This window comes from Argentina anserina, chromosome 2, assembly GCF_933775445.1.
Source record: "Argentina anserina chromosome 2, drPotAnse1.1, whole genome shotgun sequence".
Lineage (NCBI taxonomy): Eukaryota > Viridiplantae > Streptophyta > Magnoliopsida > Rosales > Rosaceae > Argentina > Argentina anserina.
Window position 1 is genome coordinate 2,860,431 of NC_065873.1, and position 71,591 is coordinate 2,932,021.

General features: G+C 37.3%; 7 protein-coding genes and 2 pseudogenes across 10 annotated transcripts in view; 5 read left to right on the forward strand and 4 right to left on the reverse strand.

Annotated features, from left to right (window-relative positions):
* The first annotated feature begins 6,732 nt into the window (after positions 1 to 6,732).
* Positions 6,733 to 7,671, forward strand: LOC126784713 (uncharacterized). The gene is made up of 2 exons (XM_050510202.1): positions 6,733 to 7,075; positions 7,211 to 7,671. The coding sequence occupies exons 1-2, from the start codon at positions 6,751 to 6,753 to the stop codon at positions 7,564 to 7,566; spliced, it is 681 nt and encodes a 226-aa protein (XP_050366159.1). The 5' UTR covers positions 6,733 to 6,750; the 3' UTR covers positions 7,567 to 7,671.
* A 3,589-nt stretch (positions 7,672 to 11,260) lies between these two features.
* Positions 11,261 to 12,523, forward strand: LOC126782489 (uncharacterized; annotated as a pseudogene).
* A 12,582-nt stretch (positions 12,524 to 25,105) lies between these two features.
* On the forward strand, positions 25,106 to 26,886 carry LOC126784705 (putative UDP-glucose glucosyltransferase). Its single transcript, XM_050510185.1, has 2 exons — positions 25,106 to 25,768; positions 25,946 to 26,886. Exons 1-2 carry the CDS (start codon positions 25,163 to 25,165, stop codon positions 26,768 to 26,770), a joined length of 1,431 nt encoding a protein of 476 aa, XP_050366142.1. The 5' UTR covers positions 25,106 to 25,162; the 3' UTR covers positions 26,771 to 26,886.
* A 562-nt stretch (positions 26,887 to 27,448) lies between these two features.
* LOC126784708 (triacylglycerol lipase 1) lies at positions 27,449 to 33,205 on the reverse strand. The gene is made up of 9 exons (XM_050510190.1): positions 33,003 to 33,205; positions 32,779 to 32,889; positions 30,349 to 30,489; positions 29,702 to 29,812; positions 29,467 to 29,610; positions 29,348 to 29,388; positions 29,151 to 29,227; positions 28,296 to 28,391; positions 27,449 to 28,206 (listed from the first exon to the last, which is right to left on the reverse strand). Exons 1-9 carry the CDS (start codon positions 33,192 to 33,194, stop codon positions 27,884 to 27,886), a joined length of 1,236 nt encoding a protein of 411 aa, XP_050366147.1. The 5' UTR covers positions 33,195 to 33,205; the 3' UTR covers positions 27,449 to 27,883.
* Positions 33,206 to 34,535: 1,330 nt separating this feature from the next.
* On the forward strand, positions 34,536 to 39,779 carry LOC126783150 (methylthioribose kinase). Its single transcript, XM_050508562.1, has 6 exons — positions 34,536 to 34,826; positions 35,379 to 35,688; positions 36,262 to 36,436; positions 36,596 to 36,797; positions 38,702 to 38,913; positions 39,239 to 39,779. Exons 1-6 carry the CDS (start codon positions 34,641 to 34,643, stop codon positions 39,405 to 39,407), a joined length of 1,254 nt encoding a protein of 417 aa, XP_050364519.1. The 5' UTR covers positions 34,536 to 34,640; the 3' UTR covers positions 39,408 to 39,779.
* A 926-nt stretch (positions 39,780 to 40,705) lies between these two features.
* Positions 40,706 to 41,539, reverse strand: LOC126782490 (uncharacterized; annotated as a pseudogene).
* Positions 41,540 to 47,205: 5,666 nt separating this feature from the next.
* On the reverse strand, positions 47,206 to 49,247 carry LOC126782779 (cinnamate beta-D-glucosyltransferase). Of its 4 annotated transcripts, none has more exons than XM_050508091.1 (2): positions 47,579 to 49,247; positions 47,207 to 47,434 (listed from the first exon to the last, which is right to left on the reverse strand). In XM_050508091.1, exons 1-2 carry the CDS (start codon positions 49,181 to 49,183, stop codon positions 47,378 to 47,380), a joined length of 1,662 nt encoding a protein of 553 aa, XP_050364048.1. In that variant the 5' UTR covers positions 49,184 to 49,247; the 3' UTR covers positions 47,207 to 47,377. The 4 variants fall into 4 exon arrangements, with proteins under 4 accessions (XP_050364045.1, XP_050364048.1, XP_050364046.1 ...); XM_050508089.1 differs by having other exon boundaries at positions 47,207 to 47,506; XM_050508090.1 differs by having other exon boundaries at positions 47,507 to 49,247.
* A 1,373-nt stretch (positions 49,248 to 50,620) lies between these two features.
* Positions 50,621 to 52,677, reverse strand: LOC126784892 (uncharacterized). Its single transcript, XM_050510430.1, has 3 exons — positions 52,415 to 52,677; positions 51,878 to 51,941; positions 50,621 to 50,815 (listed from the first exon to the last, which is right to left on the reverse strand). Exons 1-3 carry the CDS (start codon positions 52,625 to 52,627, stop codon positions 50,790 to 50,792), a joined length of 303 nt encoding a protein of 100 aa, XP_050366387.1. The 5' UTR covers positions 52,628 to 52,677; the 3' UTR covers positions 50,621 to 50,789.
* A 17,422-nt stretch (positions 52,678 to 70,099) lies between these two features.
* The window catches only part of LOC126782500 (RNA pseudouridine synthase 4, mitochondrial), a 3,595-nt gene continuing 2,103 nt past the window's right edge, over positions 70,100 to 71,591 (forward strand). Inside the window, 6 exon segments of the mRNA XM_050507758.1 lie at positions 70,100 to 70,116; positions 70,235 to 70,517; positions 70,611 to 70,655; positions 70,757 to 70,897; positions 70,981 to 71,028; positions 71,125 to 71,205. Of these exon segments, the coding sequence (XP_050363715.1) occupies positions 70,100 to 70,116; positions 70,235 to 70,517; positions 70,611 to 70,655; positions 70,757 to 70,897; positions 70,981 to 71,028; positions 71,125 to 71,205 (615 nt within the window).

The window sequence follows — 71,591 nt, forward strand, 5'->3', positions numbered from 1 at the left end:
GTCATTTCGATGACGAGAATTATATTGAGCATGTGATTTAAATTGTATAATATGAGGTGTGATTATTGTACGTGGTTTTAACACAGTGTTTGTTAAAACGTTTTGTCTTCGGACGAGTTTTGTCTTCGAATGAGTTTTTGTCTTCGGTGTTTATGAAATAAGACATGTATATGATATAGTGGATTACATATATATTGTATAAATGGTAAATAGGTACATATATATATATATATAGTTAGCTATATAATATACTGTTATGATTTTTATCATGATTATGTCATTTTAACGACTAGATTTATATATCGAACATGTGATTTTTGATTTGTACAATATGAGGTGTGATTATTGTACGTGATTTTGATTTGTACAATATGAGGTGTGATTATTGTACGTGAATTTAACATGGAGATTGTTAAAATGTTGATTGTCTTCGGACTTGATTTTTGGTACAATATTATGTGAGATTATTGTACGTGTTTGGCAAGTCGGAACCTAGCCTTTGGCCGGGCGAAAGTTACGATACAGTTAGAGCTCTAGTCTGTCTGCCGGAGTACTGCATGAGAGGTAACAGGTGGGTTATCGGCTCATGAGTACTCATATTTTTGACATCGGGTAGCGAGGAGGTTGCTCTATGTCGGACGTTGGGCAGTGAGGAGGTTGCCCAATGTCGGGCGTTGGGTAGCGAGGAGGTTGCCCAACGTCGGCGGTGTACTACTTGAGAGGTAACAGAGGTGTATCAGCGCTCATTAGTACTTGTATTATAAATGCATTTGGGTAAACAGAGGGGTTGCCCAATTTCTCATGAGCACTATCATTTTCATATTTTTGGGACAACCAGATGGGCTGTCCATTGACTCATGAGTGCATTTATATTTGTTGATCTGTGGATTGTCGTATATATTGATATGCGATTTATATTGTTTTATTTTACTCATACGAGCTGTAAAGCTTACCGGGTTTGTGTTTACAATCCCGGTGCACCAATTCGATGGTGTAGGAGATACTACTGCAGGTGTCGATTAGTGGGAATCGAAGGACGACTCCGGAGACTCGAAGTGTTCATTATCTTGAGTGTGGTGAGGTTTCTGTTGCGGATTTATGTGTGAGAACTTGTGAGGATTTATTTGTGAGTTGTGGGAGATTGTGAGGATTATTACATTTCCATTTTATGTAATGTTGATTTATATTTTGGTTTGTAATAATTGGTTGTCTGAGTTGTATTGTGAACTCAGTAATGATCCGCTGTGCATTTAAAACAATTTCGATTCGTTGAGATTGATTTGGTGTTTTTCGACTTTGGAATTTTGAGTTTTTAAGCTCGAAATTTTAGGGCCGTTATAATACTAATATCAATTGCTAGCTAGCTAGGCGGGCCCTAACCTCACGACACTGGCAGGAAGAAGGAAACTCGTCTGCTTGACTATTCTGAGGACTCTTCATGGCTATTGATGAATATTGGTCAGGATTCCCGTACCCTAATGCATGTCGACCATGTTTGTAGAACCAAACTCCATATAAACCACAAAGAGCAATGTTGACTTTCTCCTTTCGTTGATCATAGCTTTGGTAAATCATTTCTAACACCAATGTTGACTTTCTCCTTTCGTTGATCATAGCTTCTCTCTTAGCCCTAGCTACTGTTCATATATGAAACTCAAGATGTTGGGTACGTACATTGCGGAGAACCGGGCCGTGAATGATGGTTTTAAATTGTTACCTTGTGTTCAGGGCCTAACGGCAGTGAAACAAAAAAAAAAAGACTTCGATGTGATACTTTACCATGAATTCACACACTCATTGCAGAGGAATGGAAAAGGTCAAGCTCCTAGCTACCGGATTGGTAGAAGGGATTGCAGACTTCGTGAGCTTCTTGTGGGAGTTCTTGTTATAAAACAGTAATATATTGCATATATAATTTAATAAGTCGAATTATAAATAATTATAAATCATAAACGAAGAACACGAAAAAAAATTCAACCAAAATACCGAACGATTGGTGATGGAAAAACTAGTTGAGACGTGTGTGATACCACACTGTCCTTAAGACGTTTACGCCTCCTCTACCGGTGCAAGGATGCTTGGCGCTTGTCTCCCAGGATATAACGACTAAACGATTTTAGGAAGTTGCACTACTAACTAGAACCCTCAACGAACTCGAAAGGTACCTCTTTCTATCACCAGAGAAAAGCTAAGAATTTTGAGAGTGGGAGAGGATTGTGTTTCGAATGGGATCATTTTACAATGAAAGGATGGTGGCTATTTATACTGTGAGGATTTGCAATCAGCAATTAATAAGATGGCTGTTATAAAAATCAAAAGATCATAACATATATGAGTTACATATGTTACAAACATTGATTTCAATTCTGTTATAATTCTCCATAACACACAATAACTCAGTTGTTACAAAAGAAGAATTTTGAAAAGTCAAGAGAATTTGAAAAGTCATCACCGAATTTTCGGAAATGCAAAAAGAATATGCGTTCCGACCCTCAATTCGGTGTTGCATTCGTGTCCGCAGGTCGCACGGGCATACACGAGTTTCCCTTGCGACCTAGGATTTGCACCCCCCCTGCGCGTGCGTGAGAGGGTATAATGGGGCTTATACACTTTACAATACATACACAATGGATTCTATATAAAGTCTTTTCAACAATTCTCTTTTCCAATGTGGGACAAATACATTTCCCTCATTCTAAGTAGCCATCTTTGAGTGACAATTTCTTATTCACCCACAAACCAAATTACACAAACAAACATATGATCTTGTAGCCCTCATTATGGAGAACTCAAATCTATGTTCATCTTTGATTAATTATAAGTTTAACTTAATTTAATTAATCATTTAAAATTTGGTTTTAAATGGTTTTTCCAACCATTTTCCAACAATTCCCCACATGAATGAAATTGGCCACCAAAGACTCGATAGAATTTGGTGATAGATTTCTACGGTTGAAACCTGCATAGGATAGGTAGGTTTGACCATTTGAACCTTCCCTTATAAAAGTATGCTTACTTTACTAACTAAATAGTAGACGTGATGTCTTTGAACTATTCGTCGTTTGTGTAAATGATGACATACTTTACACATGAGTCTCCCTGGTACACTTCGGTTCTCATTTTTGTGCCCATTTTGGCCATGGAACACACGCCTGGTTCTGCAAGTAGTTTGATAAGAGTTATGTCCTCAATAACTCCCCTAGAAGCGGCCCCACTTCTCTCTTGCATAGGTGATCTCTTAATTAAGAGTAACCCGCATTACTCTGCTCGATTTCTCAACCCATAAGAATCATTAAAATTTTTTAGCTTAACCTAATTTGTACAAATTTCCGCGTAGACGACAATGCATATGAATATGGTTCGCGGACGTCGATATGCATAATATGCCATTATTTCATTATGAAATTAAAACTTGGATATAAACTAAGCTAATATATATCAGACCAGTGTAACATACTGGTACTTTATTTTTCTAGAAGATGGAAAAATGCTAGTTATATATGTACTAGCTAGGATTATGTACGTTATCGTGATTCGTACGTAAGTGCAACCTTGATTCATCAAGACTTGTCTGATTATACAGGAACAATGCTAGTATTACTTAATTTTCCTGGAGAATTTTCAACTTCGTTACCCGACCTTGGCCTTATCACATACTCACAATGCCCAAACCACACGGCAAAAGAGAGAAGTCATGCAGATCGCGTATGATGGCTCTTTATCTTATCACCATACAATATTTCTTATTAAGAGGTTACGTACTGTTGAAGCAGTAAAAGGATGTAGGCCAAACGTTTTAATATATATCATCGATAGTCCATAATTTTGAGTTTTTGACCAAGTATTGAACGTGAATATACGTGGATGCAAGTTTTACGAAGCTGCGCTGCCTGTAACACCTTTTATTTTTTCTCTTCAAGAAGCAACTAAACATGGATTAACTGGCTCCTACTGATTGGACAAATGATCACCTTGATCCTTCGTCTAATTAAAAAAGCGACCGAGCATATATATATATATATATATATATATATATAATTTCTCGGCTAAACCCTACTACTGTTAAAAACAAAAACCCGTACTATTAGGAGTATTAGCCCTAGCTACTCTGCAGAGTAGAGAACAGATCGATCGAGATCGTGACGTTTAAGTTGACGGCCGGAATATGTGGGTTGACGATCTTATATATAAAGTGGGTTGATTTAATTAGGTTGGTATACAGAAAATAAGGGCAGGCATTGACCCTGACTTTGACTCGTGCTAATTCTTGCCGACTTGAAATTTGAATACCGTCCATCTGTTTTATTATAGATGACGGTTTCGGGCATGCATATGGTTGGAATTTTCCTGTCCACTTTGAGAGAGATATATATATATATATATATATATATATATATATATATATATATATATATATATATATATATATATATAGTCTCTATCAAGAGTGAAATTTCACTCTGAAATTACAGAATCAAGTTCCAATTTTGGCACACTTTTCGGTCAAATGTTTTCACCTTAAGCGATTCAATATTTAGGTATGGTATTTAAGATCATCTCTCCAAAGTTTCATCCAATTTGACAATGGTTTGAGCTTTCAAAATTGAGATTTACACGAACGGTTCACATTGAACAGTTTTAATTCATTAATTGATTTAATTTAATTTCAATACCTTAACGATGTCCGAATTAGATGAAATTTTGTAGAGATGATCTTGAATAGCATACCTCAATATTGAATCGCTTAAGGTGAAAACATTGACTGAAAAGTGTGCCAAAATTGGAACTTCACTCTGTAATTTCATAGTGAAGCTTCACTCTGGATAGAAACTGTATATATATATATATATATATAGTCTGAGTGAATCTTCATTTTGAAATTCTAATTTTTACACACTTTTCGGTTAAATTTTTTCATTACAAATTATTCAATATTTAGATATGTTATTAAAGATCATCTCTGTAAAATTTCATCTAATTCGATTATCGTGAAAATTCACTGTGAATATGAACTGTATATATATTGAGTGACCGGTCATCGTTCTTTTTTTGAATTGGTATGTTTAGTTTATCACATTGTGCACTTCTATATATACAATACAATGAAAACAATTGAATAGAGACAGATGCGAGCTAGTTTACCTGACCATACAAGAGATCCAATAACAAAACGACGAATTAAGTAAAGGGTGGTCAAAATTAGCAGAAGGTCTATCCCACTAGTTACGTTATATACTAGCTAAAACGAACAAAATGCTAATTGAAAGAGATAAAAACATGAAGAAAACCTCCTCCGTTGTATGTATACTAGTTTAATAATATAAGATTGGTTACAAGTTGTCGAAAATCAACTGCACAAGAAGAATGCTACACGTATGACGTAAAACATCAAGGAAAAAACGAAAAACAATACACTATACACGTACGGGGAGATTAATTAGTACGTACATATACATATACCGGTCGATGAAACTAGCATGGCTGTTGAAGTTTCATTTATTAATGTTGATCAGACATATTCTTTTTCCTAGAGTTTTTATTTCAAAGAGTTGCATCTGTATATACATGACATATAGTTTTTTCGATTAGTATATATCAATGTTCTAAAAACGGTCTAGGCGGCCGCCTAGGCGCTAGGAGGTCACCCACCGCCACGCTTTTTGCCTCGGCGGCCATCTGTGGCGTTTTGTGAATTAGGCGGTCATAGGCGGTTCTAGGCGGTCTTAGGCGGCCGCCTAGGCGGTTCTGAGCGGTCTTAGGCAGTCACATTCAGTCCTAGGCGGTCCTACGCGGCCCTATTCAGTCTTAGGCGATCTAATTGGCTTTATTCAGTCCTAGTCGGTCAACCATTATTTGACAATAAAAAAAACTAAAAGAGGCTGCAGCTCTCACTCTTTGTCTATTTTCTGAAAACTGAATCTCATCAATAGAAGAAGATGAAAGAAATATGAATATTAAGTTTGAGTCCGATACTGAATGAGTTAGGAAATAATTTGGAGAGAAATAAATTGAGATTTAGTATTATCGCACTTGTTTCATTATTTATATTTTCTTCAAATATTTTTATGGACTTTCTACTTAAGTTATGTGAATTTAGACTATTTTAAGTATTTTTAAAATTAATACTAAACATTATTATATATTTTTAATTATTAAAATAGTTTAAATATATGTATAAAAATAAATAAAATATTTAATAATTCAAAACCGCATAGGCGCCACCTAGGAGGCCGCCTAACCGTCTAGGCGCTAGGAGGTGGTTGTCCGCCTGTATACCGCCTAGCGCTTTTTAGAACCTTGGTATATATATACATGCATGATAGTTAATAAACCTTACTATCTGCACGTTGTTCTGCTATATTAGAAAGAGTGTTTTCCCAGCAGATCTCTTCAATAAAGGACCAAGTACATCTAACGACTTAATGATCGAGTTGCGGACTGGCCGCTTGGGACAGCAACTATTCTAGCAAGAAAAAGAACCAAGAAAAGTATATATATATATATATATATATATATATATATATATATATAAACTCATGATTTCTAATGCACTTCTATGGAACTACATGGAAGAAGAGTTTAGAAAACCATCGAATTCCAGGCCAATAATTCAACTTTAGAACAATTCAATCTTGCGTATTTCCTTTATGTAGAATATCACGCACGTACCTCTCTATATAAACCATAGAGTAGATAGCAAATTCTGTACAATACCCGAAACCAAGAAAAAAAGGTTCTCGATCTACAACTATGGCACTCAACAATAGTTTCCTTGTTTCTCTTCTCATAACACTTGCAGGTCTTCACGCCGCTCATGCAGTTGACTACACAGTCACTAACAACGCTGGATCAAGCGCTGGTGCCGTCCGATTCAACAACGAGATCGGAGCAGACTACAGCTTGCAAACGCTAGCCTCTGCGGCTGACTTCATATGGAAAGTCTTCCAGCAAAGCGCGGTTGCTGATCGAAAGAGCGTAGACAAAGTCAGCTTGTTCATCGACAACATGGACGGCGTAGCGTATGCTTCTAACGGCGAGATTCATGTTAGCGCCAGCTACATAGCAGGCTACTCAGGTAGCGTTTAATTAAACTAACTCTCAGATTGTCATTCTGAACTCCTAAGTAAATTTCTCGTTATTTTCAAACGCTAAGTAGTTATATAACTTGCCAATGACGATAGCATGATACGTTGTTCTTTCACTCTTTCAGGCGACGTGAAGAAGGAGTTTACAGGTGTGCTCTACCACGAATCGACGCACGTATGGCAGTGGAATGGGAATGGTCAAGCCCCAGGTGGTTTGATTGAAGGAATTGCAGACTTTGTGAGGTTGAGGGCTGGGTATGCACCGAGTCACTGGGTTCAACCAGGTGATGGAGATAGATGGGACCAAGGTTATGATGTTACTGCCAGGTTTCTGGATTATTGTACTACTTTGAAAGACGGGTTTGTTGCAGAGTTGAACAACAAGTTGAAGACTGGTTATAGTGTTAACTTCTTTGTTGAAATCTTGGGGAAGAACGTTGATCAGCTATGGGCTGATTACAAGGCTAAATATGGCAAATAGAAATCCCCTACCTGTTTCTACACTTGTACCCAATAAATTAATACTGACTGATCAAAGTATATGAATAAATTATTGTATCAGTAAACATCATAATACGATTGATGGTGGTCAGTCATGAATCATGTGCGAAAATATCTTATAGGCTGGAATGAGTTCGCACTGGTAAATGGTTTGTGTTAGACACGCATGTATGAATCATGTATATATTCATACCATAAGAATAAATAAGGATGTAAATGAGCTGAGTTGAGCCGAGCCGAATATTACGTTGTTCATATTTGGTTCGTTTTCGTTGGATCGAGCTCGACTCGGGCCAAAATTTAATTTTTTTACTTCATGTTCAAACTCGGATCGGTTTGAAAAAACTCAAGCTAGGCTTGGTCTGACTCATTTTTTTAGATGAGATCGAACTCGAATCGAGTCAGCTTGATCATATGACATTAAAATTTTAAAATTTAGAAATTAAAACAAAATTTCAAAATATAATGTCATTGCATCACATAAAATCTCTTTTATTTGTAATAAACTATAAATAAAAAATCAAACTCGTTATAGAACTAAAAGTCCTTAACTAATTATTCTAGAAAGAAACTTTTAAGCTCTTTCGAACTAATATTATATTTTTAAATATTATTTCTCATATAAAATTATACTTTATATATAATATAAAAGTTAATAAGTCAATCTTAATTAATAAACGAGTCGAGCTTTTAACAAGTCTAAGTTACCTCGCGAACTAAACGAGCCGAATACTTGTTGTTCAATCTCGGCTCATTTTCAAGGTCGGGCTTAATATTGAGCTCAATCTCGACTCATTTAACTTTACGAACTCGAACCAAACGAGCTAAAAGTGAGCCGAACACGAGCGACTCGAGTCTGCTTACATCCCTAAGAATAGATAAGGATCTCCTTACAAGAAAAGACTTATATATAAGGGCCATTCTAAAGAGAACGTTCTCAACTCCCCTGAAGTACATACGTCTTTGTTTCTTAGTCATCACAGTCCAACGACGACGCCTCTCTTGCCGGACAGTGTCCAGGCCTCCACCTGAAGCTTCTTCTTGATAGTGTAGCAGCTAATTACCAGTTTCTAATCGGCCTTCGGTCGATTTGAAGTTTCAGTCAAGGTTGCTACCCAGAACATTCAAACTTGATCGAATTGGCTTCCATCTTCAATGAGACGTCTTCTGGTATGCCCATGACCTCAATATGGCAAAAGGAGCGCAGCTGTCGGCACCGGGTGCAGTTGAGAAGAAAGACGTCTGCACTTTTTAGGTTTGTAGACGTCCGCTTCTCAACCTCCCTATAATATATATATATATATATATAGAGAGGGAGAGAGAGAGAGAGAGAGAGAGAGAGAGAGAGAGAGTCATTCCACTAAGTGATCTTTTTTTTTTTGGTATTTTAAAAGGATAGCTCATTCACTAACTTTTTGATTACATTTTCACATCTTGACCATTCAAATTTTAGATTCCAATGTGTAAACCGCCTCTGTAAATTTCAGCAAAAATGGTGATCGTTAAGGTATCTAACTTGGTAAAAGTAATGGACGCACCAAATTTCTCAAACATAAACCGTTTATATTTATGACTTTAAATTCCAGTTTTAAATGCCTTAAACCCAAAATGGGCTGAAATTTTTCATAGGTAATCTACACATTAGACTCTAAAAATTGAACGGTGGAGATGTGAAAATATAATCGAGAAGTTGGTCAAATGACCTATCACTGTTTTAAAAAAATCCCTCAGTAGAAGAGATATATATATATATATATATATATATTTTTTTTTCTTTCTTTCATGTCCTGCGTCTATTCTGCAAACATATCATCATGTTCTTGGCTCTACTCGATCTTGTAGGCTGTGGCTAGCAAGCTAGCTGACATGTTCTGATGTTCGTACCAAAAGCTGGAAGTTGGAATATCCTTCTTTCTTCTTTCTAGCTTTTTTTTTTGGCAAGTTCTTCTTTCTAGCTTTTTGACGGGCGGGATATACATATTTGAGTTAAGTTTTTTGAATGAGAGTTTTTATTCATACCTCTTAAAATAATACTTCAATTTCTTTTTTTTTTCAAGTTTATTTTGATTTTTTCAACGTATATGAAATTATTAAAAATATATATTAGAGTGAAAAAACATCAAATAGCGAATATAAATGATTTTTTTCTTTTTCGTCAATTCATTTTTATTTATTTATTTCAAGAAAACCCCAATTCAGAATAATAAATTGAATAAGATGATTTAATTAATTTCATTTTTTATTATAAAAATATAATAAGTAACATTATTTAATCTTCATGTATTAATTGAAAACTACATATAATTTTTTGATAAACGTCGATTAGGACCTGAGAGAAAAAATTGTTCAGTAGATATTATAATTTTTTGTGCTTATTTTATCATTCGGTGAGTTTCATATCAATGAATGAACAAAAATAATATTATTAATTATGAATTTAGGAGTGAAAGAGAAACTTAATTTGAGGATGAATTATGTAATTATTAAGAATTTTTCGAGTTGTTTATAATAATTGAATAAAAGTAGAATTAGAAATATATTAATGGATAATATATTGATTTGATATCTAATAATGATATATTGGGCATTTCAGAAAAGTAGAAATGTCTAAATAACATTAGTGTTTGTAAAAGTAAAATTGAGGTTGACGAGCTTTAAATATCATTTTTTTAGATATGAAAGAAGTCAGTTGAAGGGTCAACGTGTTAATTATGCATGTCGAGTTTCCTCTTGAAGAATTGCGAGTTTCCTTAATTATGAAGGCACATTGAGTTTCCTCTTGAGCACCCAGCTCCGAAGAGGACAAAGTAGATGATCGATCCTTTGATTGATCCCTTCCAAATTTTATAAAAGAGGATATACCTTCCAAATATCATCTTCTGCTTGCATTGGATGACCTTTTTTGTTTTTTTTTTTTGGAATTATGACCTATTCCTTAATTGAGCCAAACTTAGCGACAGTGTTCAGAGATAACTAGAAGAAGCTCGATCGGCTAGACCGCGCTTTTGGACCATATCAGAGTTGGGTCATTCCTTGCGCATTGAAAGATCTACTGCAGCTTGGAATCACATTTTACAGGCAGCAAATGAATTATTGAGCGATTGCTTCAATTTTTCTTGAGTTTTGAAAATAATTATCCTTCCAGGTTGCTTTCGATGGTGGTAGGTGAAAGAGGGCTCTTTAAATTTTTTCTTTTTTCTTTTGCTTTTAAGTATTAGGTGATGGGAGAGCTTTTTTTTTGGGTTAAAGGTAATGGGAGAGCTTAGATAGACCTACATTCCAAAAGGGTCTACCTAAAGTCTGAAACATGAGTTCATTTTTTATATCCATATTTTCTTTTGGACAATAACCATCCACCTTCATCTTTTTATGTGTTTGAGAATTTTGAACGTAAGAGTTTTCCATCAGTTTTCCCTTTGATTCAGGTCAGAACAAGAAAAACCATAATAACCACGTACTCTCTGGTCCTTGAGTCCTTCGATAAAATATTTTTAACGTTTCAGATGTTTTATGTATTAGCATAGGTTCTAGAACTTTCCAGAGTTAGATCAAATTTAAACAAAAAAAATTAAAAAAAATCTTAGCTTTAGTGTAGAATATCACTATAACCATGCATTTCTTAGCGCATTCTGCACAAACCCAAAAGTCCAAAACCAAGAAGCTTCTCTACAATTATGGGTCTTAATGATATTAATTTTCTTGTCTGCCTCCTCATAACACTTGTAGGCGGCCTTCATGCTGCGCATGCGGTCGAATACAGAATCATCAACAACGCCGGATTGAGCGCCGGTGCCGTCCGATTCAACAACGAGGTCGGAGTAGATTACAGGGTGCAAACCCTAGTCTCTGCTAGTCTGCTACTGAATTCATATGGAAAGTCTTCCTGCAAAATGAACCTGCAGATAGAAAGATGGTAGACATAGTCAGCTTGTTCAGCTTCCGGCAGTGATATCCATCTTAGTGCTTCCTACATAGCAGACTACCCAGGTACTATGATATTAAATTAGCTCTTAGTTTGTCATTTAAATAAAAATCTCGTGCATTATTTTCAAATTCAGGTATTTCTATTTTTGCCAATGACAATATATAGTTTTCCTACCTTCTATGTAGCACCGACACTTCTAGGCCGGAGTGTCGGAGTGTCCGACACTTCCCGACACTCTGACACTTCCCCAACATGCCACGTGGCGTGTCAATAATATTGACTTTTCCGACACTTCTCTGATACTTTGATCGACACGTCACATCATCATTTTAGATTAAAACAAAAAACAAAACAGAATTAACCCAAGTTTTATTTCAGTCCCATCGTTTTACTTTTATTCATTCCTTATATTTATTTCTTTTAAATTGTTATGCAATGGACGGAACTTGAATCTTTTATGTATTATTTCATGTTATATATTTTTTGCATTAATAAATATATTAAATTATATATAAATTGCCGTGTCGACGCCGTGTCGGAATCTAAGTTTTTTAAATTTGCCATGTCGCGGTGTCGCGCCGTGTCGGTGTCGCAGTATTGGTGTCGGTGTCGGTGCTACATAGCCTACCTTGTCTTTTCAGGCGATGTGTAGAGGGAGATTACGGGTATCCTCTACCACGAATCGACTCATGTACGTATGGCAGTGGAATGGGAATGGTGAAGCCCCACGTTGGTTGATCGAAGGAATTGCAGACTTTGTGGGTTGATGGCTGGGTATCCTGCGACTAACTGGGTTCAACCAGGTGGAGGTTATCGCCGGGAACAAAGTTATGATGTTACCGCTAGGTTTTTGGATTACTTGAATAGTTTGAAAGAGGGTTTTGTTGCAGGGTTGAACAACAGGTTGAGGACTAGCGATAGCCCCTTTGAAATTAATGGCTACTTTCAAGAGATTTTTGGGAAGAATGTTGATCAGCTCTGGGCTGATTACAAGGCCAAATATGGCAAATAGAAGTCCCTAGCTAGCTACGTTTATCACCAATATAATCAATCAGTACCGACTTATCTTGAATAATTGTATCAGATGAATTGAATAAATCATTGTGTCAATGAATATTATGCACAAATTGTTGGCAGTAGACTATGTAGAGTCGTGTATTTCTGCTAAATTTCGTCTAGCATGTAATGTATAGCTAACTATTTTGCTTAACATGTGTGTCAAAAATAGTATAATTAAGCTTACACTTGCAGGGTGAAACTGTTATGTCTCAATTTGGCACGAAGCCCGGTGAATCGTAATATCTCATGCATGTTGGAATTCAAAGCAATGGGAGGCCGATCAGACAAATTGACTTTCACGAAGGATCGGTATAAAACTTCATTCGATTCTGTGATCATTATACACCGTGATAACTCCATTGCACCATGAGGCCGGACTAATCATTTTGGAGATAGTTGGAAAAAAAAAATCGGATGACCACAGACAGACAAAATTAAGCACCCAAACCAAATTATTAAGTTGATTATCAACAGTGTATTGTCCATTAATTAATGGAGCGTGAATTTTTTAATTAACCATCCCATAATATATTTTCCGCGTATGAATATGGTCTAGTAGCCATTTCACATTTTCACTATATGCATGTATACTTGTATTGATCATCATGCATAATAATGAATTTTCTATTTAGACTTCGTATGCAACGTCATTAGTGATGGTTATCGACTTATTGGGGTCTTCCTGCTTGTTTAGCTTAACTTAATTCGTACCTGGCAATTCTCTTTTCTTGTTAGCGTAAAGACTAAGGTCTACTTTGGTACAACTTCACTTTTAAAAAAATTAGCTTCTAGGTTGACTTTTAAATTTCATAATATTTGGTAATTTCAGAAAAATCAATTTTTTATAGAATTTATATGTCACTCGCTGAAAACTATTTTTATTGAAAGCTCAATAAATGTTAATATTTTTCTGTAAACTCTCAAATAACTCACTTATCTATAAAAAGAATTATACACCTTATGAATAGCATATGTGGGGAAACAACTTTTTTAGGGGGTTTGTCCAAGTGAAGAACCCTAGTATCAGAGCTCTGCTATCCTTTGTGCGGCGGCATATGCTCTTTCCAAGGCTCAGCCCGCTACAATCCGAGGCTTCCGATGTGTTCTCTCCACTTGAAGCCGACCAGACGCTCTATTCCATGGCAAGCATCCCTATTGTTCTACCATGGTGGTACTTTGGGGTCCTTACGTCGGTTTACTCTGAGTTTGGTGAATCTATATTTCAGGGAGTCAATCCTTCGTCAGACGAGCTTGCCCCATAGTGTCGGTGTATGGGAGAGATTTTGGGTTGTTGGTGGTGGTGTTGAATCAATCTGGCTTAGGGTCACACCAGATCCGATGTGTCGGCTAAGGACTCTGGCCAACTTCAATTAGATCTGGGGACGAGGTCACAAGAAGGTCCTACTCCTTTCTCCGGCTTTGGTTACTTCAAAGACAGGATGCAAGAAGAGGTGGCTTGGTTATAGGGGTTGGGTGTGGCGTCTCTCCCTGTCAGAAGTCGGCGACGCAATTTTGGGTTTGGATTGGCTTCTATCGGGTGCGCAGATCAGTTTGTGGTATGTGGGTTTGGGCTTCTACTGGCCTGTGGAACTAGTTGCTCATGTCCATTCAATGTTAGGTCTGTATCTAGGATCCTGGCGAACGATCTTTGCACACTGATTACTTCGATGATATGAGAGGTTCCTCTTGAGGGTGGCTCCTCAAGATGCTTTGAACACACTCTTGATTTAGTCGAAATAAGTGAGCCTCGTCTCACAGTTCTCTGGTTCTCTTTTTTGTCATTAACCATATCTACAACAATTTTGTTTAGAATTTATCAAATAATTTATTTATCGACAACACTTGTAAAAGTAATATTTAGCAAACACAAACCTGTTTTAGTTCAAAGTTAATTTTTTTTTACATTATAATAGAAGCAGATTTTTAAAAAATTCATAGCAATATATACCAAACTAGCCCTAAGCTAACCAACATAAAGTGTTATGACACTTCAAAAAACCTAAAATGTTATGACCATTTTCCGTTGACTAGGCATGCGTATACAATTTAATATATGTCAAAAAAAATAATGACGTATACATTTTGTTATTTTGAAGACATATATAATGACTTCAGAATAACAAAAAAAATGGACTTGGCAATCTACGGACCACTAGAACATAAACGGAACACATTCTGACTGTTATGGATGGTACTTTCAATTTGGGAAGTACATAGATGTGGCTGAAAACTATATTTCTATAATCTAAATGAGAATAATTGAAGCCCAGAAATTAAAGATGACTCTTTTACAAACCAAATAATGGGAATCATATTTATAATACATGACCATGCGTTATTTATTTCTAGCCTCAGCAGGGAAAAGAAGATTAAAAAAGGCTGCCTCATATGTGCATATAATGTTTTTTTTTTTGAAATGTCACATATAATGATCATTGTAATACAATTCATTATAATATAATACAGTAACCAATATAATCAAGCCTCGAAGACCTAAAATAGTCAAAATTCAAGAGCCAGGTGTCTATTTATCACTGTTTTCTTTAGGTGACACCATGAGGTGGATTTTCCAAGCCAAATAATCCAACCAACATCAGCCACCCAAAGAGCAAATAAAAAATTGATAAAGCAAATAAGCAATGATTATTTTGGTACTCAAATAGCTTGAGCTGCTCTTTTCTCACACATTTTTCTAGTAGAAAAACAAAGAGATATTTTCCAAGTAAGATACTTAAAGGTAAGTAGTGAAAATATATAGAGGATCTAACTGGATTGCAAAATTTTAGATTGAACCCTAACTAACCCTGAAAACTACAACCTGCATAGACAGCCTATGAACACATAGACACCCTCTAAATCAAAGTTGAAACTATTGAGTTATTTGCATCATTTGAGTCATTGTGTAGACTCAAATTAAAGTTAAAACTTAAATTAAAGTTTGAGTCTTCTGGTGTACATCGGCCATGCATCATTTGTCTAGACAACAAAAGAAAATGAAAAAAAAGAAAGCTGACTAAATTGATAGGTATTGAAAAAAAGATACAAATTGCTCTTAAGCTGACTAAGTACAATCAATATTAACAGTTTTGTGAGTTTACGGTTTCGTCTGTTGCAAAATTTAGTGAACTACTTTAATATGTAGGTGCCAAACTATTGATCCACCAGCTTCCTTCCATACTTGATGGTTCAGCTAAATTGAAAGCACAGTCCTAAGATCACTCTAAAGCTACTTAGCACTGAAGGTAGTTAACTACATAATCTAGTGACATAACAAATAAGCGCAATTTAAATCATTAATTACAACCCTAAACTGGGAATCTTATTAGAATGTATTATCAGTGAAGATATTAATGTGCAAAACCCACATCATGATATTACATCTACAACACTGTTGTAAAACATAAGCATAACTGAAAAGAACTAAATACTCTTTCACTTTCACTTTCACTAAATATTGTTCAACCTGAGCTAAACAGAATTGAACCAAGTCAAAGATATGCAAAAGTGGAACCACAATCGAACACATTAAGAAAAACCTCATTCTTAGGACTACAGAGCTTGACGATGACTTCTATGTCTACACAACCAAATCGATTGATGTTTCCAAACACCAAACTATCCATGTATAATCAATTTGGACTTGAGCCTGAGTCCCTGGATTCCACCTCCTACTTGAAATACAATCACATGAAACTTAATGAAAAAATTGAAACCTAATAAAAGCTGCTGAATGACCTAACATCGGAAGAAAAACGAAAAGCCATATAATTATGAACGAATCAAGAACCCTCACCCAAATTGAGAAAGATTCGATTCCGGAGAGATAGATGATTACGGAGACAGCAAAAGCCCACAGACGGATCAATGATGATGGAGGAAAACAAATGGTTGAAACTTGAAATTAATCTCTGAATATGGGAACTCACCAACAACGGAAGATTCTTCAGTGTAGGCAGTTCTAATTGAAGTTGTGTTCAATTTGCTGGAAGATTTTGATTTGAGAGGAAGAGAGAATATGAGAAGAGAGCTGAGAAAAGAAGAGGCCAACACATAAAGCAGAGTAAGAGTCGGCAAGAAGGACAAATATGATAATAACTCATATGATGACAGTCATGTAAATTACCTGGAAAGCAAGGGCTATTTGCCAAACTCTTATGAACAGTACTACCACCTATAGCGTGTCTAATATATAGTAAATTAGCTAAAAGTATAAAACCTAACCTATCGGTAAAGATCAGTATATCTATATATTAGTGTGTACTTAGTCCATACTAATATATAAGTAGTCCCCAACGTTTCAGGAAAAAAAAAAAGTCCCCATACTAATCTCCTACTTACTGTTCATTCTAAAAAAACATAAAAAATCTACTACTCACTGTCCCTAGAACTTTAAGAGTAAGTGAATAACCCAGACGTATATATGAATTATGAAAAACTGGTTTTGTTAAATGTAAAGCCTCCTTCATAAAAGAATTTGGACTAATAAAATAGACTGCCTACTATTTGGCTTACCAAAACCCAGGTTTTTAGCCTCGCCAAATTTTCTTCTTGGAATAATATGGAAGCTTTGGAAAGTAATGGACCTATGGTGGTAGGAGCTAGCTTTTAGGCTAAATTTGAGTTTTTGGCTTACCATGGGAGATGCTTAATGCTGAACGACCCAACTTATTGATTATACCGACTTCTATTTTTACTATCCGATCCTAATCAATTGCATGCTTGTATCTAATTTAGTACTCTAAATAATTAACAAGTTGTTTCAGGATGAAATAATTGTGTATTATTGAATGATATGGGGGCCTATATATAGGCATTACAAAACCACAATCCCGTAGGATTCGGAGTCCTAATCTATTACGGAGATGCTAATCTATCTCTTAACAGGAAACCTATTAGGCTAAGACACACACAAGGATAGAATAGTAATTCTCCCGGAACACTCCCCCTTGTGTCGCATGCTTAGGTTGCATGGTGCACACATCGTTGCCTCGGTAAAAACCTTGTCAAGCAAAATAAAAACCTCTTGAGTAAAAACAAAAGCTTGATCGAAGGGAAAAAGAGCACAACGCACCGCCTGCATTTGATAGCATCATGTGAGATAGACTCCCCCTGATTAGTGCCATAATCATGGAGTACAAAGAACAACGTATACAATGTTCATTACATGCTTCTCAAATGTAGTCTTGGGCCAATGATTAATCATTAATCTAGCCACACATCTTTAGATCATATATGCTATACTTAGCCAAACTTAGATCTTAAGAAACAAGATTGCATAACAACTCAAAACAAGAGTTTGCAATGAAGATCAGATTCTCGGATAGAATGACATTCACTCACTTAAACGGCCATAACTTCTTCGTCAAAATAGGTATCAGCAAACTGTAAAATGTTCTAAAAAGTAGACACCCGTGGCTTTCCAGTGACATAAGGTTCACAACCTAATCCGATCGGAGTAGTTCACAGTGCTCTGTCGAAATTGACTGACTTGCAAATTTCCGGACAGAACTGTCCTACTTTGCTAAAACGGCCATAACTCACTCAATATGATAGCTATGAACAAATGGTTGGTGTCCTTGGAAAGTAGACATATAGACCTTTCCAAGGGTACTAATTTCACCATATTTCATCAAGCGAGCTGTCTTGTAGGTCTCGTTGAAGTTGACCTACGAAACTGGACAGATTCTGATTTGTCACATTCAATGTGTCTTTCGCAAAAAGAATGGGGGAATGGACCAATGAAGGACTGATTTTAGTCCGAAGCGGAACCGTACGTATCCTTTACGCTACCAGTGTCGACTGCTACACCAAGGCGTACGTTGATGTTGCTGGAGCTGCTGGCGGCGTTGGTGTGGATAGGATTTGTGTTGGTTCACTAAGTGTAGAACTAAACCCATGTCAAAGAAGCAATGCAAGTCCAATGACAATTCATAGGCGCAGAGTTAATCACGTCATAATGAAAGTAATAGTGTCCCAACAACACTTACATATATGAATCTATAGCTCATTGAATTTCTTCATCATCTTTACTTAGACGGAATAGAGAATCAAGAATTAGCTTTCATATGAACACATATGGGTATGAGTTCTTGCAACCGATTGTACTACGTTCTCTCGAACGTCGCAATCTGATTACATAAGCTCTCCGTGGTCTGGAGGCATTTAAAGTCCCTCGGGCACTCTCATATCTGCGTCAAGATCCCTTTACAGATATTCTATGACCACTATCATATGCTGCAAATCAGTTTTCATGGACACTACTACTGATCAAGTAGCGGAAAGCAATTATGTCCAAAACGAGAGAATATAACTCATCGTAGTCAATACTAGGATAATGAGACAATGTTTGCGCCATAAGTCCTGCATATGTCGCATGACTTCATCTTTCTCATTACACTTACGAACAACGATCAACATAACAAGTCTAGTTCAGCCTGTATTGATTCTTTCCACTTCGGTCAAGTTGCTCATCGTTGATACTTAACAACGGAATAAGAGCATAAGCGAATACATCATCAATCATGGGAGATCAATCCATTAAACACACGCACGCGCTGTATATGATCAATTTGTGAGATTTCTATTCTTCTCTAACATCAACAAAATGAGTCTGTAGCGTCCCACAGAAACTTAGTTGATATACATGTTTAGAGAATATCTCTTGATGATGGGCGAAATACTTGTGCCTACGCATCTCGCTTCTTTCTGGTTTTGATTCCAGAGAATAATGGTCTCCCCCTCATCTAGGTATGAGCTAAGACCGAAGCTATGACCCTTACTAGTCCATCTTTGCGTTTGCCACCCTTGTTTTGTGGTGCAATACCACGGGCGTCGACAATACCACAGCGTACGATGGTGCCATCACCGGCTTCCTTCCCACTGTCAGGGATGGTGCCAACAGTGCTAGGACCAGGTCATATGAAATTCTCTCATATTCTGAGAGTTCCGACCTTACCGGCACATCACAGCATTTATGTGCGATCTCGTCACTTTCGCAATATCGGTAAAGTCATTGAGCATCGAATCTTTGACTTTCTGGAGGTAGATAATGCGTTGCACATTTGCTCACTTTGAGTAGTGCGGGATCTTAATGAGACATAGTGCCACACCACGTCAATTCCTAGCGTTAAAACCGGAATGGGAGCATTCCATATCTCCTCCTAACGACGGGAAGTATGTCTCATCAAAGTGACCGTCTGCTAATATCGCAGGATAGAGATCAACGGTTGTAGATTGGAAATAGCGGACAAGTGTTGGTGATTCATAAATCATAACCAACTAGAATACTTAATCGTTTCAAGTAGACCCATTGAGATAACAACAATAGAGACACATAAACAACTTTAACCAAATAGGCGTTAGTGAAAAGAACGTTGGGACCGTATCCAATGACCATCTGGTACGCACTAAACGCTTGGCAAGTTGTGGGTCTGAAACGAATAAGTGTCGCTGCATGCAACATCATTACATATCCCCATGCAAAAATCGGTAGGTTAGTACCCATAACCAAGTCCGAGCTCTGCTAGATCGTGCAGTGAATGAACATGAGGAATAATATGTTCAACGACGATCCCAGTAGACATGCAAAACAAAATCATCAAAGTCGTGGGGATGAACTCTCCAACGGTATCCATTCAAATAGATTTGAGAGGATAGGAAGGGTGGTGAGCCCTTAGGATGATGATCATAGCTAAAAACTTTAGCGAATGCAGCGTTTCTTGTGGAAAGCAAAGCGACGTGTGACCAACGCGTCGATGCTCTTAACCTATACCATAAAAATACCGAAAAATGTCTGCATTCGGTTGGATAGGGTCCACTAATGTCACCTTAAATACTTCGTAAGAATGGAATGTTCTCGGTTGGAGCCTTATCAAATAAGGACTTCCTTGAAATCCAGCAAAAGAACAAGCTTTGCAAAATGAGCGATGGGCATCAGAGATTGCCATGGAGGTATTAGAAAACACGGGAGGCATCACAAGCTCCTGTGAAGGAGGGGATGCCGCCACCGACGGCCTAAATGCCATGGAGCCACCGAGAAGGGTAGGCTCGGCCCCATCGTGCATGGCACGGATAGGCACGGCCTCACCGTTTGGAGCACTGGTGAGGTGATCCTCCAATCGCTTCGTGAACATGAAAAATAGATGATCATGTGAATTGTAAAGAACTCGAATCATCAGATCTTGTTCAAAATGACCAAAAAAATGATCATGTCAAAACCGAGGAGACAGCAAAACCAAATCCATGATTCAAAGAATCTTGAGTTACATAAAGCTACTGCTGCAGGCAAGCAAAGTTATGTCCACATGCTAACAAAGCTACTGTCTAAGCTTGAAAAAGGTACTGTCAATGGAATCTGACAGATTTATTCCTCTCCATTCTTAACACAAATATCAAGATGAAAATCCATCATTGGCATGTATGGCCTTTAAAACGTAGCAAGGCACGAAGATATAGAACACAATCTCTGCACGAGATCCGTAAAACAACTACCTGCGCCGTAGGACAGTGTGGGTGGTTACGCAATTAGCAAGACACTCGATTTCACGGCGGGACATTCTTAAAATGAATATTAAGAGAGTCAGCGACGCGGTGAACTTCTCTAGACAATACGCCGTAGGATATTGTAAGAGGGGGGATTGAAACAAATGACAATCCCATCGAATGTATCACATGGCAATAGAAATACATTCTTCAACTTAGAAGTTGGAAAAACATGGTATTAGAGCAGTTGAATACCAAACAATTAAGGTGGAAAACCATCCATTTGGTGCGGGTGGTCACCAATAATAATAAAATCGTTTGAGCTATGAAACGACTTGGAGAAAACCGGAAAAGTAACCGGAAAACCATGTCACAATAACTCAAAACCGGGTGAAATTTGGACTGGGAAAACGGGGCAGTAAAAACTACTGGAAATAGGCCAGAAAAATGACGAGAAAATCGTCGGAAAAACTCGTCAGAAACCGGCGGCACCGATTGCCGGAAAACCCGCCGGCGGCGGCCGGAACTGGCTGGTATGGAGGCCGAAACTTCAGGTCCGACAGGGGACGCCGGTAGGAACCGGGTGGCGGTGCCGGAAAACGTTCTAGACTCGCCAGAAAACGTTCCAGAAACGCCGGTAAAACGCCGGAAAACGTTCCAGAAACGCCAGAACAGTAACCGGGAAAAACGACGTCAATTTTGACGTTCCGATGTCCGTTTTCCAAATTTTAAGGTCCAAAATCACAATGTAGTGCTATTGGGGTCCCATGTAACCCAAAAGCGGCCAATTTAAAAACCACGTGAGTTGTAAACGTTGATCATGCATGCTAAGTCAAAGCAAATAAAATTCTCACGAGTCCATCTTGTAAACAAGAAATACGAGAAATTTTATTGAATATGCCAATATTTAATACAACACAAGCAAGCTTCCAATTCCAATAGACGACTTAAGCTAAAGTCGAGCAATAATCATGGCAATGCCAACGTCATACTTGAAAAATAGTAAGCAGAAAACATAATCAAAATAGATTGACTAATCAAAAGTCCGTAGCAACAAAATCTTGCATATCGGATCGGGCGGAGCCGTAGCCTGAGGCTAAAAAAATGTGCTTACTTGAGAATGGAAGAATGTTACGTTTCCATCTCCAAAATTCCCTCAAGAAATAGATACATGTGCCAAAAATGGCATACGTTTCTTGGATGTGGAGTATGCATCAAGATCAAGTCTGATAATACAACGTCATCGACGTTCATTAAATCACTTGAAGTGTGTCCCATAGAATTCGTTATTTTTGGGATCTTTTGTCAGCAAATAGTGCTGCTTCAGAGTAATGAATTTCAACTCAAATAAATGAGTACGTAGACCTTGGGATTATCGTTTATAGACATGAGTTTAAGAAAACTCAAACATTCAAATAACAGTCGCGATGACGACGCATCCATGAGAAGCGAGGGTTGTATTGGTTTCGAATAATCGAAATATTCAAGTATGTAACCGGAATTAGGAGGATTGTGATGTATATGGTCACAAAATAATCGATGCATATCGACGATTCTCATGATCGCACCCAAAACAGCGGTGTACTCAGACAACCACACGAAATCGATTTTTTCCCTTTAAACAATAACGTGACTCCCCCAGGATCGTCACACGAAAAACGTCGACCAAAAGGGGAATCATATCCCTCTTTGGTCTCATCGGCGTTATAAGAAAGGCCGGAAAAGAAGACATGAAAAAAGGCTAATAGCGCCCGATAATTTATATATATATGTTCAAAAGCAGCAACTTTAAGAAAAACATACTTGTTGGTCTGCCAAATAGACTGCATAGAATTAAAGTGCTCTGCAAATCGATCGTCATGCATGAAGTTGCTTGATGAATTCATTTTCGATCTTCGTCCGATGACATAAAAATCTTGGGAGGATACGATCGAAATCGTATGTAGATGACAAAAGTATCATCCATCTCGGCATGAATACCATCACCATAGTACGACGAGCAATGATTTTGAGCTATACGAGCACGTGAAATATCGTTAGAAATATAAACGTGCCAATGAACATTTAAATAATGAAATAGGAAAAAGGAAAAGGAAAGGAAAATGTAGTATGAAGCCCAAAGGGCTATTGTGCTCGGCATGCCATAGGCCTAAAAGGGTAGAGAAGACGGGAGTAGCTTCTTTTGAGCGAAGAGTTTGCTTGTGAAGTTCGCGTTTCTTGCGTAGATATGTAGTAGGAGCAATTTTGAATCCTTTGATGCATGGTCTTGCGAGGCAAAAAGATGTTTTTACGGAACAAATGCGGAAGAGACCCTGCGGGGCTGCGTGCATAGGTTGCGGGGGCTGCGTGCAGGGGCAGCTGGGGGGTCGTAGGGGCTGCAGGGCAGGATATGCGTGCGGGGCTGCAGGGGGGGTCGCATGAGCTGCAGGGCTGCATGCAGGGGTGTTGCAGGGGCAACAGGGTTGCAGGAGCTGCGATGCGGGGCTGTGTGCGGGGCTGCAGAGGTAGCAGCGGGGGAGGGGGGGCTGCAGCGACGGGAGCAGTAGCTGCGCCGACGAGGAACGTCGACAGGAAGATGTCGGAGGCCGGAGGCGACGGCGGCCGGCGGTGGAGAAGAGAAGAAAAAAAAAATTCTAGGGCTCTAAAAGTTCAGGATTTTAGGGCATCGTGCTGATAACGTGTTTCAGGATGAAATAATTATGCATTATTGAATGATATGGGGGCCTATATATAGGCATTACAAAACCACAATCCCGTAGGATTCAGAGTCCTAATCTATTACGGAGATGCTAATCTATCTCCTAACATGAAACCTATTAGGCTAAGGCACACACAAGGATAGAATAGTAATTCTCTCGGAAGACAAGTAACATTTTTTCTTAACAATACTGGTAATTAACCTCAATCGCTTCACACCTATCTCATCATTTCAAATATGTATTTGATTGCTGGCCGGCTCCACTCATAACTATTGTTGTATGGCTTGACTGTTGTTAACTTGGGTTTCTTGACTAGAGTAATTATTCGGTGTACCCGAATCACCACATAATACTGTCATATGGTGTACTCAGTCAATCAAATTACTTTATGGTGTGATAAACATGCACGCAGTGAAAGAAGAAAATATTATTTAAATATGAGTAATCAATCAAAAACAAACACTGTAAAAATGGATTAATAACATTAAAGAAGTATGCAACGTAGACTATGTAGCGAGTACATATAATAATTTCAATTATGTGATAGGTAAACTTTGGGGCCACCATCTGTTCTAAATATCGGATATATCAGTGATATTTAGAAAATGATATGATATCTCCCATATTGGTTGAATATATCAGTTAACGGTCAAATATCGATCAAACTCTGATTTTTTTATTTCATTTTTCATTTTTTTCAGTTTTTAATATTTATTTTCTCTCTTTTTAAAAAAAACTTGTATTTTGTTTTTCATTTTTTCATTTATATTTCCAATTTTTATATTTTTATATATATTTTTTAATATATATATAATGAATTTCGAGCCTAAACAATCATTATTAAATACTTATTTTTATTATTGGGTGTTGTTCGTGTACTTTAATTGTCAAAGATTAAGTATTTATTTTTTTAGTTTACTTAGTACTATTTTTTTAGTTTATTTGATATATTTTGAAGTATAATTTTATAAATTTTATTAAAAATAAGATATATATCGATATATTCTCAAAATATCTCCGATATATCGTTTTACCCCTTAATCGATACGATACCGATAAACAATATTTATATCATTACGGCCACCCACCCAATATGTAAAAAAGAAAAAAAAATATTTACAGATAAAAAAAAGTTGACTGTATAATACTTAATGCAGACCTAGTGGTTTTAAGTCAATACAATTTCCTTTTAAAAAAAGTCAAAATACAATTTATACAAATATAATTAGCTGATAATAATCTTTATTGTTTGTGATAGCAGAGTAGCTAGAGAGCATGACGCGGATGAATCACAGTCGCTGAAACCCAGATGGCACTTGGCTAAGTTGTTGATAAGAAGCGTAATATATGAAGGAAACAACAACACAGAACAAGTTCGAAAAGAAGTGGGAGAGAACCAAATTGAGGAAAGAATGGGTTCTGTGGGATCTGATACTCTTACTCATATCTTTCTTGTGTGTTTCCCAGCACAAGGCCACATAAACCCTATGCTGCGTCTAGGTAAACATCTAGCTGCCAAGGGTTTCTTGGTCACCTTCTCCACTACTGAAGATTATGGGAACAGGATGAGGAAGGCTAATGGCATCATCGACAACCAACCGACACCGGTCGGAAATGGATTTATCAGGTTCGAGTTCTTTGACGACGGGCTTCCTGACCCTGAGGACCCGAGGCGACCTCAGTTGGAGTTCTACATCCCGCTTCTTGAGAAAGTAGGGAAGGAGTTGGTGGCTGGGATGATAAACAAGCATGGTGAGGAAGGTGGTACAAGAGTTTCGTGCCTTGTGAACAACCCCTTCATTCCTTGGGTTTGTGATGTTGCTACCGAGCTTAAGATCCCTTGTGCCACGCTTTGGATTCAGTCTTGTGCTGTGTTCTCCGCTTATTACCATTACAACGCCGGGACGGTGGCGTTTCCGACTGAAGCTCAACCAGACTTGGATATTCAGTTGCCTAGTATGCCTCTTTTGAAGCATGATGAAATTCCAAGCTTTTTGCACCCTTTTGATTCCTATGCGGTATTAGTCTTGAATATTTCTTTCAAGCTAGCTATTAATGATAATATTCCAACTGGAAATCAGTGCATACATGACTATACTTTCTACGATTAATAAGCTAGCTATTAACTTTGCCTATTTGTTCTATCACGTAATTCATTTTTCGTGTCTAAGATACCGATTGTTGATGAATTTCAGATTCTCGGTAGGGCAATTTTAGGCCAGTTCAAAAAGTTAACTAAGTCGTCCTACGTATTGATGGACACGATACAAGAACTTGAGCCTGAGATCATTGAGGAAATGTCAAAGGTCTGCATAGTGAAGCCGCTTGGTCCCTTGTTCAAGATTCCGGAAGCTACCAACAAAACCATTCGCGGTGACCTGATGAAGGCCGATGACTGTCTTGACTGGCTCAGCTCAAAGCCTCCATCATCAGTTGTTTACATCTCTTTCGGGAGCATTGTGTACCTGAAGCAACAACAAGTAGATGAGATCGCTCATGGTTTGTTGAGCTCTGGGGTCTCATTTCTATGGGTTATGAGGCCACCGCGCAAAGCAGCCGGTGACGACATGCATGTACTGCCAGAAGGGTTTTTGGAAAGTGTCGGTGATAATGGAAAGTTGGTGCAATGGAGTCCACAGGAACAAGTATTGGCTCACCCTTCTTTGGCTTGTTTCTTGACTCATTGTGGTTGGAACTCTTCAGTAGAAGCACTGACTTCGGGAGTACCCGTGGTAACTTTTCCTCAGTGGGGTGACCAAGTGACTAATGCCAAGTACTTGGTCGATGTCTTTGGTGTGGGGCTTAGATTGTGTAGAGGAAGAGCTGAGAATAGGTTGGTCCTGAGAGATGAGGTTGAGAAGTGCTTGTTGGAGGCGACTACGGGGGAGAAGGCGGTCGAGTTGAAGCAAAATGCTTTGAAATGGAAGAAGGTGGCGGAGGAGGCGGTGGCTGAAGGAGGTTCCTCCCAACGCAACCTTCATGATTTTCTAGACGAGATTGCAAGGACTTCTATAGCTTAAGCGGATTGTAATATAACAATATTGTTTGTAAGTCTTTTCATTCGCTTTGTAAACAATGTTAAATTATGAATACAGTATTAGAATGAATAATGTAATAATGTCCTATGATTTAAAAGATTCCGATTCATAGTACGGTTATGTGTTTGCTCCATCTTGTGAATGCCTCAGTTACTATGTATAATGTAGCAGTACCTTATTGAACGATGTTGGGTGTTTTGTATGGGCAAGTGTCATGTCAATTGGTCAGTGCAGGGTGGAAGTTCTCTCAGGATTCAAGAATCTTTTTTTTTTCTTTGTAAATTTCACGGCTAATATGAAGGCATGCAACTAAGGTTTTCTTCTTTTGGGTATGAATAAGAACGAATCTCTGGGAGGAAAAGGCGACAGGTATTCTTTTCTTACATTCTGATTCCAAATCCTGTGACTTCTTGGTTGCCACACATAAATGACAGCATTTCCATTCCTTGCCAAATCAATCTTCATCATCCTTTTGATTTCTTGAACCGACTGTCAAAGATAAAATTGACCTGTACTTCCTAAATGCGTGACGTGTTTGATTTATGAAGCCGTTTGTCCATGAGAAGGTAGACTGGTGTCCCGTGAGAATTTGCAATCACAGAAAAATGAATCAAAGTATTGCAACCACATAACAGTTTATACGTAAGAATATACTTATAGCATTGGAGGACATATGTTCTTTATTATGATCATAATACAAGCACCACTTATACCATGGAAGTTATACACGTACAATTCTAAGAACATGACCAATCTTTGCGACAATCTTCAGTTTCTCTGTTGGAGGCTGGAGCCAACATGGAACTTTTCCGAAAGCCGGAAAGCGGGTACATGACTCCATCTTGACGCAAGAAGCGAGAGGTTTCTCATCAACTTCTCCCCCGTCTGCTTCACAGCCAAATCACAAAGCAAAACCAATTACGATGCAGAAAAGTATATATGTACACAATATATCTCTATTCCTTCCGTCTGATCCTACAAACTTTACATCAGGACATCACGATTGGATACTTAAATCAATGTCATTTACAAGATATGCTGATATGCACATGGAATATTTAATTGCAGTCCATTCGTAAGCCAAAAGCAGTCACGTTAAGAACTACTAGATTTTCTCCATGACCTAAAAAACTCGATCAACTGATTGTGAAAATCTTCCTTCGCTGTTGTGCTGACAATGAAGTCGACGTGACCATAGTTTTCAAGATAAACCAACTGTGGAGTAGACTGCAGTTCCTTCAGGGTGTGCTGAAAATCCGCCACATCTGCTAGAGCATCATTACCTCCATAGGCCATCAATAGTGGCAGTGACTTGGGTATGAGACTAAGATCAAATGCAGGGGGGTTCAACTGACCATACTCAACCAGATTTTTCAGGATGCCATAGTCGTACTTTGCAAATGTACCCTTGCGGATCACTGCCAAATCCAAAATACAATTATCAGTGTATAAAGTGGATGATGTAAACAGATGGAATTCTTGCTAATATTAACATTATAGAGCATACTTTGGAAGAGATGGTGAAAATTCTTTGCAGATGATGGGTGGGGTTCATAATCAAGATAGAAATCCATACGTGAGGTATTGAAGCAACAATTCTTCCCTGAAATGGTAACGAACACCTTACAACCATTATATCCCTAAAATGCTGTCAAAGTACCTCATATTGCTAGATTTTGAATAACAAATACATTGTCTAAAAGAAGCAATTCAGCCTTTTAATCTTCATCACGATATAATCGACAATGCAATCATGTCTACTGGCTATTTAAATTATACTTTACAGTAAGGTAAGGGCCATTATACATATCCACATACTGACAGTTTAATGACCCTTTCAGTAATGCATATATAAAAAAAATATCAGACCTAGCCTAGACCTAGCCTAAACAGAAGAATTAAGAACCTCACATCTTACAAAATTTTGTTTCATCTTTGCATGGAAATAGCAGCTCGCATAAGCTCTAATCTTATTGCTTTTGAAATAACAAATAAAAATTTAGATCTACCATAAAGCCTCCCCATCAATGATGGACTAGAAAGATCAATGCCATAAATCTAACAACGCATTGACACTAAAATGATTATAACAAAAATAAAAGGAAAATCTCTCAATTTATCACATTGATCTGCTTTATGGTGAAGTGGCTAATTGTGCTTAATCTAGGCCATATCACAGCAGAGCCACAGAAATAGTATTAGAAAAAATCACCACAGAAAAAGAGGTTTCTTTTAGAAAAAATTTCAAATGCCAGCAAGCAAGTATCAAATAAATGTCATAGACGTCAACAATCTCAACATGTTCATGCCCACACACAATGAAAGAGGCAGAATCAAGAGTTGTGTATCTATGAAGTTGAACCTGTTATGCCGGTTAGTAAGTCATTGCAGTCAACATGGCCATCACATACTGTATTCAGAAGGTTAATTCCCCAATCACTGCATATAATTTAAATATGCACAACACGAGGTAAGATTAATATGATGAAACCTCACGGCATGTAAGCAACAAAAATAGCAGGGAAAACAAAAGAGAAGATGGAGAAAGTGAAAGTGAACCTTCTAAAGTTAAGTTGATGGATGCCCATAGCAAGAATCATCTACAAAAAGGAGCACAATCATCAGTTTTGGCACCACAAAATATTTGTTCAATATATCTTGCTGCAGACATGGAGTACCTGATCAAGATGCACATCAACCATTCTATGAACAAATTGGGTACTGATATGGTCCAAATATGATATTGGACAGAGAAGAGTGGCAGCTTCAACCATCTCTGCTATATCTGGCTGGGTGAACGCAGCTAATGACATGATTGTTCCCTGAGGACAAGGATAAATCAAGTTCAAACTCCAAAAGAGTAAAAAGAAGTGTAAAGGAAGGAGGTATGTAGTAGATGAAGAGATGTAAGACCTGTGAATGTCCAACAATAAAGACCTTGGAGTTTGTTATTGAATATATGTGGTTAATCATTTCTGAAAGATCATATAGCGCCAATTCCTGCCAACTCCAGTCCCAATATTCCTGCAGCAGCATAAGCCATGTAACATCAGATTGTAAATAAGAAAATTATGAATTACAGACTTACAGACCTTGAATACGATTCTTTTCCCCTGACAGATCTAAGATACGCTCAAAATACCAATCACCATATGTATCTTACATAAAGTAATAGAATTACAGAAACTACATACAGTATTATGTCTATCAAGATTCTTTTAAGTAAATAAGGTAGCTTCTAATTCCTGATTTCCTGTTATCCCGGTAAATTTGTGGAAAAACCTATCTATAGGTGTATTCTTTCTTCTTACTCTCTAATCTGTTCCTCCAAAATTTTCTGTATTCAGATTGCTCATCCATAAAGAAGTGATGAGGCAGAAAAAGTAGGGCTCATATGTGACTCATTTTATCTTCAGTTAACGGAAAAGTATCAGAGATTTAGTGACTGGCAGATGCAATCTAAAATTTCACACAGTATCAGCTAATTGGCAGCCAAAATCACTCAGAAGAAATTAAATAATAGTTAATGGACTAAAACAAATGGTTTGAGTTTCATAAACCTTATCCTCTTCTGATAAAGATACATGCCCTTGACTCCAACGCGTACCACGCACATTTCCCACCCATACATCAAACCCTTCATCTGCGAGGACAAAGCCCAGTGATTGTTCGGGAGAATTTAAAAACCATGCATCACCTGCCTGTATATATATATAAAAAAAAAAACACAGGAACCATAAGATAAAGGGGTGGAATTAAACAGGTTAAATTGAACACCATGCACATTACAACAGATTTTCTATCCCACAGATGTTTAAACTTTAGCTCAACTGCTGTTTTTAAGCCATAGATCAAAGTGGTTAAAATTTGACTTTTACAGTTTAGGAGTGTTGAACTAATTAATATGATAATAATGGGATGTAGTAGTTCAAAGTCTAATTAATTCATTAGGGAGCTAAATAAAATGAGGTACTGAGACATCAAGAGCTTTTTCTACTCCATGGTATCTCTAATCACTTCTTCAGAGCTCAAAGCAATCACAAAACAGCACAAATAACTGAGATTATATACAAAGGGCAACATAACCCTGAACCACCTCAACCGAATAAACGTACAAAAGATGGAGGTGGTCAGAATGGACATATGGATTCTCAGCATGAGCTTGAAAATGATCATAGAGTCTTCAATTTCTGGTGTTAACATGTTAATTTGAGAATATATATCACATTTAAAGTTATAATCTGAAAAGTGAAGTTGTATGGTTGTTGCTTCAGTTGGAAGGATACTGAAGTCTCTTTGATTTCTTCACATTTATTTCTATTGGATATGATCTAGAAGGAGAAGTTAAGAACCATTAGAAGATAAATAAAGTTTGATTTGAAGAAATAGTTTTAGGGACTGCCATGAACTCACGAATCTCATGTGGAGCAGCTAACAAGTCATTAATTAAAAAAATGATATAAATATTTAAGAGCTAGTCATAAGATTAGTGGTGCGTGAAAATTGGTCTCCGTTATTTTTCTATTCACTTGGTGCTTGTTTTTTTTTTTTTTTGCAAGCTTTGTTTCCAATATAAAATTTTGAATTAACAGAAGTTATTACAAGTGCACATACGCTGGATGCAAAGTGAGAGCTGCCAGTGACCCCAAAGCCGTCATAATCACATACGAACACAAACACAACCATGTTCCAGCAGCTAGAAATATCAGCCACAACATAGCCAATAATGCCTCACAGTTTAAAGCACCCACAGTTGTGGCAGCCGAGAAGCATCCCCTACTTAAAGGGAGAGAATTTGGCAACAACGACCAGAGACCAGTACTTCTTCTTGAAGAAGAGCAAATCGCTCTGTAATTAAGGTGTTTGGTAGTCAATTACAGCAAACTAACATGGTGCATAATGAATAAGAAAATAGCTAAATAGGTTTGCTGTTGTGTGTAATATTTTCTTTTTCGTTTTCTTTTCTGCACATATATATATATATATACATATCTATTATATGTAGATGCTTAATGAGTTCTGCTGGATGGATTGTAAATGTTGAAGGCAGTTCTTTTCCACATATATATACATATCTATTATATGTAGATGCTTAATAAGTTTTGCTGGATGGATTGTAAATGCTGAAGGCAGTTCTAGTATCACAGTACATAATTATTTCACACTGAAACTAGGAATATACAACTGCTATATAATTGTACCTTTGAGCTACAGTTGCTGTTTGACTTGGCTATTCTTGGTCTATATATGTTCTTTTCTGTAAATGTTTTGGTCAGTTGTTCCTTTCTGTCATTGTGACTAGCACAAAGCAATAAGCCAACCATCAAAGTCTGGATGCTGGATCACTCATCTGCCATGTTAGAATTTGCCATCTTTTTTATTTTGACTGGAACTTTGATCTGGTTTCTACTGTCGACTACTTGGGTATGTTTAAAAATCTAAGGAACACTGTCGAGCATTGTCTAATCAACAGGCCAAATGTCCATAATTCTGTTAAAATATTCTCTCTTGCTATTAAACTTCTTTTAGATACTTTAGCAGCATGGCTTCATATAGATGCAGACCCAAAATCTCAGGAACATTGACCGACACCCTTGAACCAGAAGGGTCTAAACTTTATCCTTTACACTAAACTATCTGGTGTACACTACTGTACAGTAACAAGATCAAGATGAGGTCAATTTTCTGTTCCTTCTTTCTCAAGATTTTGGTCTTCTTAATTTACTTTTTAATACATAAAATTCAGGTGCTAAAAGCTAAACAATATTCTCCCCTCCATAGTATCTCTAATCAGTTCATTACAGCTCAAACGAATCACTAAAAGCACAAATAAATCGCGACATAAATTATCTTAATTTAAACACTAATCTGTTTCAAAATTCCTATGCATCTGGCTATGTCTTCAAAAACACCAATCATAGTATAAGTCCACAAACATTGACAGTATGACACGATAAACTCATTCCAATCGTGACACAAGTAAAATTTACCATGAAGAGTCCATGCTGAAGCAGCACAGGAGGACCCGGCCGAGCTCCCAAATCCGCCTTGGGAGACCAAACGCGCTGAAGACCCAAGAAGTAGCCATCCCTAGTTTGAATCTGCACAGTTCCAACAACCAAAACATCAATCAAATCGTGTTGATCAGAGCTCGTCAAATTTGAGTCAAACACGCGAGAGTTCCGGCGGAATTGTGCGGAGGAATAGGACTCACTTTGTGCTCGGAGCAAGGGTAGCCGTTAGGGCGGATGAGACCGGCGCAGAGAGACTGCTGCGGGATCGGAAGGTGGAGATTGAAAGCTGTTCCGGTTGTGTTTTGGGCGAATTGTGCGGCGGAGATTGCGGAGGCGAAGAAGGAGATGAGGAAAGCTGACACCGCGAAAGGCGGGGAAGGGGAAGGGGCCATCTAGAAGGAGGAGTGAGGTGGGAGCCAGAAGAAGAAGGCTTGCATGGGTTTGGTTGTTTTTGCTTCACGGGTGGCATTTTGAGGGCGGTACGGTCTACGCGCGCTTTTGGATGAGTGCTGCCAAACCACCAACGACCTCGACTTAACAGTAAACACGTGGCGGTGATTGGGTGATTTACTATTACCGTACCTTGAAAATAAAGAAAATTAGTTACTGCAGAAATCCAATTTTTATCTGTGTATATGAGAATTTGGACAAATTATATTAAGTAGCAAATCATGTTATAAAATAATCAATCAGTTTTGTATTTCCAATTATGAGAGTATGAATTTCGAGTCAACATCTGAAACAGCGGAGCTCGAGGAGGAACCAGGTTCAGGCGACCCGGTGGAGGCAATGGAGCTATAATTAAATCTGGAGGAAAACGATGGTTTTGGTTAGGAGTAATACAAGGGCTATGTTAGTCCAGATACTTATATGGTGTTTCGAGAATCGAGAGATTCGCTTGCCCAAATCCTGATAAGTGTACTATGTGGTTTTAGGCCTGATGGTTTTGGCGGCAAGTTATCTTTAATTTCAATTATTCATTTTTTTTCTTTGTGTTTTAATTTTCTTGGATTTTCCGATTGTTCAAAAAAATTTGCTTGGTTTGTTTCTAGGCTTATTTTAAATTGTTTTGGTTTGGAACTCTTTAGTTTTGTTGTGAAACTCTTATTTTTGCCTGACTTAGTATAAGTCGGTCATATGACATTTCGCCTTTGAAATACAATTTCCACAAATTTCAAACTAAAAAATACGAAGAGAAAACTCTAGCAACAAACTAACTTTATTTTGTTAGAAATTAGAATGCTTTAGGGACAAATAAGAAATAACTGTTCAGAGTCACATCAAACTTTTGAAATACAATTATTAGTGAGTTACAACTTACAACTTACAAACATGACACACGATTTATATGCATACACATCATTACACTAGCTGGGTATGTAATCGACTTTCCTAATCATACACAAGGTAAGAAGATCATTCACTACCTCAGCAAACAAACTGAGGGATAATCTGATTGAAGGTGTAACTCTGATCTTGAGCTAAATTATATAAACAAAAATTGGCCTAAATAGTTGTTTATTCAAGTCAAAGCTGGTAGAGCATCCATTCCCATCCAATTTGTTTCCTAAAAATTGAAGAATCCGGTGCCCTTCATGCTGCACTGCGATTTCTAGGAACAAAATAGTCCAATCTCAGTTTCATACAACAAGTCACAACTGGACCAGGTTCATTGCACCAATCCAACAAAGTCCTCACTCCTCAGTCCTCCTCCCTATAAAGACTTGCATTAGTCCCATCAAAACCCCGACGTTATTCTTGTGTCTCAACCTCTTCACTTCATTCTTAAACCCCCCAAACTCCAAACGTTAGTCGTCGTCATCTTCACCGCCGCAAACATGGCCTTCTCCGAGTTCAAGCCACTAGACGACAAGTCGCTCATTGAGTACCTAAAGGCCACACCCTCCCTCTCTTCCAAGCTCAAGAACAACTTGGACAACTTGACCATCAAGGAAGTCGGCGACGGCAATCTCAACTTCGTCTTCATCGTCGTTGGCGCTCATGGCTCTTTCGTTATCAAGCAGGTTATGGTTTTGCACCATCTGGGTTGTAATGGGTATTTCGTATTTGATTAAATAACTTGTTGGGTACAAACAAGTTTTGAGCTTTGATGTTATTGGGTTACTGCTGGCTGTTTCTGTCAGTTTGGTTAAAATTTTATGAACTTGATAGAGGGAAGCAAAAGGATTGATCTTTAATGTTCCATGATGCAATGTGTTATTGGGTTACTGTAGGCTCTTAGTGGTAGAGTTGGTTAAGAATGGCTGGGTTCAATATGCTAGAGAGCTTGATATTTGGGTTAAAGGATTGAGCAACTGTTATTGTTATATTCTTTTCCTTAGTCTCGTTCTTCGTTGTTGCTTTTTCTTTGCTGGTTTGTCAGGCTTTAATGAAGTTTATCCATTGAACAAAAAAAATAAAAAAAGATTGAGCAACTGTTCTCTATTGGGTAACTACTGGATGTTTGTGTTGATTGATTAATATAGTATTGGATTCCGATATGTGAGAGACTTCTATTGGGGGGCTAAAGAATCGAGCTTTGATGTTCTGAAATGTGTTGTTGGGGGGTTTTGCAGGCTCTTCCATACGTGCGTTGTATAGGCGAGTCATGGCCGATGACAAAGGAAAGAGCTTATTTTGAGGCACTGGCACTAAGAGAGCACGGTCGTTTGAGTCCTGATCATGTGCCTGAAGTTTATCATTTTGATCGGACTATGTCTTTGATTGGCATGCGCTATTTGGAACCTCCACATATCATATTGCGGAAGGGATTGATTGCTGGAATTGAGTACCCTTTGCTGGCTGACCACATGTCAGACTATATGGCAAGGACCCTGTTCTTCACTTCTCTCATTTATCATAATACTACTGACCACAAGAAGGCAGGTATGCTGTGTTAATTGATATTCTATTACTTGCTTACACATGCCTTCTGCTTCATTAATAGAACACATGTTCAGATGCTTCCACATTCATATAGAAACAACTTAATTGGTTGGGGAGTAAATAGTTACAGTGTTTGAACATAGATATGTCGATTACTACTTGGCCTATATTATATGAAATTCAGAGTTTAGGAGCTGTGTTCTACTAAACATGTTCATTTTTTTTATGGGTCCGAGTCTTTTTAAGTATTGTTAGGCTACATATTGAACATGGCAACGTGTAAGGTGATTTTAATTGTGTTAGAATCATATAGGGAGCCTCTCTATATGCATTGTTGATCTGTTATTATCGTTACAACTTTGGGGCACTCCTCTTAGTAAATTTAGTATAATGTGAATTTTAGTTTGTTGTTGCATTGAACTAAGTTCTTGGGACCTCTTGCTAATATATGTAATTTTTTCTGCTAATAATGGAACTTAGTCCTTGGTCACAAGGAATTTCTCTGTTCTTTTTTCTTTGTGAAATCTACCGTATATTACTTTAAAAGATCATCTGAAAGTGCCCTTTCTGCAGTTGCTGAGTTTTGTGGAAATGTGGAGTTATGTAGGCTCACTGAGCAAGTTGTTTTCTCTGACCCTTACAAAGTATCTGAGTATAATCGCTGGACTTCTCCTTATCTTGATTCTGATGCTGAGGCTGTGCGAAAGGATAATGCTTTGAAGCTTGAAGTTGCTGAGTTGAAATCTATGTAATAAAAATATCTTATCTTAGCATCATTGTCAATTTTTTGATGATGACTTTCCATTGGTTCCCCTTGTAGCACTGATCTTTGTAGAAATATCATCCAGTAGTCCCTGCGTTTGACTGGCATCAAGTGGTTTGACTGATCAAGTTGCTATTTCTTTAGGTTCTGTGAGAGAGCCCAAGCCCTAATACATGGAGATCTTCACACTGGTTCCGTGATGGTGACTCCTGATTCAACTCAAGTTATAGATCCAGAATTTGCATTTTATGGACCAATAGGTTTCGATATTGGAGCTTTTCTGGGAAACTTGATTTTGGCTTTCTTTGCCCAAGATGGGCATGCTGATGAACAAAATGATCGAAAAGTAAGTGATTGTCTATATTGTTCTGTCAGTTTTTTATGGTCCAGTGTTGATCCTATAACTTATTACATTCATTTATTCGTTTCTTTGTAAGGAACCATTTCTAGTATCTTGATACTACAATATTTTTGCAGCTTGGTATCTCTCTTTTGCATACTGTTTATCATACTCTTTGATGTTATTTTGGTTTTTGGTGTTATAGTCCATAATAGATAAGTAGATCATTAACTTGTAGTTATAGACAGGGCCAGCCCTGAGAAATCAGGGGCTCAAGGCGAGTTATAGAATGAGGCTCGTGACACTCATATATATGGCCACATTTTTTAAAATTCTATATGTAGTAAAATAACTTGATCAAAAACTTATAAAATCTTAAATTTACAACAAATACCATTCTGTATACTAATTATATGCGAAAATCATGAGGTCAAACCTTAAATTACAAGTAGTATATCAAAGCTTGCTTGTCAGTGAGCATATATGTTGCTTGAAAGTTTTAGAATTCAGACTTTAGTTGGTGAGAAAACTCCATATAATCACATACTTTTTGAAAGACCATATTGTTTAGTCTACCACCCCAAACTCGAGTTGGGTACTTGTATTGTTATTACTTGATAATCTTACGCAACAGATTTCATTTGTACTATTTAAATGGTAATTGACTGGTTATGATATGTAGAGTGAAAAAAGATGAATGTAAACTAATATTTATTGTCTACGTACAAGTATGTGAGTTGTATACATACAATAACTAGCTATAGTGAGGGAATGAAGGAAGTGATTATCAATTACAGTGAGATAATTAATTGATGGAATGAAGAAAGCTAGTGATCGACCAATAACTATTTTCCATCTATCATAATATTTTCACAAACTTGGGGCCTCTATAGATGGGGGCTCTAGGGGGAAGCCTCTTGAGCCTACCCTCAAGGTTGGCTCTGTTAATAGATACTGTCAAGTACATATACTCTCACCTGACTTCAGCACATTTAGTTGTGGTTTATGCAAAAGAATCTATTTATTTCTTCGCTGTATGACTTAGCATTTATGAAATCCTTCTCATCTTGCCATTTTATCAAATTGATAGTGAAGAGTACCCTATAGTGTTCATGTACATAACTAATTTGTTACTTTGAAATGTGGTAATAGAGTACCTACTGTACCGTCCATTTGCTTAGTTTTACCCTGAACATAATAATAATATCTTCTGGTAATTGGTTGAGCATATGCATTAGTCTCACTGTTGAATCATCTCTGGACTATTGAGGTAAAAGAACAAAACTGTTTTAAACTAAAATTGTTTGAGAAGGCTTTCTCTTCACATAATAAAATTTAAACTCTGACGGTCTAAACATTACCTTAGAAACTTTGTACTTTATAAAGAAAAACAGAGTTTAGAGAACGTTTTTTTTTTTCAACTTTATAGTGGTTGGTCTTTGTTACCAGTGATTATGCATTTGGCAGTTGGAATTAGACAGAAAATGAGTTATCTGTAATATTGATAATAGGAGTTGTTGATTAGGAAAAAAAAAAAGAGTAGGAGATGATGTAGAGCTGGTCCTTTGCATTTTATAGTCTACGTGAGATTGCTCTCAGCTTCCACTGCTGTATTTGGACTCAGGAATCTTATTTGCACTGTCATTGTACTTTTAACACTTTGTGGATTATTGTATCTTTTATCCAAAATTTCACCAAAATATGCATTTGACTCGTGATGTGGTCTGCATTCAAAATTAAACTTTAGTTAGTTTGTAACAATGTTTGGATTAGTCCGAAATTCTGGATGTTATCAGAAACATGTTACAAGTAATGAGGTCATTACATTGACCCATAATTTGACTTGCTATTTCTTATGGTTCATTTAATGTGAGTCTTAAGTATCATATCAGACCTTCTTTGTGGTGCAGGCATACAAGGCTTGGATTTTGAGGATAATTCAAAATACATGGAACCTTTTCCACAGAAAATTCATTGCACTATGGGATGCGAACAAAGACTCTGGTGATGCGTATCTTCCTGCAATTTATAACAACTCTGAGCTTCAACAGCTTGTACAAGACAAATTTATAAAAGATTTGTTGCATGATACCCTTGGATTTGGAGCTGCGAAAATGATAAGGTAAGAGAGACCCCCTTTTGTTACTTCATCCATGCAATTTCTCATATTTGTTATTTTTCAGAAGTTTTACCATTTTGCTCTGTGCTTCCCATAATATTGAATATCTCTCAAGCTTCAGTCTTCTTCGTTTGATTTGTTATCAGTTTCTGGCAGGTTTCCATGTTGAATGATTGTTTACTAAAAATTACACACTAATAGATTGATGAATATAATGCATGTTTGTACCATGTATAGCTTGTGTGCGATTATTCTCTATATTTTGAATCTTTGATTTCTTTGTGTAAGCTGTTGATATAATTGCTCGGTAAAACATATTAATCGGCAGGAGAATTGTTGGCGTGGCACATGTTGAAGATTTTGAGTCCATCACTGATGCTAGCAAGAGAGCGGGTTGCGAGCGACGGGCACTCAAGTCTGCAAAGCTGATTCTCAAGGAGAGGAGAAAATTTCAAGCCATTGGGGAAGTTGTTTCAGCCATTCAACAAATCCAGTAATGACTTAAGATGCATTAGCGTACTGTTTTACCAAACAGAGCGTACTGTTTTACCAAACAGACAACCAGAGGCGGACAAAAAGATGTCGGAAAAGAGTTTCAAATGGGAATTGCAACTGATCTCCTTGTGGCTGGATAGATAAATGTTTGGATAATAAAAACATGACTCATGTATATTCACTATGCTGTGTCTGTGAGTCCTTATTGTTCCATTTGATTACCCTCATCGCCCTTGTTTTGAGCTTGACATGAGCCAGTGTATGATAATGTCATCGAACATAGAGGCAGCAAAAGTAGCACTAGTGAGTTTGAGAGCGTTCTTTCTGGAGAAAGTTTAAATTGTTGAATTTTTCGGGAAGTGTTAATCACTTAATCCATAATGATGCTCAGTTCCTCTGCTATACCAACTTATTTCGATCTTATAAATCGAAGAAAAAAAGGTGGATACTTATGCAACTTATGCTCTTAACTGGTCTAGGGGATTGGCTTGCTTATTTTTCCACTAGGAGCGAGGCAGCATTAGGTATTCCTCTTCTATGACTTTGTTACCTTCACCTCCAACGAGTGCCACAAAAAAGCTACGTCGAGGTGGACTAGCCACAATCTGTTATGAACTTGGAATGAATGAGTCACCCCCAACTGCACTTTGAAAGCACCCAGATTAACACAGGAGAAAATATTGTGTAGATCAACAGACAAGGCCCCCGCGCTGGACTTACCTAGGTCTAGTGCACCCCCACCCTCAGCCAAAGCAAGGGAAACAACAAATGACCGAGGCAGCATCTGCTGAGTCGATAGATGTAGACATGAGGATGGGAAGATCTCCATTTTAAATGATGATTTAAGTAGGGAGAAGAGGCAAATTGTGCTAGGATTTTGTACTGGTGAGTGGTAACGGCAATAGTACGAGACTGGAGCAAGTTAGAATCATGTTCTTCTCTTCTAACTTTGGCTATAGCAACATTAACAGATGATTAATAATAAGATGCCAAAATTATCTATGCTCTGACTTCTGAGTTGATTTTTATACGTACCTCAAAATCTCATCTCATCTTTTGGTCTGATATTCGATCGAAGGTCATATCATTGGATATTAGAAGATGAAACACTAAATCTACCAATCCCACTTGCAATAAGGCAAGACAAATATATAACTTGAAGAGACGGAAACGTAACTTCCTTAAATAATCTCTTATTTATTGATGTAATTTCATAGAATTTCACATCAGTACGTTCTTATTTCTCTTTTTTATTGTTCTTGCGTATTTCTACCACAGATCACAGATGCCAATCTATGGTCTATCCTCGATACTTGGCCTTGTAATCAGCCCAAAGCTGATTAACATTCTTTCCCAAAATATCAGAGAAGTAATTAACATTAAAACTGCTGTTCAACTCAGCAACAAAGCTACCTTTCAAAGTAGTACAGTAATCCAAAAACCTAGCGGTAAGATCATAACCTTGGTCCCATCTATCCCCTTGACCTGGCTTAACCCAGTGACTCGGTGCATACCCAGCCTTCAACCTCACGAAGTCTGCAATTCCTTCGACCAATCCATCTGGTGACCTTGGGCTTGACCATTCCCACCATACTGCCATATGTGAGCCGATTTGTGGTAAAGCACACCTGTAAACTCCCTTTTTACATTACCTGAGAGGACATGCATGGTATTAAACTATGGTCTTCAGCACAACAAATAGAAATGCTTAAGAGTTTGGAAAAAGTACGTAATATATATCATGTGTTTCTGAAATTCTGATCAAGCTTGTAATAACAAAATGAGAGCATCCATATCTAAGTGTTTTCGTTTATACCTGAGTAGCCTGCTATGTATTTAGCGCTGAGATGAATCTGGTCGTTGATAGCATACGCCACGCCGTCCATGTTGTCGATAAACAAGCTGACTTTGGGTACGTTTTTTCTATCTGCGACGTTGTTTTGTTGGAAGGTCTTCCCGATGAAATTGGCCGCGTTGATCAGGTATCGCTTGCTGTAGTCTGCTCCGATGTCTCTGTTATATCGTTGATAGCGGTGTTAGTGACTGTGTACTCGACTGCATGGGCCGCATGAAGGCATGCAAGTGTTATGAGAAGGGGCGGAAGGGCAAGGAGAAGCACATTGTTTCGACCCATAGTTGTAAAACAGCTTTGTTGTTACTATTGGGTTCTTTACGAAATTTACCAAGCACTCCATGGTTTATATAGAGATCTGTGTACATTGACTCAACTGTTAAACCATCATTTAGGCCTCATAATTTAGCCCGCGGATCCGAAAAATCCGCGGAGACCCGCAAGCCCAATGAGATTTTACCCGGTCCGGTCCGTGAGAAAGTCCGCCAAAACACAATTCCGTGGGTAGAGCACCGGACTTAGTTTAGAGATGTGAAATCCAGCCCGGCCCGTAAAAATCCGCCAAAAAATAAAATTTTATACATGCATATAATATATTATACATATATTAATTATATGTCTTTTTTAGTAATAATTATCTATAAAATATTATATATGTTAATAATACTATATTTAAAATTTTATACTAGATTTAAAATAAAATTGTAACATTATGAAACAACTATATGAAGTATATGAAGTAAACTTCTCGGGATTAATTGACACTAGCTGATATTTAGGTTAGGGACCGTGTTAAAACTTCATCTAATTCGGACCTCGTCTGACCGTCAGAATTTCCGGTAAACTGAAAACACCACTAATATGCTCTAAGGGAGAACCCATTACCAGGATGCGAACGTCGAAAGCCGTTTGCATATATGAAATCATCTAGTTTTTGTCACTGATCGTGCGTGGTTGCACCAAGGAAACTCATTTGGCAAAGTCTCGGTCAATAGGGTTTTACTATCTCAAAATGCCTCTTTTTTTGCTGACCGTATGTACGGACAGTCAAACTATGTCCAAAACGGACAAAAATTTTACAAGGTCCCTAAATATATATACCGATCACATCTGCTGGTGTCGATCGACCGTATTTAGAACCGGAGTTGTCGATTACCGAAGTGTCCACTAATGTATCATAACATTTATACTAGGTTTAAAATAAAACTATCGCATTATGAAGTGACTATATGAAGGAAACTTCTCGGGATTAATCGACACCAGCCGATGTGATCGGTACTTATATGTAGTGACCCTGTAAAAATTTCATCTAATTCAGACCTCGTTTGACCATCAGAATTTCCAATAAACCGAAAACACCACTACAAAGATGTGAACGCCGATAGTTGTTTGCATATTTGATTTCAATATGTCAAAATGCCTCTTTTTTATTGACTGTATGTATGAACAGTCAAACTATGTCCAAAACAGACGAAATTTTTACGGGGTCCCTAAATATATATACTGATCACATCTGCTGGTATCGATCAACCATATTTTGGACTGGAATTGTCGATCGCCTAAGTGTCCATTAATGTATCATAACTTTTTATATTAGGTTTATAATAAAACTATCACATTATGAAGTGACTATATAAAGGAAACTTCTCAAGTCAATCGACACCAGCGATGTGATCGGTATATATATTTAGTGACCCTGTAAAAACTTTCATCCAATTCAGACCTCATTTAACTGTCAGAATATCCGGTAAACTAAAAACACCACTAATATACCCTAAGAGATGACCCATTACCAAGATGTGAATGCCAAAAACTGTTTACATATTTGAAATCACATAATTTTTGTCACCAATCATGCGTGGTCGCAATAAGGAAACCTATTTGGCAAAGCCTCGATCAATGGGGTTTTATTATGTTAAAATGCCTTTTTTTTGTTAACCGTATGTACTGATGGTCAAAGAATATTCAAAACGGAAGAAATTTTTACAGGCTCCCTAAATATATATATATATATATATATATATTTATATATAGACGGGGCTTTTCAGGTAAGGAAGCCCTTATCTTAGCTTAAGGTACGGATTTTCATTTTTAACTAACGTTTCGATCGAGTTTTCACATCTCCATCGTCCAATATCTAGGCTATAACGTATAGATCATATCCAAAAAATTTCACCCGATTCCATCACCGTTAAGGTACTCATAACTTCGATTTTCTACTCAAAATATGAACGGTTCAGGTTCGGCAAATTCAATACGCCCATTGGTTTTGATTAGTTTGATACCTTAACGATCATGAAATCGGCTGACATTTTTTGAAGATGATATATACGTTATAACCTAGATATTTGACGGTGGAGATGTGAAAACGCGATCGAAAAGTTATTAAAAATGAAAATTCATAGCTTAGCTTAAGGTACGGACCTCCGCACCTGAAAAGCTCCTTATATATATATATAGTCATTATCCAGAGTGAAGCTTCACTCTGAAATTACAAAGTGAAGTTCCAATTTTTGCACACTTTTCGGTCAAATGTTTTCACCATAAGCAATTTAATATTTAGATATGTTATTCAAGAACATATCTACAAAGTTTCATCTAATTTGACAATGGTTTGAGCTTTCAAAATTGAGATTTACACGAACGGTTCACGTTTAACAGTTTCAATTAATTTATTGATTTAATCTAATTTCAATACCTTAACAATGTTCGAATTAGATGCAATTTTGTGGAGATGATCTTGAATAACATACCTAAATATTGAATCGCTTATGGTGAAAAAATTTGCCTGAAAAGTGTGTTAAAATTAGAACTTCACTATGAAGCTTCACTCTGGATATGGACTATATATATATATATATATATATCACATCTATCGATGTTGATCGACAATATTTTGAAACTAGAATTTATTTGTGACTTTTTTTTAGAATGTTTTCTAATAATATTTTTATTGTTTCAAACCCTTAAATAAGAATATTATGTTTTTTTTAATATAAGCATGCAAGTCCCGTTTTAGGTTGGCGGGTTTATATCTTCATAATTGTGAAAATATCTGGCCCGGCCCGACCAGTTACTGAATTAAATTTACTAAGGCCTGGCCCGTTGATGAATCCTATGTCATATGGAACGAGTGTGCCAAGGATATAGTGGTGCTATGTTCATTATGCTAGTTTTTCTTTTGTCAAAAGGTTCAGTTGATATAGTGAAAATGAAGTACTAGCTCGCAGTCGTGAAGTGGGAATTGTAGATTTATTTCCAAATTTCTATATATAATGGATGGTATCTTCCGATTTGGTTGATTCCATTTCTTAATTTTCCGGATCCACGATCCCATATCATTTTTGTCTTTTGATATCCATGCGCACATTCAAGTATGATAATAAGACGTGTACGTGATTTGGAATTTTGGATCATAACTTATGGTGTGGATTGCTCCAGGACCAATGATTCAAGTATTCATAAATCATCTCCACTCCTATAATTAGAAATCACTTTTTAGTATCAACAGCTTCATTAACTTTTTAAAATTCTCAAATTGTCCCCCACATATACAAAGAGTATAAAAAGTAAAAATATTAAACAATGATCTTTTCTGTAATATAACGACAAGTGAAAGAATATAAATGCGGAAATAGCACAACAAAGAAAAGAAAAAAAATTCCTCTTGAAACGAATTTGCACGAGAGTTGACAGTTAGCGCACGATCTCAACACGATGCTTAGTAATTATTTGACGGTGTTATACAATTCATGACCAAAATTTGTAACCTAAGCACAAGATCATCATCTGTATTTGGTGGTTGTAGGTTCATGACGAATTTGAAAAATGAATGATAAAACATGCTTATGCAGGAATCACAACGTTAAACTTATAATTTAGAATAATTTTAAAGATTTCAAAAAAATAAAATAAACGTAGCACATTGTAATTGGACCAACGGAACACAATTGAGAGCATTCAACACCCTCGTACAATTAAAGGCAGTTTGCCCTATTAAAAAAAACAGTTGATTTCACACAAAAAAAAAAACACCCTCGTACAAGTTTACATGCACATCCTTGTCAAAAAATGTCACCTCAATTACGTACGTCCCTGGTCCCTTATTTGGGGTAGCTAGCAGATCGATCACCTACCTACTCACGATCGAATTGTGATAAAACATTATGCACTTTAATCATTTGAGTTTCCCTTTTTCTTTGTGTTTTGTTTTTGGAGTTGCCTATATGCCATGGTTGAAGTTTTGCGTTGCGGTGGTTTCCACTTTCCAGCTCGTTGAAATGATCACATAATATGTGGATTACAAAGCTTTACAATAACAATGTTCTCATCAATATATATATTTGATTAAAGCTTTCTGATATAATTAGTTTTCAAAATTGTCTTTTAACAAAAACATTGTAGTCTTTCAAGTACTTTGATGAGACAATTGATCAGAAATTCAGATCCGGAGAAAAAAAAATCCGAACTCCAAGTGGACCAAATAGCTAGGCAAGTACATTTCAAAAAAAGATTGATGACTAAATAGTAGATAAGAAATAGTTAATTAAGCCAGATCGACTACTTGGTATAGACAATTATCGGAAAACAATGTATATTTGACTCTCGGTGAAGAGTAATTAGAGATGTCACAAGAGAATACCAGAAAGGGATAGATGTTGTTTTGATAACGCTTCAAATTAAACACATACCTTCGCTGAAGATATAAGAATTAAGCATACTTGGGCGAGATCATGATCGATACAAAGTTACAAAAACAGTTACATGTACGTAACATCATTTTGCTATGACAGGACATGCGTGACATTAATTAGAGAACGAGCGAGCGTATATATATATGCGATTGAGAATTTGCTAGCCTCATGCATGTTTCTGTTCCCTCGGTCGGTTATATACAATTCAACCTGGTGCCTTTACTTTGACATCATGCATATATGTACGTTTCCCGTTAACTCCAGTTTTGGATTATTCTCTTCGAGTTTTTGTCTATATATGCTCATTCATGCAACCCAGTTTCCCTTGTGACGAAATACTTCTCTCATAAGGTTGCATGAAGCAGTTTGATACATTTCTGTCGCACCAAACATGACTGAGGAAAAGAAGAATCACAGGTCGAGAGCATGTCCGGCAGGGTTTTGGGTATTGTTTACGTACTCAGCTTGTTGTACAAAACCATATGAAATATTTCGCACCTTTTTTCATTTTTTTTAACAAGAGAACCGTTCCTGGTATTCATTTAAAACAACACTCATTTTAGTGCTTAATTTCAATAAAAGAACATGTTTAGAAAAAAAAAAAACAAAGGTTTTACCTCTAGTGCACAAGTGCAGGGATGTAAGTTCATCAATTCTCTCAGTCCAAGAAGTCTTCTCTACTTTCCCGGAGGGTCAGTGACAATTTTGTTAGATGGCCTCTCTAGCTAGAATGTACGAACAAACCTCCTAGCTACAAGGCTTCCAAAACTTGCAAAAACAAAATATTATCTGACAGTCTGATAGAATGGCCATTCCATTTTACATTCTGTGGATGCATAATTGATAGTTTGATGCTGCAACTGTATCGTGGAAGAGCCTATATATAACAAATGAACTGCATGGCTGGCTACAGCTCTATATTTACCCGATAACCGTTAGGTGCAACTTATCTTCGTGATAGGGTTTATCCTTATCTCGAGCAAGTAAATTAAGTACATGCCTGGAACCATCAGATTTCTCATACTTGATATCAATGACAACTGTAATCTCTCAACAATCAAGAGCGTGTGAAGTTACTAACAAAAAAAAGCTCGAACATAGATAGGACAAGCATGCATGCATGCTATACGAGTGATGCTGACTTGCACAATTCAACGAGTATTTGACAAATTATAAGAATACAAAAGGGATTATATTAGGGAAGCAGAGAGCTAGATAAGAACAGATGAGTTACATTCCAAGAGACAAAATTAAACTATAAAAAAGAAGCATGCATCCACAGCGTCTGATCCCTAGACGCCTACTTGTAGACCACAATTACAATACAATTGCAAAAAAAAAAAATGTAAATAAGGCATACCACACATGGTATTTCAGTTATTCCAAATTCCATACTAATTCTGTAACATATATTAGCGAAACCCCCTTACGACTCAACCAGTTCAACCTTTCCATTGATGGGATTCGACTCCGCGATTTCAACCTTCCCATTGAGAGCCTTCAACTCAGTGATTTCAACCTTTCCATTGATGGGATTCAACTCCGCGATTTCAACCTTCCCATTGAGAGCCTTCGACTCAGTAATTTCAACCTTCCCATTGATGGGATTCAACTCCGCGATTTCAACCTTCCCATTGAGAGCCTTCGACTCAGCGATTTCAACCTTTCCATTTGGTGCCTTAGACACGGGGACATCAGTGACTCCATTAATCTTTACCTCTACTGGTGCAGCGTTACCATTCAGCTTTGAATCAACATAATCGGCAACCCCATTAATCTTTGATTTGACATAATCCACAGCTGTTGACTTACAGTTAAGTGTCGCGCTGATCCTCGTGACCTCGTCGACAAAGGCTTGGAGGTTCCTGTCTGATGACCCACCCTCGGAAAAGGCAGCCTCAGCCGCGGCTTTCCACTTCAAGGCGCTTTGCTTCATCTCCGCTGTCCTGGGACCCGAAGTTGCCTCGAGCAAGCACTTCTCTACCTCTTCTCTAGGGATCACCCTGTCTTCCGCCTCTCCACGGCACATTCTAACACCCACCTTAAACACGTCCACCAAATACTTGGCGTCGGTCACTTGGTCACCCCATTGCGGGAATGCCACCACGGGCATTCCGGAAGTGAGTGATTCCATAGTTGAGTTCCACCCGCAATGAGTCACAAAGCAAGCTGTGGAAGGATGCTCCAAAATTTTCTCCTGTGGGCTCCATTGCACAACTTTGCCTCTATCTCCTGCCTTTTCCAAAAACCCTTCAGGCAGAACCAGAAGTTCTAAGCCGGAATCAGGGTGTGGGGGCTTCATCACCCATATGAAGGAAACTCCAGAGCTCAATAAGCCGTGAGCAATCTCATCCACTTGCTCCTGCTTCAAGTACACCACACTTCCGAACGAGATGTACACGACAGATGATTTAGGCTTGGTGTCAAGCCAGCCAATGATGGAGTCGTCGGCCTTCATGAAGTCGCCCCGGACAGCGTTTTGGGCTTTTGGGTTCTTGAAGAGAGGACCAACTGCCTTGATCGGGCAGATACGAGCCATATACTCGATGATCTCGCTCTCAAGTTCTTGGAAAGTGTCCATCAATATGCAGAAGGGCTTATGCAGGTTCCCATACTGCCCCAATATGGCCCTCCTCAGAAACGGGTAGGGAGTAGTTGGATACAAGAAGCTAGGCACTTCATCGTACTTCAACAGCGGCATTGATGGAATCTGAACATCGCAAAACATGTCTGATTCCGAAGGGAAGGGGACCAAGCCATGATAGAAGTGATAGTAGGCAGCGAGACAAGCGGCGGATTGCACCCAGAGCATAGCCGAAGGAAGCCCTAAACTCTCAGCCACGTCACACACCCATGGGATGAAAGGGTTGTTGATGAGGCACGAGACAGGGCGACCTTGCTCGGCGTTTTTCTTGATCATTTCAGGAATGACTTCCTTGCCGACCAGCTCGAGCTGCGGGAGGTACAAGTCCAGGTCCTGGCGCATAGGCTCGTCCTCGGCCCATCTGTCTTCGAAGAATTCGAACCGGATGAATCCATCTCCAACTGGTTTAGGCTCGTCGGTGATGCCGTTGGACTTGCGCATTTCCTTGCCAACGCATTCGGCGGTGCAGAAAGTGACGAGGAGGCCCTTGGCAGCGAGGCGCTTCCCAAGGCGGAGGAGTGGGTTTACATGGCCTTGACCGATGAAGGAAACCAAGAAAACATGGACCAATGATGATTCGGAACCCATTTCGACTGTGTTATTAGATACGAGAGACTTGAGGGTGCTGAGTGTGTTTGTGGGTTTGGATGGAGAGAATGGGTAAGAAGAGTGTAATATATACCTGTGGACTTGGTGCTGGATGAGATCGTATTGTCTAGTTTATTCTGCGAATCAATGTGACCGTTAGGTGTGTAACTATATATTCACATCCCACGCGCCCTAATTGAAAGTTGGTTCAAGGAGTTCCTTAAGTGTTAAAAATAAAACAAAACACGCCACAAGAAACGTAACTTAGGAGGACATAGAATATGATCAGTGAGCGGCGGAGAATGAGGTGGGTTGGGTATGTCAACAAGAAAACTAAGTAACCAAAATTTGTATTGCTCATTGGTTCTCCTACGTTGGCTATCCATACAAAACAAATGGCTTGTTCAAAGTTCAGATTTTTTAAAAAAATCTCTTTTTCCTACGTGGTTAATTTAAAGGCCAATAATTGATATTTGACGACGAGTCCAACCAACCAACACTCTAATTTACACGCTTATTTTATAGTAGAAGGTAAATTTTTTATATTATTAAATCATATTATTCACACAAAAAATCCAAAATCTTATACTCTTTTGCTCTTTATTACGTTGACTCTTCTGTTTTAGTGTTTGGTAATTTAGTTTTTGGATTCATGACTTGTTCATTAGATAAATTTACTCTTTTCATTTTAATTGCAGTTGTGAGATAGAGAGACTGAACATCAGGTGAGATATCGATCATCTCCTCTTATGCATAATGAAATATCAAACAAAGACGTGTAGAAATAAATTTGAAATAGTTTGTTTCTGATGACAAATATCGATATATTTAATTTAAGAATAACATAGTGAAAAAAAATTACACTTCGCGCAAATAAGAGTAATTTTTTTACCCCCAATCATATAAGTTTCTAGTTCCACCAATGACACACACTTATAAAATATATCACTAATTATGTACGTCTTGATTCGACATTTCAAATAAAAAAATGTATAGATGATCGATTACATATATGAACAAACATTGCACATATAGAATTATGAAACGCTCCACCTTTCTATACGTGAGTACAAAACGGATTCTTTCGTTTATGTGAAGGAAGAGAGCGAGCCAAAAGTATCTACTTAATTGCTACGATTAAGTGGCCTTGTAATCTTCCCTTAAGTAGGCATTGCAAATTTTTTGTAAATGTGTTGTGGTTCTAACTTGCATGAGAATTTTTTTTTTAATAAGGTAGAAGATCAGCCCCTAATTGATCCTACCCCTCTTCCATTATTATTAATCATATTGTTGTGCAAAACCATAAGGTACATAGCACCTAATGTAACGACCCCAAAATTTCAAGCTTAAAAACTCAAAATTTCAAAGTCGTTAAACACCAAACAATTTCAACGAATCGAAATCATTTAAAATGCCACAGCGGATCATCTTTGAGTTCAAAATACAACTCAGTTAAACCGATTATTACAACCCAAATTATAATTCAATATTATAACAAATGGAATTGCGTAATCCTCACAACAAACTCACAAGATAGTCACACAAAATCCTCACACAAGCTGGAGATAAATAACTTCAAGTCCTCTGAGCGGTCCGTCAATTCCCGCTAATCCACACCTGCGGAGTTATCCACTACACCATCGAATTGGTGCACCGGGATTGTAAACACAAACCCGGTAAGCTTTACAGCTCGTATGAGTAAAATGAAAATATAACTCGCATATTAATATATATACGAAAATCCACAAATCAAACAAATATAAATGCACTCATGAGTTAATGGACGGCCCATCTGGTTGTCCCAAAGAAATATGAAAAGAAGCGCTCATGAGAAATTAAGTAACCCTTCTGGTTACCCAAATGCATTTATAATACGGGTACCAAGAACGCTGGTACACATCTGTTACCCCTCTCGTAATACACCGCCGATATTGGATAGCCACCCGCTACCCAACATCCAAACAATCTGAGTACCCATGAGCAGATAACCACCCGTTACCTCACATGCAGTACTAAGGCAAACAGACTAGAGCTCTAACTGTATCGTAACTTTCGCCCGGCCAAAGGCTAGGTTCCGACTTATCAAACACGTACAATAATCTCACATCATATTGTACCAAATCACGTCCGAAGACAAATCAACATTTTAACAATCTCAATGTTAAAATCACGTACAATAATCTCACATCATATTGTACAAATCAAAATCACATGCTCGATATTTAAATCTCGTCATCGAAATGACATAAATCACGATAAAATCATAACAGTATATTATATAGCAAACTATATATATATGTACATATTTACCATTTATACAATATATATATATAATCCATTATATCATATACATGTCATATTTCATAAACACGTCCGAAGACAAAAACTCGTCCGAAGACAAAACATTTTAACAAACTCATGTTAAAACCACGTACAATAATCACACCTCATATTGTACAAAAATCAAATCACATGCTCAATATTTAATTCTCGTCATTCGAAATGACCAATTCCAATGAATTCATAACAGTATATAATATAGCAAACTATATATATATATGTATTTATTACCATTTATACGATATATATGTAATCCACTATATTGTATACGTGTCGTAATTCAATCTTAAAAACTCTTGCAAAATCTTGAATCACCGCAAGGGTAGATTCGTAAATAAGTGAGATTTTACTCACCTTCTTTCCTGCGTGCAACTTCCACGACCCTGAAAGATATTTCCTCACTCGTTTCGTCAGTCACCTAATAGCACGATAAATGCTTAGAAAATGATACTTAAAATATCAGGTGACGAGTTCAGCACAACTAAATGTTGTTCATAAAACATTGTTCACAGAACACTGTTCATGTTACTAATCACTGTTTTTACTAAACCACTGTTCACAGTTATTGTTTTACCAAAATACTGTTCACAATTACTGTTTTACCATAACACTGTTCACAGATACTGTTACAGATCACTATTCACAGTTACTGTTACATATCACTATTCATACGGAGTTACTATTCACAGTTACTATTCATTCGGCGTTACTGTTCACCGACCGCCACCAATCATCACCAAATTTCACCACCATAACCTAAACAACATTTCCAACAACTTCCTAGTTGACACCAAGGTCTAAATCCGAGTTTAAACAGTCCAAACAACGAAGAACACAAAATCAGCACTATTCACAAACCCTATAAATTGAAATTTTGATTCGGGTACTTACACTTCGATTTGGCTCGATTCCTTTTGTGGGAATGTTGCTGGGACTGAGACAAGCAAAACCCTCCAAGAATCTCGAGCCATGGTGGCCGGAGGAGGCGCCGCCGCCACAGCAGTAACTTCCGGCGGTTGCTACACCGTGTGTGGTTGTCGCCGGAGTGCAAGGCGTAGCCCAAAAGATGGAGCTCGTCGAGCCCGTCAGTTTGATAGGTGGCATGACACGAGGCAACGTCGGATGGTGGAGAAATCGGCCGGAGAAGGTTTTTGGGTCGGGTGAACAGTACCGAGCTCGGGTGAACAGTAACCCGAGCTGATTTTTAGAAAAAATCTGATTTTTAATCTCCTTTCCTTCCTTTTATACTATTTCCAAAATCGGAAACGAACTTCCGACGTTAATAACTTTCGCGTCCGACGTCCGATTCGAACGCGTGACGTGTCCACAAACTCGTATCGATGAGCTCTACGACTTTCGTGAAGGAAGTTTTCGCAACCGAGCAACGGAATAAAAGTCGATCTATACGTTGCGGTAACGTTACGTTTTCTAATTAAACGATCCGATAACGTTTTCGTTTTCGTTTCGAAATGTCGCAAACCTCCAATTGTCGTCTTGAATTAATTTCACAAGTTTAACACTTTGAAAATACTCGACATTTAGTTTCTAAAAATTCGGGTTATTACATAGAGCCTAAACTCTGATTAGCACTAAAAACATTACAAGAATCCTCAACTATGACATCTTGAATAATATTCAGAATTTTCCCGATATGAAGTTCCACTACTATACCAAGCCTAGTAAAATGTGCTAAACGATGAGCAACCTTATTTGCTTCACAAAATACATGTCTAACAAAAATAAACTCAACATCAAAGCCTTGCAATCTTCCAAGAGTCTATTTACCTCAAACATGTAATTAGGGAGAACCATTATATATTCAGAGCTTTCACCAAAATCTCATAGTCACCTTCTACCTCAAGAGGATTCCAGCCGTGCACCAAAGTCGCCTAGCCGCCTGCAAACCAGCTCTACAAGCCATAGCTTCTGCCTGCAAGGCTGAATTAAGATCCTCCGAATGTTTAGAGTAGTAACTACGTTGTTTTTACTAAGCTTATATACATTATTTATTGCAGCAAACAATAACCTTAAAATACCATAATATAAATGCTATCCGCCGTTTCCCTAGCCGCTAGGTTTTTTCTTATCTCGAATATCTGGTGAAATACGTACGTACACGCCTCCCACACTCAGAATAGTCGACCCAACTATAATAATTGTTCGGTGAGTTGAAAGCACAGTAACGATAAGATCGTCGCATGACTCGCCACCGAAACTGTTACTTATTTTTCGCACATGAGAAAGGCAAATTCAACCTACTAATAAGAAAGCTAGAAGATCGAGTACTTGCAAAATAATTGAAGTGTGAATGGACAAACTACAAAGACGTGCATCACTTGCATCTTCTATATGCAAATTTTGCATGCATGTTTACTATAAGCTTTCTAAAAGACACCAGAAATTATTATTAGGAGCAATGCATGTGTAGCCGATCATATATTAATCCATGCATGAAAGAAAAGTAGAGCTTGTCGATCAGTTATAACCATATCTTTGGATACAATAACATAACAAAAGTCTAAAAATTTAGTAATTGAGAAATGAAAACCATAGATCTTATGTTCGTTGGGATTCATGGGGTGGGAGTTGGAGTTGTTGACCATTAGCTGACACGACATATTAGTTCATTGCCATTTGAATCCTATTATTTTCTTTCGATTATATATATACACACGCATCTTGCATTACAAAACTGGGTTACTCATCCAATTTTCTCTTTGAAGAGAAATATTATGTTATTCTGCTATAAAAAAATTTCATTATAATATAAAAAAATGATGACGTTGATGTCCTTAAGTAACATTAACATTTATACTCTATGTCACTATGTGACGGCTACATGCATCTATGGTGGAGTGGGAGGAAACGGTATAGGCATGCATCATTAGATGCATATATTATTTGAAGGGTCTTTTTAAATTTAATTCTAGCTAAGTTTTCTGATTACAAAGACATATATTGAAGATTTCAATTATGAAATGACGGTGAACTGGTGAAGGGAAGTACGTGTGATTTGTGAAGGCAAGGACGTCCACGTTTGATCTACTCTCAATCTCTGTAGACTGTAGTCTGTACACTGATGATTGGTAGACATATATAATTGATGAGTTAATTAAGCGGACCCTAAATTTAACGGTGTTAATGTAACTCTGTTGTACGTAAAGTTAATTACCGAAACTTCTAGAAGAGCTAGTAACACCGCAACCAACGTCGAACCCAGCAAACTGATCGATATTGGTGAGAACAACCTGAGAACCCAGAAACTCTGACAGTTCGGTCGGGCTTCTCTTCCATGGCTTCTCTTTGTTTAATGTCCAGCGGGGGCTTGCAGTTGCCCCATTCAAAACATAATAGAATGATAATTATGAGCAAAGCTACAAAAAACAAAATAACAAAACCCTATCGAACAGACATTTATGCCCTAGCAGATCCGATGGAGCACCCATCTAACTTTTCCATAGAGTCCTAGACCCTATCCCACTTTCATAAGCCATCTTCTAACTATGGTCTCCCAGTCAAACCCTATTCAACCCAACTAAGTACGTAAATATATCGCGATCTTTTTGATAAATAGTAATGTGTAGTTACGTACTATACAATAGTCATCATTATTTTTTGTATTATATTCAAACTTCAGGAATCTGGAGGCGTTCTTTAACGAAAGTGAAGAGTGGGCCGAGTTTATCTATTCTACCGGCTTTTCCATGCATGAAGATCAGGATTCACGACAGTTGCAACCACGGGTCTTTCTAGCTATTAGATTGAAAGTGAGATGCAGCCAAATCAGGCTGTTATGAATGTAATGCGATGAGTTTGGACGTTGCTTATTTCGAGCCTGGAATGTTGGGTTGAGATTTTAACCGTAATTTATCAAGCTTATATTAGAATTTAGAATAGTAATGATCGATGATGATCTGGTTAACCCCAAACTCCCTGAGCCTTAAATAGTAACTAGTGGATTGGGGAGCTTCAGATCGGCAAGAACTACGAAAGGAGGTTGAGCAAACTGCAGACTGCATATTGTCTCATTTGTCTGGGTCTGCCAGGCCATCTGGGCATTAATGAGTTGGGTGATCAAACAAATATAATTAACTGAATATATATCGGAATTCGGAACTCGCGTATGGATGTCACTCTGATATATATGAGTGTTGGAGTGTCAACCTAATTAAGTTAAAACTCACTTGATATTATTAGAAAGTAGTTGGGTGGTCTCAAACCCGAGATCAGAACTTCAACCTAATCCGTCCAATGCTCGACCAATTAAGTACTAATTAAGTGCCACATGATTGAATATCGATCATAGTTTCAAGTACGTCAATTAATGTACAATACTTCACATCACAATGATCACATTTACACTTTGTACTCTACAGTATTATATACAGCGGCCTTCAAATCGAGTACAACTTCGTTGATCATCTTCAGCAACAAACGATTCTCTCAATTAATTAATTAATTAATTACTATTGCACGTACTCTGCTTGGAAAAATAGTTAAAACTATAAAAACCGGTACCCAAGCTGAGTACGCTATAATTTTCATGTCATTGACATACTTATTTCCATATACAATTAATAAACATTTACATATACTAGTAAATTGGCACATACATTGTAAAACGGTCTTACGTACGTACGCATGTTTTAAGCTATATATACGGGCTATACCAGCCTATAGAATAATGGTAATGATTTTCTTCGTGATAGAGTTATTTTTCTTGTATGTCACCGCTTTCTTAAAACAAATGCAATAAAATCATACAATCGTGACTAAATGGTGCTCGAGAATAATTAGATTATGTAGAGACTCTTTATTCGGTGCTTATTGTATATGAGATTCAGGATCAATGTCCCCATATATTCTACAGTTTAATCAAGGTTGGCTCTAAGCATGTGCAAGAGGAGCACACGCACTTGGACCGCACATCTACATGCATTTTAGGGACATATATATACGTCTAGTATATAGTTCATTATGTGAAAGGGTCTCTTTAAACAAACCTTCAATGGTTCAGTTGACAAATTGATGATATTGCCTACATGTCACCTTCCCCTAGTGCAAGTGTTTGACTCACATTACTTCATATTATATTTATTAATTTCTTTTATCCTTTTGTCCTATTTTATTCCTCATTTTTTTTCTTCAATTTTGTAGATACTAGATACCTTTGTGACTTTGTCCAATTATGTCTTTTCATCATTTTTTTTATTTCCTTCATATTTGTTTCTTGATTTGTTGAGATATACTACTTATTTTTTTTCTTTTTTCATATTTTTTTGATCTATTTGTTTTTTAATTAATATTTTGTTAAAAATAAAAAGCTATTGTTGTTAAACTCTTAACTATTATGTTTAGGCTCAAATTAAATAAAAATAACAAAAATGTTGTATCTATTTGCTTGTATGCAACTGAAATTTGCAATGATAATTGAAACTAATTGTTTTTAATAATATATTTAGGCATATTTTTATGTAATACCTTCTGAAAAATTAGGGCCCCGATTAATCTCGTATAGGGCCTCGTAATGTTTTGAAACGGCCATGAGATGTATTAAAATATAAAAACACCCTCACCAACTCTATCTTTCAAAAACTATATATCATGCCATGGCTCACAAACTATATGATGTTGGTTTCCTTAATTTCATGTTTTGACGTTGTTGTAACTTGTAAGAAAACATCTACGTTCTATAACTTTAATTTCACCATTGTGAAAATGGGGTACTCTATGGAGCGCGCGAAAGACTTGATGTTTCGCATGCTTGGGCAATTTGAGAGAATTAACGGGTTTCCTGGCCTTTCTAGTTTCTATAATTCTATGAAGTATGAATGATGGCTCAACGTTTAATGGCCCAGTGTTGCAACTGGGAGTCTGGGACCAACAAATGAAACTGAGAATTTAACTGCCCTAAGAAGCCTAATACGCTTGCAAAAACTGTGAAAAGTTTATATAAATCTTTACATATTTATTGAAAATGAAGTACATTGAGAAACTTTGAGAAAATATGGGGCCATTTATCAAAACTAGCATGGTTCCCATGTGAATCTTATCCATGCATCACACCCGTTTTTTGTTAATAGAATTAAAACGTCAAAATTATTTGTAATATTTTTTGTTAAAATATAATCCTTTTATGTAATTGTATTTAATACAAAGGCTATTTGTGAGATATTGGTTTTATAAAAGATTTTTCTTTTACATTTTTAGCCCTCCTTGATATGTTTTATTTTGGCATATTACATTTTTACATGGGAAATATAGGGAGTACATTTTTTTGGTAAAACTGTTGACATCAAAGTCAGACTTTTAATTATATTACTGAAGATTTTAATTAATTGGGAGAAATTTTATCTCATCTTGTTAAGGATGAAAAAACATCTAACGTGCAAGAATGGCAAAATGCCAAATGGCGCGAGTGAAATTTTATCACATAACATATCTTTTTGAAGAACATATCTTGTTATCGAAACATATTTTACACGGTAATTGATACACACTTCTCTCTTAGGCGATATCCCTTCACTTCATTGGAACGTAACTTTAGTTTAACCAAGGAGAGCTTGGCATATGAGTTTAATTACACGGAACATAATAAACACATCATCTTATCAACACGTACATTTATGAGAGAAATGAGCTAAAAGTGCTTAATTAACTAATACATGCATATGCCTGTGTTTAGGTAATTATAAAATCAACTAATGCAGCTCGTAGTTACACCAATGATACATAAGCTCCAGTCGAGCACGTATGATATGATCTGGTGTACCCAGATCGATGGGACTTGCTCAGGTGTATGTTGTCCTTGATGGCACTTGGTTAGCGATGCCCTTCACCAGGGCTAGGGCCAGAGTGCATTACAGTTGCTAGTCTTTGAAAGTTCACCAATCTGTGTCCTACAGCCCCAAACCGACTTGCTCCAGAAGTACTGCTACTCTTCACTACGTTTCCTTCAGTACTCTCTCTAGCGACGAAACCGTTGTGTGATGATGATCTCGAAGTATTCACTGGTCGAGCTTGTACCGACGAAAACTGGGCGCTCAGTAGAAATGCAGCAAGAATAATGACGAAGAAGACAAGTGATTTGAGGACTTTGGCCATTGTACTACAGTGTTTAATCGTAAAAGTTTTTCTTTCCAATTAAGCTGCCAAAATGTGAGGAATGGTAAGGTTTGGGATCTATATATATAGTGCTTGGGGTAGTTAAATCAAGAATAAACACCAGAGGCTTGCTATAGCTACATGTATATGGCATGGGGAAAGTTTACCTACGTACACTCGTGTGGAGAAGAAATGTGATCGGTAAATTTGATATGGTGTTTACTGTTGATCGAGATCATGACAGAGACATCGATCAATTTGGTTCATCCCAAATTCCAGGAACCAAGGAGTCGGCTAGCTTGTTAGTTTGGAAAATGATCAAAACTCTGGAGTAAGTAAAGTGGAAGTTTGGCATATAAAAGAGACGTGCACCACCATTAAGCGTAGTCAACTCTGTAATGCTGTATTGAAGATTTTTGCCTTATTATAGATCGATCTATTTAATGTAATTCCTAAGGAAAACCAAAGATTATATATGTCTATATCACACATGTTTTAACTTCCGATGCCATAACCAGAAAAGGGTTTTAGGTTGCAAAAATAAGGGACTCTTTTGTAGCCCTTGAAACTGAAAATTAAAGTTGCACTACATTCGAACTATGGCCGCACTATAAGTGGCATATATAATAGATCGAGCGATCAGTCTTATTGATTTGGTTTACGTATCAGGAGATTGTGTGTACGTGTATCAAGTGTACGCAACCAAAGGAGTATTACGTGGTGCATTGACAGTAGCTATTCATGTTTGTAAGTGTAAGATATATTGAGAGACGTACTTTTGAAGCACCAATATATATATGATCAGCACCAAACTCGCCAGCATTTAGATTCAAATCAATTAACAGGGGTTTAATTCTAATTAATTAACTTGCTACATTTCATCGGATGGACTCTCGACATCTCTTCTATAAAGAGATAATATGCTGTGGATCCATATGATTAATCCAAAACTTATGATGTTAGAACAAATCATGTGTTAATCTTAACGTAATCCCGTTCACGCTATCTCCTCGATCAATCAGATGCAAAATAGGTAGAAATGTATAACCCCATGCCGGCCATCATGCTAGGTGGCTAATTTCTACCTATACATTTCACCTGGGACTTGCCTTTTTTCAAGAGTCAAATTGCCATCAACGAGAGTCCCAAAGACGGAGATGTAGAATTATAAGCAACTCATCAGTCACCACTCACCACCAGATGCGCAGAATATCATGAACTTTAGCATGATGTATATTGTGTTGGAAATTAACGAAGTCTATGGATTTCTGTCCTTTTCGATGTTGCCATATCGGGGATCAATAGTCTAAACTACATTCTTAATTTGATTATCTTTATGGGGCTATAAATTCTAGTATGATACCAGTAGATCGGTAGTGGCTAGCCTAAAATCTCGATTGTACGTACGTAGAAACTTAATAGTCAGCTAAAATAAAGGAGTTTCACATGCACATACACATTTTTCCATTACGAACTTGATAGTGAGCTAAAAGCTAATTAATTAAGAATAACAAATAGACACCAATTCCTTTTCTCCATAATGTTTTTTTTTTATTTGCAGTTCCTTGATGATATATAACAAGTTAACAACTAGGAACTTTTAGAATGATCAATTAAATCATACTTTGCTTATAGCTTTCATGCATGCATGCTATACTGCTATAGAACATAGCTATCGTGCCAAGTGCCCCTTCTATAGAGGAATGATGACTTCTTTCTTCGCTTCGAATTCACTCACAACTACAAACGCGCTTAATTAGTAAGAGATAGAAAAATTACGCATTTTCATTTTGCGATGCCTATATATATTTGATCGTTAACAAAACAGTAAAGAATCTTATTATGAGTGCAACAAAGAATCTATTTATGAGTGCAACTGATAATGTTTCTGTAACCAAAATTTGAGGAATTGGAGGCATGCTCCAAGAAGCATTTATATTGGTGATAGCAGAACCAACAGGAGATCATGATATGATATTTTGATCTGAGAAGACCATAAGATTTAGATAATTTAAGAAGTAAAAGGAGCGTATATTAATTGATAACATTTCTGTATAACAAAGATCCAAAAGCTTCTAATCACATGATGCGGAACGTTGTTTCGACTTTGGAGCCTGAAATTTTATTTCAAACTGCCTCCTCTTAATTTTCCTAACATCAAATTAGAGAGAGGAATTCATGAACAAAAACTTAGAGCTTAATTTGACCTTTGGGATTAATATCCATGCAGTAATTTTGAGAGCCTGTTTCTGGAGCTAGCGCCCGACATTAAGATGCCGAGAAGACGAATGACGGAATATAATTGCTGAGAAAAAATAATAATAAAAGAATTAGGAATCTCTGAGCTTCAATCCATCGTAAGCATGCATGCATATTCTGATATTCATGCATATATCACTGTAATACCAATCGATATCGAGCCGGTCTTTCGATCTGTAAGGAGCATATTTATGTGTCATTCAAATCAGGTACGAGTCCATTAGTTCTAATAGTACGTGGATATTTATATATATGGTCATGAAACTGAACTAGATCGTTGCAAGGTGATAGCTATAATCTGAATGCGACCAAGTACGCCAATTGGAATTTGAAAACTGGACGTTAACTTGTTTATATATGTAATATATATGTGGCTTTCCTCATATACAGTAATGTGCTAACTTTGGAGTCAAATTAACACTGTTGAGGCAAGTACTCAAGTACTTATGTGGAACGATCATAATTATTTCGTACGTAGCATCTCAAAAGTCCTAAAGTTTCTATGCAAATATCGCATTGTCAATGAATTCGAATAGACTAGCTAGAGAAAGAACAGAGAATGACGCAACAGCAAATATTCAACGTATCGGGAGATCTAAGATCATCATTATACCATCCCACAAAAACTATTTTCATAAGCTTACTAATACACAATCTTAACACAATCACGAGTGAGTGACCATTTGTCCATCATCAGTCCATGTATACTTTTTCATGAGACTTTTCTTTTTCAAATTCTGGTTTGCATCGACTAAACATGCAACCTTAACACCGTTAATATATTTGAAGAACAAATAAATGGACAAGCAATGAATCGTGGAAACCAAAACACACATTTTCAACTCTTTTATGAATCTGAGGTATTTGTGCGCACGAGACACATCGATCAAGGCAAATGATAAAGGGACGAACAATAAATATATGACTAGTAAATACATACACTGCGGCAGGTTTTGAAGCAATTTCTTTCCAGTTTCCAACTAATTTGTAATGGTTCGGGAGAGCAGATACACTTGCGCTAAAAGATGGCAAATCACGTGTGTTATTAGTTGTTAGACTTTAATAGTATCCCTTGATGCCTCAATCGTTCGGTCGTCTTACGGACGCCGCTTTTCTTGGTCTTAACTCTTGTGATTTTGCGATTTTTATTGTTGCGAAACATGTTTAGATCATGGTTCATCTCCAATTCATCTGCTATTTTTATACTTTGAATATAGTATTTTACAACTTCATCTCTATCCACCCATCGAACATTAGTGTTATATGAATAGTTGTAGATTAAATGAGTGACTAAGAGTTGCTGGGATTTTATGATACTCCATCCCTCATGCCATGCTGTTGTGGGTTAGTTTCAGCCTCTTTTGAACTGGTGTTGTAGAGGCGCTAGCTTCTTTGTAATTTTTCGTTTTCGTATGTTAAAAAAATAATAATACTACTAATTAGTTGACACGTTATAGCTTTGTATATTCTTATATTATGTCTTCGATAACGATTTGGTATTACGTGATACATTTGTTATATGGAAAAGTGCACGTTTAGCGAGTCAGGGTCCATGGAGGTCTCTTGTTGCCACTACTGATATGATGTTTTACTTGCATTAAGTATCACCCGATCGCGAGAGGCTTTAACACTATGTTTCCCTAGCTCTAACTTATCGATCTATGGCGTACAATCCAATTTCAAATCGCATGTATGGGAAGAGGATTGAGTAGTCGTGAGGGAGAAGAAAGTGTCACCTATTGAGAGAGTCATGAACGTGAAAGAAGAGCATTGTGGGTCGAGCAAACCGCAATTGCTGATTTTGTTCATGTGCAAACTGTATAGGAGGTCAACAACGTACACTTGCTAATCCCCAAGAGCTAGTCTTGGGCAATGAAATTAGGGCAAACCAAAAAGAAAAAAATTATGCTCGTTTTCTCATTGTAGAAAATAACAAATTAACTGCTAGAAAATCACTAATTAGTTCAAACAGAATTAAAACAAGAGAAAATTGGCACCTATTCATATCCTCCAGAACAAATATATATTACAACAACAAAACAAAAAAACAAAACTGATAGTGATTCTCATCACTGGGAGTCTACTTTAACATGCATACGCATTCTAACTTTAAGTAAGCTAGAAACAAAAGCAACAAGAAGATTGTACTGTAATGCCTAATTTTTTTCTAATTCCCCTGATATGCATTTCCTCCTAAATTTACTATTCCGTGTCTTCTTCTGTTTGAGAAATTTGTCATAGAATAATGAATTAGAAACCATCCCTGTTGTAATAATATAAACAGTAAACAGTACTGGAATTTCTATAAAAGGACCTCAATTAGTACAAACTGCAGCCAAGAAGCAACAATACGTACTTCCACCGTTCCACGTTTTAATGCTTTTGAATCTGCTGTATATACACCACTACATGCATAAAATGGCTGCAAACCACCAAAGATTTGGAGTTGTTCTTGTTCTTGTTCTTCTCCTTCTCTTGAGTTTTAGCCTTTTTCGAATCGAAGCAAGGCATTTACGCAGTTACAGAGCGATGGATGATTTAGCATTTCGGATGGTGAAGCATTCGGGGCCAAGCAAAGGTGGCGGAGGACACGTTCTGCCACTACAACATGGAATCAAAGACGACTCTGGCCCGAGTCCTGGTGTTGGTCACCTGTACGGCAATGGCATACACCGTTGACCGATGCTGGAGTTGTTTTTACTTTTCTCTTTCGTTTTCTGGGTATGAACACTTATAGCGTACACTACTATACCAGCCAATCTCAGCTTATGTACGTGTGATGTATGAAGTTTTGAATAATGCATAGTAATTACAAGCTAAGATTCCAGAACAATAAATGTACGTATAACTGTATATATATAATGAAACTTTAAAAGAAACCAAATTAATTATTGGCTCGCTTTACTGGCTGCGAGCTAGCTGCATGTTTATGAGTACGTTTGAATGTATTGATGATTTTGCATCATCTAATGTATAGGAGCCAAGATGTGTATTCACGCCCAACGTGAAGTTGTCTTCAATTTCCTTTAATTTTAAAAAGTTGTCTTCAGATTCTGTTACAAATCTATTTAATATTATCGGTACTTAATTAGTACTTACCAGGATTTGCCTGATCGGTAAGTCATAGATTTGTTTTAGTGAACTAAAGCTTTCATCTTTCGCTACCTGCATATAAGAGTCCATTCCAGTACACTTCGATCTGCAACTCTAAATCTTTCTACTTAGATGTGATAAAGATTAGTTTTGTTCGTCAATTCACCGGCCGGTCGGCCCTCATTTCCGGCTCTCAGTCTCTCAGTCTCTCACAGTATAATAGTACATCCGAGGCTCATCGAAGCAATACAGAAGAACTTCCATAGATTTTCAGTGACATAAATGTGAGAATATGACAAATCGATCATTTGCATTTATATATAGTATCTTTGATTATCCATTAAGCGCTTTTGATCAACTAAAACTGATAATACAGATAGTTTTGGGAGTGCATGATCTACTTCTTGTTTTTTCTTTATGCCTTCTCATAAGGGTTTGCGGTCCTGCATGCATGTAAAAAGTCCTCTAAACAAAGATTATATACTACACAATACTCTTTGGTTATAGTCAGGCATGCATGCATGCATGATGCTCCCATTATGGTGAACACAAGAGTTGTGTCGACGCTGTTCTGTGGATGTTAACATCGATCAATTCCTCATGCATATATCCTAAAATCATCACTCTTCAGCTTTCCTTTAGACAAATAAAAACAAACAAACAAACTCTAATAGACGAGTTTTTATTTGAGATCTCAATTACAAGTATTTTGCTCATTTCGTGCAAGTGGTTATTATCTCTTTTACATATATCTCAATTGTATATACTCTTTGTCATAGTTAATACAATGGTTTCTTTACTTCCTCGGCCTCAAGATCAAATGTGTATACCTGTTATGCTTTTTAAGTTTGTTATTAAAGTCTTAATCTCGTCTGTTAAAATGTAGGAAATCTAGTAAATTCGATAAAGAACTCATTTCTTCAAAAATAATATTGGGATAAACAATGCGACCCAGGCCCACATTGGTTTTACCCACCGGAGACCCGTTTATGAATTTTCAGGTAAACTAAAAGTCTAAAACCCTCACAATCCAAAACTCCAAAAGCTTAAACCCTCCCAAACATGACGCACCGCCTTCTCCTCTGCCGCACCCTCCTCTTAATCCTCCACTCTCCTCCTCCACTCTCCTCTACTTATGAGGAGCATGCTGTTAGTATTTGATTTATTCCGTAGGTGTGTTACCACGATCTTTAGAGGTGTTAAAGACGTGGGTTGTTCTTTTGTTTCAGTTGTGTGTAAAGGCTTTATAAGCCAAAGCTCTTTCAGTAATTTAATAAGAATCATCCTTCAGAAATTGTGTGCGTGAGATTTCATTGAGTTTGGTTTTTCAACAGTGGTATCAGAGCCCCATCCAAGGGGTTTGATTGAGAGTAAACATGAGGGTGTGTGAGGAAACAAGAGAGAGTAAGAATTGAGAGAGATGGCAGAGGGAAGTAGCAATATCGTTGTGCCTAAGTATGATGGGCACTACAATCATTGGGCAAAATTAATGGAGAATCTCTTACGTTCCAAATAGTATTGGGACGTCGTTGAAAACATAATTATGTTGACCGCAGGAGCAAGAACATTCTCCACCATGGTGGCAGAAAGAAGCCAAACGATTGAGGCTCAAGAAATGTTGTTACAAAAAAAGAACCTGAAGAATCTCAAGGTAAAGAATCTTCTCTATCAAACAATTGATCGAGATATTCTTGAGACAATCCTTAATAGAAGCACAACCAAGAAGATATGGGACTCTATGAGACAAAAGTTTTAAGGTTCAACAAGGGTCAAGCAAGCACAGCTGCAAGCTTTGCGCAAAGAATTTGAAGTTCTCCACATGAAGGAAGAAGAGTCAATAAATGCCTACTTTGCTCGTACTTTAACTATAGCCAACAAAATGAAGTCTATAAGGACTAATGGTGAAAGTATGAGTGAAACAGAAATTATTGAGAAGATTTTGAGATTAATGGTCTCAAAATTTGATTATGTCGTGTGCTCGATTGAAGAGTCAAACAACGTGGAAGAGATGACTATTGATCGGATGCAAAGTAGTCTTCTTGTTCATGAACAGGGAATGAAGGGCATAAAGAAGAAGAACAAGTTATAAAGATCACTCATGAAGATAGAGCAGAAAGAGGTAGAGATAGAGGCGTATTTAGAGGTGTATTTCGAGGAGGACGAGGCAGGGGAAGGCAAAGCTTCAACAAAGCAATTGTCAAATGCTTTAAATGTCACAAGCTGGGTCATTTTCAATATGAATGCCCTAGCTAGAAAAAAAGAGCCAATTATGCTGAGTTGGATGAAGAAGATGAGATGTTGCTGATGGCGCATGTTGAGCTCAACAATGCGAATTGTGAAGGAGTTTGGTTTCTGGACTCCGGTTGTTCCAACCATAAGTATGGAAATAATCAGTGGTTCATGGATCTTGATGAGAAGTTTAGACATTATGTGAAGCTCGGAAATAACTCAAGAATGGTTGTGATGGGAAGAGGAAACATCAAGCTGGAAGTAGATGGAGTAACTCAGATTATAAGTGACGTTTATTATATTCCAGACTTGAAAAATAACCTATTGAGCATTGGCCAGTTACAAGAGAAGGGACTTGCAATCTTGATACAAAATGGAGTTTGTAGAATTTATCATCCTAGAAAAGGGCGCATCATGGAGAGTCAAATATCTACCAACATGATGTTTGTGTTATTGGCAATGGTAAAAATGCAACCCTCAACTTGCTTTAAGGTAGAGACAGATGAGGTTAGTGAGTTGGTGCATCGACGTTATGGGCATCTAAGTCACAAGCATATGAGAGTCTTGCAGTACAAGAAATTGGTCAACGGTCTTCCATAACTTAAAGCTTCGAACAAATTATGCTCTAGTTGCATGGTGGGGAAGCAGCACGGAGAGGCAATGCCAAAAAGGAGTTAGTGGAGAGATACACAACTACTTCAACTGGTGCATGCTCATATATGTGGCCCTATAACACCAATCTCAAATAGTAACAAGAGGTATCTTTTAAGTCTCATTGATGATTTTAATCGAAAACTTTGGGTGTACTTTTTAGCTTAGAAAAGTGAAGCTTTTTAGTATGTTTAAATGTTATAAAAATCTTGTGGATAAGAAGACTAGTTTGTCTGTGTGTGGTTTGAGAACAGATCGAGGAGGATAATTTACCTCGAAATAATTTAATGATTTTTACAAGGCTCATGGTATCAGGCGGAAATTAACAACAGCATACACACCCCAACATAATGGGGTTGTTGAGCGCAAAAATCGCACCATAATGAACATGGTTCGATGTTCGCTAATTGAGAACCATATACCAAAGTCCTTTTGGCCAGAAGCAGTGAGATGAACAAGTCATGTTCTAAACTGAAGTCCCACAGTAGATGTGTAAGAAAAAACACTTGAAGATTTTTGGAGTGGAGTTAAACCAGATGTGGGATACTTTAGAGTATTTGGTTGCATATGTAATGTGCATGTGCCTGATGCAAAGAGAAAGAAGTTAGATGCCAAGAGCCACAAGTGTGTATTGCTAGGCATGAGTGAAGATCAAAGGATTACAAACTCTTTGATCCAATGACCAAGAAAGTTATTGTGAACAGAGATGTGGTGTTTGAGGAAGATGAAAGCTGGAATTGGGGAAGGAGTGAAGAGGAGATTAAAATGGACATTCTTGATTGGGGTGAAAGTGATGAAGAATCAAATGACCTTGATAGCAGTGGTGATGAAGATGAAGATCAACATGCTAGTTCTAATGAAGAATCTGAAAAGAGTGTGCCGAACTCACCGATTGAGAGCTCACCTGCCACACGTGAATGAAAGAATAAAGAGACAACTAGATTGGATGCAAGACTTCACTAGCGTTTCAGGGCTTTTGGGAAGTGGTGCAGGGTTTTTGGGGGACGGAGAAGTACAAAACTTGGCCATGTTCATCTCATATGAGAATCCTACGAGCTATGAAGAGGCTGTATGTTTTAAAAAGTAGAGCAACAATGAAATTGGAGATGGATGCCATAGTTAAAAATGATACTTGGCAGCTTGTTGAGTTACCAAATGGGGTAAAGGTGATCGAAGTAAAGTGGGTGTATAAGACAAAGTTGAACGAGAACAGAGAGATTGATAAATGCAAGACTCGGTTAGTTGTAAAAGGGTATGCTCAAGAATATGAAATTGATTATATTGAAATTTTTGCACCTGTTGCTCGGTGGGATACAATTCGTTTGGTTTTGGCTCTAGCTACTAGGAATGGTTGGACAGTGTTTCAATTAGATGTAAAGAGTGCCTTTCTTTATGGTGAGCTAGATGAAGTTGTGTTTCATTGAGCAAGCACATGGTTTTGTGCTGAAAGGAGAATTTAATTGTAAAGGAATTATCACATTGTTAGAGCCAAAACCCTATTAGATGCATTGTGGTTGCTCTACAATTAAATTCTCCTTTCAGCACTACTTTGCAGCTCATTAATAGTCATCTCTTCCATGTTGTTTGACTCTTTAATCGAGCACACGACATAATCAAATTTTGAGACCATTGATCTTAAAATCTTTTCAATAATTGTCGTTTCGCTCATACTTTCACCATTAGTCCTGATGGCCTTCATTTTTTTGGCTATAGTTAAAGTACGAGCAAAGTAGGCATTTATTGACTCTCCTTCCTTCATGTGGAGAACATCAAATTCTTTGCGCAAAGCTTGCAGTTGTGCTCGCTTGACCCTTGTTGAACCTTGGAACTTTTGTCTCATAGAGTCCCATATCTTCTTGGTTGTGCTTCTGTTAAGGATTGTCTCAAGAATATCTCGATCAATTGTTTTATAGAGAAGATTCTTTGCCTTGAGATTCTCCAAGTTCTTTTCTTTTAACGACTTTTCTTGAGTCTCAGTGGTTTGACTTCTTTCTGCCACCACGGTGGAGAATGTTCTTGCTCCTGCGGTCTCCAATGTAATTCTGTTTTCAACGACGTCCCAATACTGTTTGGAACGTAAGAGATCTCCATTAATTCTGCCCAATGATCGTAGCGCATGTCATACTTAGGCACAACGATATTGCTACTTCCCTCTACCATCTATCTCAATTCTTACTCTCTCTAGTTTCCTCACACACCCTCCTGTTTACTCTCAATCAGGCTGGATGGGGCTCTGATGCCACTGTTGAAAAACCAAACTCAATGAAATCTCACGCACACAATTCCTGAAGGATGATTCTTATTAAATTAATAAAAGAGCTTTGGCTTATAAAGCCTTTACACACAAAAGAAACAAAGAACATCCCACGTCCTTAACACCTCTAAAGATCGTGGTAACACTACTACGGAATAAGTCAAATACTAAGAAGGTAAAGTTGGTAAGGTATAAGTGATATATGGCTTACAACTTTAGCATATTCCTTAGCATCTTTTTTGCCTTTTGTTTTTAAGCTCCTACCATAAGGTATAAATGGTAAGGTATACATAGGGTTTTTGGATGACAACGGCTATTATTTGAATCATGATTGAAAAAACTGCTACTATTTTTTTGTCAACATCTATAACGGCTAGTTAACGGATATTTTTGAAAATTCTATATAAACACATATTCACCACATCAAGAGGTGATGATGATCTTCAGGAGTACTAAATTCGGTGATTAGTGACTTCTTTTAATATTTATGTATTATTTAGTTATTTTACTTTTATGCATCAGTGTGTATGATACTTTTTTCGAGCTCGGAGGTCATCTCTGATAAGATTTTGAAGAGACCGTTAATTATCGTTTTAAATCATAAGTAATTATTATACATTAAAATAATTTAACTCGATCATATTCAATATTGGGCTCATATGAAAGAGCTCACTGTGAGGTTCGTGATAGTACAAATACAATAGTTATTTGTAAAAAATAAAAATAAGCATGGTATTTATGGAGAAAATTAATATGTAACTAAAATTAAAATGTATATAATTGTAATATTAGAAAAAGTATGAGGATAGATTGGGAAAAAAATGAAAAAATAATAAAAAATATAACTTATTTACCTTACGGAATGGAATGCCATAGATAGTATTCTACTGTTCACATAAGGTAAAATTTTTTTTTGAGAAATGATAGATACCTTATAATGAAAGATAGTAGTAAGATATATTAATGATTTTAACTTATGGTGGGAAATGGTTTCTCCTCCTATGTAGTAGTTATTATCAAACATGAATTCAAAGAAATCCAAAGAAATCCTAACTGACTAATTGACCATCCTTTTACTGCACCAACGACCCTAATATTTCCTCCCCTAAACTGAAAAGCAGTCACCTCTTCCACAGCTCCCGATCCTACGCCGCCACTGCCCTTCACGAAGACAAACAAAAGCGCGGTAAAAAGTGGTTCACTCTACCTCCCTTCACTGACGCCATAAACGGCGCCGCTTTGGGCCGAGAGCTCTCCCGTAGCGTCGGCAGAGACGTGTACGCTAAGACCTCCTCCTCCTCCTCCTCCTCCGCTGCACCGGCCACGACGGCGCTCAAATGGATCACCAGGTGCTGCCCGGAGATCCCCAGAAGCCTTGTGCAGGAGCTCTTCCGGTTGAGACAGGTTGGTTGGGCTCTTTTGAAGTTTGAGTGCATTTTGGAAATGGGTTTTTGATTTGTGATTGAAAAGTGGTTTGCTTTGATTTGTATATTACAGGTTAGAAGAGAAGCATCGGATCAGAGTGATCAAGCACTTAAAAGGGTATCTTGAATTTTTGTTATGTTTTGTTTTTTAATTGTACTGGATTGAGCTAAGAGTTTGTTATTGAGATTTATTGTTGCTGATTTCGATTTTTCGTGAAGGTGGGAGCTAAAGACTTGATGAACTTAGGGGATCGAATTTGTCTTCCTATATCGGTGAAAGAGTTTCCTGATGATAAGCAAGAGGAGGGACATTGTAGTGAGGACGAAGTCAAGTTTATCCGTAGCCTTGTGTTGTGTAAGGTTCATAATTGTGAACTCTTTTGCTTGTGTGTGTGTGTGTGTATGTTTAGTTATGTTGCATACGCATGTTGATATGATTACAGGATCCGGCTATTATTGTCATCAGTAAACCCCCTGGATTGCCTGTTCAGGTTAGCTATTGATACTTAACTGATGATTTTGTTATAAATATGGTTTCTTGGTAGCATTGTTTGATTCCAGGGTTGATAAGTGTGGTTTTTGGGCAGGGTGGTATTGGAATTAAAAGGAGTTTAGATGAACTAGCTGCCTCTTGTTTGAATTACGACTGCTCAGAACCCCCTCGTCTGGTTAGTTTGTAGTAAACGTTAACTTATGCAGGATTCATTATCTATAGCTGTAAGACTATAATTCAGACACAGATGTATACGAAAGAGGCACTTATTGGATGACTACTACACTATTTTAGTTATGTCTCTCTTGAAAAGTTGCTAAATCAATGATCATCACCTTTTTTTCTCTTTCTTTTTAAATTTGAGTGTTCTACAACGCTGTTCAAGTTGTTAGCTATATTAATTCATTGGCCAGGGTTACTGTTTCACACCTTGGTTGCGTAAAAAGTTGTGGCAGTTTAGTCTAGAAAGAATGCAACAGAATGAATGAATGAATAACATTCTTGTATTATTAGGGTTAGAGTTCTAATGTCTTGAATGAACAGGGACCATTGTTTTCCATG

Excerpts from the sequence above, each read along its gene's own strand:
- LOC126784705 (XM_050510185.1), top strand. The coding sequence starts at position 25,163 with ATGGGTTCTGTGGGATCTGATACTCTTACTCATATCTTTCTTGTGTGT. Across the intron at positions 25,769-25,945 it reads ACCCTTTTGATTCCTATGCG|ATTCTCGGTAGGGCAATTTT; the intron begins GTATTAGTCTTG and ends GATGAATTTCAG.
- LOC126783150 (XM_050508562.1), top strand. The coding sequence starts at position 34,641 with ATGGCCTTCTCCGAGTTCAAGCCACTAGACGACAAGTCGCTCATTGAG. Across the intron at positions 35,689-36,261 it reads TACTGACCACAAGAAGGCAG|TTGCTGAGTTTTGTGGAAAT; the intron begins GTATGCTGTGTT and ends CCCTTTCTGCAG. Across the intron at positions 36,798-38,701 it reads ATGAACAAAATGATCGAAAA|GCATACAAGGCTTGGATTTT; the intron begins GTAAGTGATTGT and ends TTTGTGGTGCAG.
- LOC126782779 (XM_050508088.1), bottom strand. The coding sequence starts at position 49,183 with ATGGGTTCCGAATCATCATTGGTCCATGTTTTCTTGGTTTCCTTCATC.
- LOC126784708 (XM_050510190.1), bottom strand. The coding sequence starts at position 33,194 with ATGGCCCCTTCCCCTTCCCCGCCTTTCGCGGTGTCAGCTTTCCTCATC. Across the intron at positions 29,813-30,348 it reads CTTTATCAGAAGAGGATAAG|GAATATTGGGACTGGAGTTG; the intron begins GTTTATGAAACT and ends ATGCTGCTGCAG. Across the intron at positions 29,611-29,701 it reads TTATTGTTGGACATTCACAG|GGAACAATCATGTCATTAGC; the intron begins GTCTTACATCTC and ends CCTTGTCCTCAG.
- LOC126784713 (XM_050510202.1), top strand. The coding sequence starts at position 6,751 with ATGGCACTCAACAATAGTTTCCTTGTTTCTCTTCTCATAACACTTGCA. Across the intron at positions 7,076-7,210 it reads CTACATAGCAGGCTACTCAG|GCGACGTGAAGAAGGAGTTT; the intron begins GTAGCGTTTAAT and ends TCACTCTTTCAG.
- LOC126784892 (XM_050510430.1), bottom strand. The coding sequence starts at position 52,627 with ATGCCACCTATCAAACTGACGGGCTCGACGAGCTCCATCTTTTGGGCT. Across the intron at positions 51,942-52,414 it reads GAATCGAGCCAAATCGAAGT|GTGACTGACGAAACGAGTGA; the intron begins GTAAGTACCCGA and ends TCGTGCTATTAG. Across the intron at positions 50,816-51,877 it reads AGTTGCACGCAGGAAAGAAG|TGGATAACTCCGCAGGTGTG; the intron begins GTGAGTAAAATC and ends TCGATGGTGTAG.